Consider the following 72,089-nt stretch of genomic DNA (forward strand, 5'->3'; position numbering starts at 1 on the left):
AATGGATATCGTCGGACCACTACCTCCGGCCCCCAGTAAGGTAATATATTTTTTGATTTTAACTGACTATTTTTCCATATGGGTTGAAGCATGTCCTTATCAAAAGATCTGCGAACGTGAAGTGGTAGATTTCTTGTGGGAGAACATAATTTGCAGATTTGGGATACCAAAAGAGATAGCCTGCAACAATAGGCCGCAATTGATAGGCGCAAAGGTCATAAAGTTCCTCAAAGACTTGAAAATCAAGAGGATCATATCATCACCCTATCATCCGAGCGCAAACGGCCAAGCAGAATCAACGAACAAGGTGATCTTACAAAATCTCAAAAAGAGATTAGAAGTAGCTAAAGGTAATTGGCCCGAAGAGCTGCCAGGTGTACTATAGGCGTACTGTACAATAGCCAAATCGAGCATGGGGGAGACTTCTTTCTCTCTTGTGTACGGGGCAGAAGCCCTAATCTTGGTGGAAGTAGGGGAACCTACCCTGAGGTATTTTCGGGCAAACGAAGAAGCAAACAATGAAGCAATGTTAGTCAATTTGGAGCTTCTCGATGAACGCATGGGACTTGGCGTATTTAAGGATGGAAGCCCAAAAGCAGCGAATAGAGAGATATTACAATCGAATGGCCAACCTCCGTTATTTCAAAGTAGGAGACTTGGTTTTAAGGAAAGTAACTCAAAACTCCCGGGAGCTCAATGCGAGAAAATAGGTCTAACATGGGAAGGACCCTACCGGGTTTTAGCTGTCACCGGGGAAGGGTTATACGAGTTAGAAAATCAGGATGGAGAAAAGTTGCCAAGCAACTGGAACGTGGCACACCTTAAGAGATACTATTGCTGAAAAACATCGCCTGTATTGAAAGTATGTGATGCACTATTTTTCCCTTCGTCTAGTTTTTGTCCCAATTGAGTTTTTCTGGTAAGGTTTTTAACGAAGAAGCAACGGAAAGCATACTCCGAAGGAAGCTTCAGTAATAAAACCTTTAAATGAAAAGGCATACAAGTAAAGAACAACTACGGACCGATTAGATAGTCTTTTGCTCGATAGCAGAGTTCCTATCGGGAAGTTAAGTTTGATGTCGAATAGAGATTACTCGACCATTCACAAGTGCAAGCCACTGGGGGATTGTTAGATAATCTTTGGCTCGATAGCATAAATTCCTAAGGGGAAGTAAAGTTTGTTATCGAACTGAAGATTATCTAGCAATTCACTAGTGGAATCCTCAAAGGTATAAAACATTCAGTGTTCAAATTCGCATTCTTCGCATTCGAAAACTAGGGGGAATGATATGAGGACACGGCAACAACGACTGCCACTTCGACCGGAATACGAAACCCAAAAATATAGTTGTATCATCGGGGCCGGGGACTGTGCGGCCAACCCCGTAGAAACATGTTGTACAAGTTAGCCACAGGAAATGACAATTTCTTTTTAGCACAACGAATACTTATGTACTTTTGAAAATGGAAGTAATAAAGTAAAGTCCTTTTGTTTCTATCTTGTTTCTTGTCTGAACGATGAACTAATTTTATCATTTGAAAGTTAAACAAGTACTTCAAATGCTAGTGTCGTAATGAACAAGAGATGTCCTCTTCAAAAACACCGTAAACATAAGAATGCCCTCTCTTATAAAAAATCTCACGTTAAAGGGTTGATTTCGGAAGAACTTACGCCCGAAATCCAAATGCTTTCAGAGGAAAATACAGCCGAAGCCTTGCACATTTAGACGCAAACAGTAAAACTTGCGCAAACACTTAAACGAAAAAAGATGCAAAGAGCAAACTTGCGCAAATACTTAAACAAAAGGACGCAAAGAGAAAAAATTATACTTGAACGAAAAAGTGTCTCTATTTACAATAAATGTGCCAAAAAACACAAGTACAAAAGTTTGAAAAAGAAAGGCAAAACTAAGCTGCTGCATCTCCGGAACCTGGAGGAAGAGAAGCATCTACGCCCCAAGGAGAAGTGGGTAGATCCGCTACCGGTTTGATACTTTTGCCTTCAGCATCATCACCTTCCGGTTCTTTTTCAGTTCCCGAGAACTCAGAATCAGAACCAGAAGAATCGGTAGCATTAGACTGGGCCGGAAGACCCCTTTTTGCAGCTAACTTCAGCTCATGGGCCTTAGCGATTTCGGCATCAAAGTCAATGACACCCGATTTGGCCTCTTCCAAGGTTTTTCTCCTTATGCTGTACATAGCATATATTTTTTCAACAATGAGGGAAGCCGCTCGGTGCTGAAGTTCTTCTTTAACCTGGCCAACCTCAGCAGAAAAGTTGTCCCGTGCGGATCTCATGGATCGGAGGCTGACATCAAAATCACGGACAGTGGAGCTATATATTTTATTATGCTCTATGATCTTCTTATGCTTCTCCTCCAACCGAACATACTTTTCTTCGGTAGCAACAAGCTCTTTAGCTTTGGAGTTTAAGGTCGTCTCCAAATTATTCAATCTTTTAGCGGAGGTAGCCTCGCGATCGGATGCAGCAAAAGCGGCAATATGGACTTCAAACCATTTGGCCCTAGCTTCTTCAAATTGAGCCCTCAACGGGGCGACCTCTTGGGTAAGGATCACTACTTCTTGCTCTCTTTGCTGCAACCGAGCCTCCAAATTAATGGCCTCAGCAGCTCGAGCTTCCAGTTCTGAGAGGCGAGTAGCAGTTTGGTCCCGCTCGGCCAAAAGTTGATCCCGCTTGGAGGTAAGTTCCTCCTTATCACGAATCATCCTTTGAAGACCCTCGAAAGAAAGGAAGTTGGTCTGCAAAACGAGAATGCAAATTCAAAACCCTGCCATAACACATATAGAAGAAATAACAGAGGAAACAAAGACTATAGCACTGTTGCATTGTGCATGGCATTGTTCAACAAACACTCTCCCGAGAGAGTTTGTATTTTTTCCCAATCTTTCTCTGAAGCCAAGTGCTTCAAATATTTAGCAAGTTTCACCGGTCGGGACAATATATGAAATCCAGTTCAAACCGACAGGGTGATGCTCCTCCTCCTTGGGTATCTTCTGAGGGGGCAGCATAATCTTGCCCCAAGTTCCCGTGAACTGGGGACTAGGGAAGAGGGACGTTCTCCTCTCGGACAACCACGACCGATGGTGATGATGTAGCAGTTGTTGGTGGCAAAGGCAGAGTTGGTGAAGAAGGAGATAAAGTTGATTGCATTGAAGGATGAGAAGTGGCTACATCAAACGCAGTGCTGGTTGTTGGATGCTCATCAACCGAAGACAGCAGGGACCTTGTACTCAGCCTCACGGTACCGAGCACGACGACTGGAATTCGGAAACGGGAGCTGGCATTTTCCACCATATCATACTCCCCCTAGAGTGTCAAGGCATCATCCTCAGATGGTGTAACTAACTCAACATATTGAGCATTCTGTTGAGCTGAGGAAGGTCGTCGTCTTCTATGTACAGAAGCCCCCTCCTCGCTGGCTTCTCCATCATCGTCGATCACCATGATGTCTGTGGCCGACTCGGGTGCGGGGCTCATCACCACAACTTCCGGAGATGACTCGGGTGCGGCACTCTTTGCCTTTTTATTTTTTCCCCGGCCACGGAGGAACGTCTTTTTTTTGGTTGCTTGTTCTCCGGCTGGGGACTTCGAGAAGAAGCACTTGCACTAGAAGAAGGCCCGGAGACACCTATTCATGTGAAAGCTTCCTGCAGCAGCCTCGCCGCGTCAGCATGATTAGCTAAAGTGTCCTCCTCGGGGATGACAACTGAGCCCTGGGGTATACCAGAATTCAATAGGAGAGGAAGGTTAATCAACTTCCTTATACGAAAAGTAAAAACAAGACGGGACAATCTTTAATGGAAGAAAAGACAAATGGTGAAGTTACGAGTGCGGTTCCATAATTCTGGAAAGAATGAAGCCGTGGCCGGAATGATGTCATTGGTGGCAACTGCAACGAATCGTTCCATACACCTACGGTTGTTATCGTCATCCATGCTGGATAGCAGAGCATGGTGGCCACGCTTGGTGAAATTTATCATTCCCCTACGAAAATTCTTGGGGGAATAAAGATTCATTAATCGAGCTTGGTTTAGCTCATCTCCCGTCTCCTGGCACAGATGCCGAAGTTAAGCAATTGTCCTCCACACAGAAGGACTTACTTGTGACAGGCATACCTAGTAGTGGATGCAGAGCTCCACGATTACGGAGTCAAGCTCTCCACTCTAAGAGAACGCCCCCAAAGTGAAGGGGTATGTATAAAAATACATAAAACCCTTCTTGGGTAAGGTTATCCGCCCCGCCAGGTCAGGGGCGATAATATCTAAATCTTGGAAATGGCAGTCTTCCTTTATAGTATGAATACTGGAAGGACGGATAGAAGAAGGGTATACGCTAATGGCCCATGTACGAGGGTGAGCAGAAGGATACTTCTCTTTGGACTCCTTAGTGGTGACAAGACTCTTTTGGGATGATGGTGCTCACCGTAGGAGGAGGAGCGTCATCAGCTTTGTTACACTCTGTGCATCCCAAGGTGATGTATAATGAATATGAGACTTTTTAAACATATTTAAATGAGCTTAAAGTCATAATATGACTATATATAATATTTGGATAAAAAATATAAAGTTTGGGAAAAATCAGATTTTTGTTGCAGAAAAACTGACTAATGATTTATCTTGTAACTGAGCTTTTGGAGAAATAAATTTTGTATGCTATGAGGTCTTTTTGGGACATATTATATACCAAATTTAAGGTCTTGGAATGTAGTTTCCAACACACTTAACCGTTCATTCAAACGACATCTGGATAAAAATATATAAGCGTCGGAAGATGGGCTAATGCGAGGGTGCCAAGCTAGCACTTCTTTGACTTTTCAAAAGTTGATATATAAGTCTTAACTCGTCTCTCTCTCCATTTTTCCATAGAACCCAACCAGATAACACCATAAATCCTATCCTTGAGCTCTATAATAGGGTTTCAGAGAATACTAACATCCCGGGGACGAAATCGAGAAGCGATAATATCAGAACGATCCCTACGACGTAAGTATCATTATACTGCCTCTCCTTTTTCTTTGTAGTTCGAGTTTTGTAAGGTACTTCATAGTTAAGAAACGTCTAATTTCTATATTTTTTAAGTGTTTAAATATCAAGGAAGGTTGATAAATTGGTTTCCTAATAGTTAGAACTCATGGGACGGTGATCGAAATCTGTGAGTTCGATTGTTTTTCACTTTTAGTGGACTGTTTTGCTGTCCACTCATGTTGGCCTATTGTGCTGCTGATTTATGGAGTTTGGAAGGATAAAAGAGCGTGGAGAAACGTCATATGTGATAGGGTAGTAGGTTGGTCGCTCGTCATTGTAGTTTCAGGCTAATTGATAACTTGTTGATTGGGTGTGTTATGGTATATTTGAGGTTTTTGTGGTATTAAAGGTCCCGAATTGTAATTAGGTTGGTTTTGGGTTGCTGATTGTATTGTGTTTGTATCTCGCCTATAGTAGGCTTGAGGGAGCAGTAAAATCAGGGGAAATGCTGCCCATTTTATTTTATAATCGAGTTATTATTTGAGATACGTAATATACTAGCGCTATCTAAGTCGTACATATATTTTTTTGTTATAGGATTGGCGCGCTAGTTATCATAAGCTTGTTGTTGAGTTGCATTGATGACTTGAGGTATGTTAAGGCTATCCCTTCTTTCCTTTTGGCATGATCCATATGATACAAACTAAACGAGCAAGCACACAACTTTCATAAATGATTCTATTCTTAGAAGTACTAGGGTTGCCTATGTTCTAGATTCCCCATATGTCCTACTTTCATATTGTCTATTCATGGATATCATGACATTCCGAGAGATATTATTGACTTACTTCATTATGCATTGCATCCATTTATACATGTATACTGACCCATGACCAGATGACGTTATAAACACGTATAGTATATGTGTATGGGGTATGGGGAAAGGTTATGACGTTATATATGCACCACCACCTGATCAGCTAGTATACGTTGATGATTTCGCCCACAACGGCTGAGATGATATGATGGGATGCCCTCAGAGGCTTGATAATGTTATGTACGCATATACTTATGCATGGTATGACATTTATACGCACATGCATGACATTATAAATTTTTCATGATTCACAGAGCTATCCAAAATTACAGGTTTAGTTCTTTACTCCATGTTTCTTTCATGCCTTTCATACTCGGTACTTTATTTGTACTAATATCCCTTTTACCTGGGGACGCTGCATTTTATGCTCGCAGGTCCCGATAGACAGGTTGAGAGTTCTCCTAGTAGGCTATCAGCTCAGCGAAAGGTGTTTGTGCACTCCACTTACTCCGAAGTTGTCTATTTGGTTGGTATGATTTGAATATGTATTGATTGGTATGGCGGGGCCCTGTCCTGACCTTTATGATATTTATGTACTCTTAGAGGCTTGTAGATAAATGTCATGTATATGGATACTTGTATGGCTTTATCGGCCTACATTTTGAGTATACAAATGATCGTGTCGGCCTTGTAGGCCTGTATGTCACATGTATAAGTTTCTATATCATGTTGGGTCGTCCTATGTCTAGTATTCCCTTATGTTTTATTCCCGTTATCTCATGCCCTCTTAGCCCACTTACCCATGACGGTATGATAAGAAAGATATGTTACGTGGGTACTCGGTTGTGTAAGGCATCGGGTGTCCGTCGCGGCCCTGCGGTTTGGGTCGTGACAAGCTTTACCTTTGTTCTTTGAGGAACTAGGGTTTTTGAAAGAAGAGGCCATTTTTTATAAGAAAAGAAGGAAAGTTTTCTCTCAAAAAGAGGGTTAAAGAAAGGTTGAAGACAAAGTACGAGTTGAGTAAAGAGAGTTTGAGAAAGTTTGAAGAATTATGAAGTGTAAATGAAGAAGTTTGATGCGTATAACTAAAGGAATAGGCGGCTAAAATCATGATAATTACCTTGATGACCGGGAAAAGTGATACTAAATCGTGGGATAACGCATGTTCGGGCATTAAATGTGGAGAGGTGTGCATCTAATCAACCGTCAGAAACTTTTCAGAGGGGGTCAGAGAATTTTTCGCCAAGAAAGGTATCTCTGCCAACTTTCTGGTGACACAAAGTTATGCCACTGGAAAGCATAGGGACTATCTGTATGGGGTAAAGCATGTTCATATTTAATGATCACATGAGAAAGCGACACATGGAGCCGAAGAGAGAAGACAGTCGGACCCGAAGGCAATGATCTCGCTTGTCATCGGAGAGAATGATACTCATAAAGGCAAAATAAATACATGTCATCTGGTAGCATTCAATGAAGAATATTCTATAGCATTAAGTGCATGATCCGTTACACAGAATATGGAATTCACTGCCCACCATTACATATTTTTCAATGGCCTTCATAATTATCATTTAAGAGGGACTTGATCCTAGGACCTTGTTCCCTAGGTGTAACTATAAATAGTAAGCTTTATTATCATTGTAAAGATATGAATTTTCTGACAAACATACACTATATCCTATCCAAAGCTCAAATAACATTTTACTTTCTTGCTTATTTATACTGTTCTTACTGCCTTCGGTAGCTCTGCGCCCGGGACTAAGATATTTGCCGTTTATTTTAATTTCAAGGCTAAGTCTTATATTTTTGTCTAATTCATCTATTATTTTTGGATCAAATCGATTCACTTGTCTATAAACCACGTATAAATTTAACTGTACCGTTTTACGGGTAAAGAAAATTAACATCAGCCTAGAATAGCAAGATTACTTCTCAATTCCCGTAGATGATGAAATTATGCAATTCATTTAAGTTATTAGTTATTTGTTATACAGAATAGTAAGAGGAATAAGGTGACGTAAATCCATTCGAAGAAGAGAGGCTGCAAAAGGACGCCTGGATTTGGTAGAAACAGTCAAAAGACCCCCTTTCTCATTCTTTAAAACGTAATAATTAAAGTGTGAAAAGAGGAATTAGGAAGCTTGTTGTATGTATACGTGGGAGATGTGGGGACATGTTTGACTTTGTAAAGCTTCTCTTTGATCACTCAATAAGTACAGCCTGAACTACTAAAAGTTAGTACTAATGGATAATTTGGAAATGCAACCAATCACTTTCTTTAAAGGTTCAAGTCCTTTTCATCTAATGCACCTTTTAAAGCAAACCCAACATTTCTCTCACCAACTACTGTATCTTCTCTTATGTAATCCCATATCTCTTCCCCTCCCAAAAATGTTTCCAGTATAAAGTTAAGCTCTATAGTGTACAATTTTTTTTATAACATCATGTTAAGATTACTTACAACAACAAAAATACCAATACTAGTCATAAATCGGTAACATAAAAATATAATGAATGATATGCTATAACTAGCTACACTACATTGATAATATATATATATATAAAATTACTTATGGTAGATTGTTTGAATATTTTAGTTCCTTCGTTTACTTTAACTTGTCCACTATACTAAAATATTATTTATACTTGTCATTTTAGCAAATAAAGAGAAAGATAATTTCGTGTTTTATTCTTATCATTAATTACTAATTCCCCAATTTAATTTTCAAGACCTTTTGAAATGCTATCACTATTATGAGTATCATAGTAAAATAAATACTTCATTTTTTTTTTAAGAGGAGTGCAAAGTCCATCATGGACAAGTAAAAATGAAAGGATTAAGTATATTATAGAAAATTTCACATGGTATAACTAAATTATACACTATATTTATCATATATAAATACACTTTAAACTAATTATAATACATAGCTAAATATTGAGTTTTCTAGCAAATACCCTCTCTAAGGGATTTAACTTTTCCTCTCTTCCTACTTTCATCTTCATACTATAGCCTAGACGCCTCCCCCATCTCCCTTAAACTCTCTTTTCTCTTTACAATCTCACCATAGAACCACCGTCGGCCTAACCCGCCGGAACACTGCCGTTCGACCTCCTTTTTATTTTTTTCTCTCCTTTGTACTCTCTCTTCTCTCACTCGCTATGAAAATTTCTCAATTTAGTAGCTCAAATTCCCCAATCCTAATCGGTCTCGTCATACCTCCACCCACCGTCATCTCTGGCTGAAATTCATGGGCAACCGACCGGATTTCTCAGATCTGAGTGTATTTCTTATATTTGAGTATATTTTATTTTTTGTGGCCGAATTAAATTAAATAAAATATACATTATGGCTAGATTTTTGTTCGTCTGATCAGATTTTGGTAGATACAATGTGATAGTGTATTCTCAATCTGGCCGATTTTTTTTTTAATCTCCATTTTTTATTTTCAATGCAATGTATATATTGTTTTGCTTGGTCGGAAGACATCATCTACAAATACATTGTATCCGGCGAACTTTTTTCTCTTCTTTGCTATTGAGTCACATACAATAATACATATACATTATATTCTGTACAAATACACTCAAATTTGAGTGTATTTTATATTTTTCAATGCAAATACAGTTTAATTTTTGTGTTTTCGCCTGTATTTATATATTCTGAAGGTTATTTTTTGTGGCAGATCCCTGTATTTTTTGAATTTTTATTGTTTGAATATAATCAAATTAATACAGTAAATTGAATATAATGTAAAAGCAGCTACGAATGAATACAGTGAATTGAATACAGCCGAATATCATTATTTTTTATGATTTTTTGTTGTTTGAATGCAGTCGAATTGAATACAGTGAAATTAAATATAATCTAAAATAGTTAAGAATGAATATAGTCGAATTGAATGCAATGTATATAACCGAATTGAATAGAACGGTATACACTATATTTCTTGATTTTTTGTTGTTTGAATACAACTGAATTTAATACAGTGAAATTAAATACAGTATAAATTATATAAGAATGAATATATCTGAATTTGAATACAATATATACAACCGAATTAAATACAAAAACATACCTCCCACGACGGTAATTAGCAGCTACGGAATATAATTAGCTAAATTATACGTGCGTCCACCTCCGAACAATAGTCCCTATAATAAGGTACTCCTCATGGCTGGCCTTTTAGGCCTACTTGATCTTTGTCTTATCATTCACTAATTAAATATTGTTTTTGTCTTTCAACCATTAATATCGCTCCACATTAAAGAAAGAATCTCTTTCTCTCTCATAGCCTCTTTCTCAATGGAGCAGCAGTTCGGTGACCATTAATGGAATTGTTGTGATCAACTGACAGAGAGTAGCTGTAGCTTCTCCTTTCCTTATCTCTTCTTATTACTCCACACCCACTTCAAGATTTCCCTCATTTAATACTGTTTCTTCTTTGCAAATACCGAAAACAGCTTGATAATAGTAAACCACAAGCAGCACTTTTATTTCACGTAAAATCCAAGAACCATGGCTGCTGCATGCACTGGTTCTAAAACCACGCGTCTTCTCTCTGCTCAAGATAGCACTGACTTCACTCTTTGTCCATAAATGCCCACAACAAAAACTTCTGCCATTCTACCCCTGCTCAAGAATATGATTCTTAACAGTAATAGCAGAACCAATAAGTGAAAAAGTCAAACCTTTTCTGCTGTCCTATTTTTGTTTTCCTTATCTTTCTTTCTCTTCATGTGACTCAGTTCATTTCTCTTCAATCACAGATACGAGGATGCTTAAAGGAGTTTTCATAGCTTTGTTTGTTGTAACATTAGTTCTTATATGTTCAAGTGGATATGTGTTTTGCAAGAATGAAACAGAGTCATCATCATCAACACTTAAGATTCTTTTGGAGATAAAGAAATCATTAGTTGATGACCCAGAAAATGTTTTGAGAGATTGGTCTGAAAACAATCCAAATTTCTGCAAATGGAGAGGTGTTTCGTGTGCAAGAAACTCACTAAAAGTGGTGAGCCTAAACCTTTCTGGTTCTTCACTTAGTGGGTCAATTTCACCGTCCATTGGCTTTTTGCATGACCTGCTCCAACTTGATCTTTCTTCTAATCTGCTCTCAGGTCCCCTTCAACCTACTCTTTCTAACCTTACTTCTTTGGAATCTCTCCTCCTTTTTTCCAACCAACTCACTGGCCCCATTCCCACTGAAATTGGCTTGCTGAAAAATCTCCAAGTCCTCAGAATTGGTGATAATGGCCTAACAGGGACAATTCCAACTACTTTTGGTGATCTTGAAAAGTTGGTCACTCTTGGCTTGGCCACATGCAACCTAGGTGGTAAAATTCCTTCTGAATTAGGAAGACTCAGCAAGATCGAGAACTTAAATTTACAGGAGAATCAACTGGAAGGTCCAATTCCAGCTGAGATTGGCAACTGCTCCAGCCTAGTTGCATTCAGTCTTGCTGTCAATAATCTCAATGGATCAATCCCAGAAGAATTGGCAAACCTTAAAAACCTCCAAGTTCTCAATTTTGCTAATAATAGCCTCTCTGGACAGATTCCTGCTGAGCTTGTTGGAATGAATCAGCTGCTTTATCTTAACTTGCTTGGTAATCAGCTTCAAGGTTCGATCCCAAAGTCCTTGGCAAAGTTGAGCAACCTTCAGAATTTAGACTTGTCTGGAAACAAACTTACTGGTGAAATTCCTGGAGAATTCGGCAACATGGGTCAGCTACTATTCTTGGTTCTGACAAGCAACAATCTTTCTGGTAGCATACCGAAAAGCATTTGTTCCAATGCGAGCAGCTTGGAACACATGATGCTTTCTGAAAACCAACTTTCTGGTGAAATCCCTGTGGAATTGAGAGATTGCAGGTCGCTAAAGCAGCTCGATTTGTCTAATAACACGCTCAGTGGTTCGATACCAGCAGAGCTGTACGAGTTGGTTGAGTTGACTGATCTCCTGCTTAACAATAACACTTTGGTTGGTTCAATTTCTCCGTCGATAGCAAACCTCACTAATCTGCAAACGTTGGCATTGTCTCACAACAACTTACGTGGAAATATACCGAAAGAGATAGGAATGCTTGGGAACCTTGAGATCCTCTTTCTATATGAGAACCAGTTATCTGGAGAAATCCCAATGGAGATAGGCAATTGCTCTAGCTTGCAGATGATCGATTTTTATGGAAATCAATTCACAGGCAATATTCCCATTACAATTGGAAGGCTGAAGCAGCTGAATTTCATTGATCTTAGACAAAATGATCTCTCTGGTGAAATTCCTGCCAGCTTGGGGAATTGTCACCAACTGAAGACCCTTGATTTGGCAGATAATCGACTATCTGGTAGCATCCCTACGACGTTTGGTTATCTTCGAGCTCTGGAGCAGCTTATGCTTTATAACAACTCCTTTGAAGGTAATCTTCCTGATGAACTGATCAATGTTTCAAATCTGACGAGAATCAATCTTTCTCATAATAAACTGAATGGTAGTATTGCTGCCCTGTGTAGTTCAACATCTTTTCTTTCCTTTGATGTTACAAATAATGCATTTGATCATGATATTCCACCCCACCTGGGATATTCACCATTTTTTGAGAGGTTAAGGCTAGGAAACAACCGTTTCACTGGAAAAATCCCTTGGACATTGGGATTAATCCGCGAACTATCGCTGCTAGATCTCTCCGGAAATGAATTGACTGGTTCAATACCTGCACAACTTTCTCTGTCCAGAAAACTCACCCATCTTGATCTCAATAATAACCTTCTTTATGGATCAATCCCTACTTGGCTTGGAAACTTGCCACTCTTGGGTGAGCTCAAGCTGTCCTCTAATAAGTTCTCAGGACCTCTTCCTAGAGAATTGTTCAACTGCTCAAAGCTTTTAGTGCTGTCTCTAGAAGACAATTCACTGAATGGAACTATACCCCTTGAAATTGGTAAGCTCAATTCCCTTAATGTCCTAAATCTTGATAGAAACCAACTCTCTGGTCCCATTCCAACTACCATTGGCAACTTAAGCAAGCTCTACATACTCCGTCTCTCGGGAAACACCTTTACTGGTGAAATACCTAGTGAGCTAGGACAGCTCAAGAATCTACAAAGCATACTGGATTTGAGTTTCAACAACCTCACTGGCCAAATTCCTCCTTCTGTTGGGACACTCTCTAAACTTGAAGCACTTGATCTATCTCATAACCAGCTCATTGGAGAAGTTCCTCCTCAAGTTGGTGAAATGAGCAGTTTGGGCAAGCTTAACCTCTCTTACAACAAACTTCACGGCAAATTGGACAAACAGTATGCACATTGGCCAGCTGATGCATTCACTGGGAATCATCTATGTGGAAGTCCTCTGCAAAATTGCAAAGAGTCCAAGTCCAACAATCAAGATCCAGGACTAAGTAACTCAACAGTGGTAATAATTTCAGTGATATCAACTACAGTGGCAATAATACTTCTGTTGCTTGGAGCTGCCCTCTTTTTCAAGCAAAGGCGAGAAGCCTTTAGAAGAGCAAGTTCAATAAATTATGCTTACTCTTCCAGCTCTTCCCATGGACAAAAGAGAGCACTCTTTGGAAGTGTTGCTGCCAAGCGCGATATCACGTGGGATGACATCATGGAAGCAACAAATAATCTAAGCACCGAGTTCATAATCGGATCTGGTGGATCCGGAACTGTCTACAAAGCGGAGTTGTTTAATGGAGAGATAGTGGCAATCAAGAGAATACCAAGCAAGGATGATCTCTTGCTGGACAAAAGCTTTGCAAGAGAAATCAAAACACTTTGGAGGATAAGGCATAGGCACTTGGTGAGGCTAATGGGGTATTGTAACAATAGAGGAGAAGGTTCAAATCTACTGATATATGAGTATATGGAGAATGGAAGTGTGTGGGATTGGCTGCACAAGCAGCCGGCTAATAACAAGACGAAGAAGTGCCTCGACTGGGAGGCGAGGCTGAAGATAGCAGTGGGATTAGCACAAGGAATTGAGTACCTTCACCATGATTGTGTGCCCAAGATAATTCACAGGGATATCAAATCCAGCAATATTCTGTTAGACTCTAACATGGAGGCACATTTGGGGGATTTTGGGCTGGCCAAAGCCATTAAGGATAACTATGATTCCTTCAACACAGAATCAAACATGTGGTTTGCTGGTTCTTATGGTTATATTGCTCCAGGTATTTAAACTGATATCTTTTTCTGAATTTTCGAGTTGCATGTGTTGTATCCGCCAATTTTTTGTGGTTTAAACCGAGTCGACTTTTTTGTTCGCAGAGTATGCTTATTCTTTGAAGGCAACAGAAAAGAGTGATGTTTATAGCATGGGTATTGTACTCATGGAGCTTGTGAGTGGAAGAATGCCAACTGATGGGAGTTTTGGAGAAGACATGGACATGGTGAGGTGGGTTGAGTCGCGTATTGAAATGTCTGGAACTGCTAGGGAAGAGCTCATTGATCCCATGTTGAAACCATTGTTACCCAATGAAGAAAGTGCTGCATTTCAGGTGCTGGAAATAGCACTGCAATGCACGAAAACTGCACCTGCTGAAAGGCCATCTTCCCGGAAAGTTTGTGATCAATTGCTACATGTATTTAACGACAAGGTGGTTCATTCTGATAAGATGAGTCCAGACAATTACGTTTAGATGTTTTAGTCAATGAAATATCTTAAGCTTTTGAAGATTAGAGAACATTCATCTTCTGCAAAATTGAATTTGTAAAAGCATTGTTTCAGGCTAGGAGCCTCAAGTTCACAGTTGTTTGTTGATAGTCTAATGCCTAAACCTTTTCTGTACAGCTGATGAGAATCATACTCTGTCAAATGTCTCAAACGTTAGAAAAAGATCTAATGACCAGTTCTTATCAATGGTCCACCAAAGAAAACATGTTTTCCTGCAAAATCAAGTTTCTCAACCTGGAATTTGAGGTTGTATTCAGCCACAGTAGTTGATAGTATGGCTGATGGCTCAGCAAAATTGAGCTACTGTAAGAGAATATAATCAAGAATTTTAATAGAAAAGGTACTGCAGATGTCATATTAGCCCAATACAAGAAGTTGCGAGGAACTATTGTTTTCGTGGTAAGATTGATCCTTAACCAATAAGGAGTGGTTAAGGATTGATCCTTAACCAATAATGCTGCTGTCTCAGGTACAAACCAATTAATTAGCACTGTAAAATAACAGAAGTGGATATGTTGGAAACAGAAGCATAAGAATGTCAAGAAACATATACTTTCCACATTTACACAAAATCAATCCTCACAATCCTAAATATGTGATACGCATCAAAACCCACATATCATAATAATCTTGGGACATCTTTTTCCCTGTAATGGTTTTCTTTCCATTTAATGGAATTCATCCGACTCAACCAGAACCAACTATTTAAAACCAATTTTGAACTGAAAGAGCTAAATCTCAGCAAGCAACAGCTTATGTCCTAACAAACTCATGCGTTGCTAAAAGTTCGAAGTAGTTATATTGAATTGACAGTGATGTATTAGGGGTGTCCACTTCCACCATGCCAGAGAATGGACCATAATATAAGTAGCTTCATTACTTATAATGCAATTTTTATTATTAGAGAACTCGACTGGAGGCACTCCACATACAATTCCATCATAAAGCGTTTTTTAGCTGATCCGTCTTCAACAGAACAAACAAAGCTGACTCGTCATATAAGCAGCTACTGCACCAAATTCTCCGAAAACCACCCATACTGTTAATCTTCATCATCATCTGCAACAAATGTTTCAATATCAATATGGGAAGTGATATAAAAGAGCACAAAAGAGTCAAGTAAGGACTACACAAAGCATAAGTGGGAGGCCACACAACAAAAAGAAAAAGTCTGGACCAGAGAGTAAATAGAGATATGTCTAGCATAACTGATGCAAATACATTGCAAAAACTTGTCTCTATCCCACCATTGTGTATAAGGACAACTGCAGCTTTCGTGCTTCATCAGTTTGGCTAAGCCTTAGGATATTGTATACGGGTGAAACCGAGCTCATTGGACACTTCGGTTCTCGATGGAGGAAACGGAGCAGAGACATGATCGTAAGGAACCGGAATCGGGGCAAGGAGCCCCTTGAGTCGGGGTTCGGGCAAAACACCTGCCCTCGGAAGAATCGGGGCCACGTCCCCAGGTCCGATTCAAATCCCAAAACTTCAGAGAGCATTACCAGATAATCGAGCATGACTAGCAAAGGGCCGTGATATCCGCGCCCAGCCGGATGTCACGATGTGAATCTCGGCACGTATCGGAAAAAAATCTGTGATTAGCAAAACGGAAGATTTTTACCTTTTATGGGATTGTACTTAGGGTAAAACTCCCCTACTATATAAAGGGGAGTCTAACTATTCATTAGACACATTGTAACACATATATCATGGCAATATACTCTTATTTTCTCTGTTATTTAAAGTTCTTACTTTTGTCCATCAGTTCTTCGTTATCGTGAGCCCGAGATCGAAGGCAGGCATTTCATTAAGCTGTTATTGAGTCCGGGGTCATTCATATTAATTGGTTTGACAATTTATCACGCCCTTTATCTGTTTAATCTAACGCTTTTTATCATTTGTATTGAATTAATCCGCATATCCTTAAAATTATATATAAATTCAATTATTATCCATTTTTTAGGGTAAACAGTTTGGCGCCCACAGTGGGGCTAAGGATAATAGTGGCAATTTGATACAAATTTCTATAACACACTCTATTTTACACTTGTTCTTTGAGCTTTTAATTTCAGGTCAAATTAAAAATTCAAACGCCCAATCTGCCCATTTTAACGTTGATGCTGAGTCTAGCCACCATGGCGAGAACAACAACGTGGTGCCCAGCAATGAGGTGCCCCCTGTTTACCCTAACGGAGTCCCAGTCGTGGACCCGATTGATGCTAACTCACACGTGGCTATCAAAGCAAACCCTCCTACTGACCCCGAAAACAGCATTCGCGGGGGAGACCGGTCGATAGCCCGGAGTACACACGACAGCGAAGGTGATGGGATCAACTTGCTGGTGATCTTCAAAATGTTACACACTCAACAAGCAGCGATAGCCCAGTTGCAAAACCAAAGTCGCGCCCCCAGCAGAGTTGAGCCCGAACCATCCCAGGAAAACGCTCGCAGAAATGGACCGGCCACAGAAAGGCTGGGTGAAGTAGAACCCGGGTCCAACCCCGAGATAATAAAGATGCTTGAGGGAATGACAAAACTGGTGGAATCGGGAGAAACGAAAATCCAAGCTAACGACAAAAAAGTGGAGACCAATAACTCCAGGGTCGATCAAATCCCAAGAGCACCACCGATACTTAAGGGCCTGGATTCCAAGAAATTTGTCCAAAAGCATTTCTCTCCGAGCGCAGCTCCGAAGCCGATCCCAAAGAAGTTCCGTATGACTGAAATTCCCAAGTATAATGGAACAACTGATCCAAATTAACATGTGACCTCCTACACGTGCACCATCAAGCAAAACGATTTGCAAGAAGATGAGATCGAATCCGTTCTACTGAAAAAGTTAGGAGAGACCTTGTAAAAGGAGCTATGATATGGTATCACAACTTAGCCCCTAATTCTATTGATTCGTTCACTATGCTTGCAGATGCCTTAGTTAAAACGCACGCCAGGGCCATCAAGGCCGAGACCAGAAAGTCAGACCTTTTTAAAGTAAAGCAAAGAGATAACGAGATGCTCAGGGAATTCGTGTCGAGGTTTCAAATGGAACGGATGGATCTGCCTTCGGTCGCAGATGATTGGGCCTTTCAGGCATTCACCCAAGGACTCAACCCCCAAATCTCATTGGCTTCGCAGTAGTTGAAACAAATTTTGATAGAGTACCCGGTGGTAACTTGGGCCGACGTCCATAACAAGTACCAATCAAAAATTAGGGTCGAAGATGATCAGCTCGGGGCCCCTTTCGGTTCCGTTTATTCCATCATAACTAGCGACAGATCCAAAAGAGTCGTCGATCATGAACCAAAATCGAGCAGAGATCGGTATCAACTATACAATGGAGATCGAAGGGGTAATGGGTCCGGACGCAACCCTAGGAGGAGTGAAAGAAGAAGTGATCGAGGTCATAATAACCGGGGGCTAATGAGAAAAAATGGTTTCGACAGACCCATCGGGTCTAAGGAGGCACCGAGGTTATCGGAGTACAAATTCAATGTCGATGTTGCCGGTATCATATCAGCCATCAGACGTATCAAAGATACTAAGTGGCCTCGACCGTTGCAATCCGATCCTACCCGAAGGGACCCCAACCTAATGTGCAAGTATCATGGCACTCACGGCCACAGAACTGAAGACTGCCGACAACCTCTGAGAATTTTTGAGTGATCGAGCCAAAAATCACTTCAGGAATAGGGACTCCAACAAGCAGATCGATCAAGATGAACCTCAGCACGTCATTAACATGATCATTGGTAGAGTTGATGTCCCCCAAGGGACCGATGTTGAAGCGCACTAAGGTGTCTATTATAATGGAAAAATGAACTCGAGATTATGTACTGGAGGGAACCGTATCTTTCAATGACGAGGACGCTGAACGCATCGTGCAACCACATAATGATGCACTGGTAATATCCGTACTCATAAATAAATCTCGAGTTAAGCGTGTGTTAATGGGTCTAGGAAGCTCAGCCAATATCATCAGATCGAGGGTCATGGAACAGCTGGGTCTGCAAGACCAAATAGTGCCTGTAGTATGAGTTTTAAACGGATTTAACATGGCATGCGAGACTACTAAAGGGGAAATAACCTTGCCGGTGAACACCACCGGAACTGTTTAGAAAATGAAGTTCTACGTGATCGAAGGATATATGAGATATAATGCTCTATTCGGAAGGTCATGGTTCACAACATGAGGGCAGTACCCTCAACATTACATCAGGCATTGAAATTCCCTATACCGGGAGGGATCAAGACTGTTTACGGAGAACAGCTGACCCCAAAGAAAATGTTCGCGGTCGATGAGGTGGTCCCGATATCTGCACCAACGGACCTGAGTCCGGTTACAAGTAAAGAAACCAAATAGCAATCACCGACACCGGTCCCGACCGAACCAGAGAAGCAGGAGGCAGGCGAGGATGATGATTACGGAGTCCCTAGGTCGTTCATATCCCCTAAAGATTCCGATGCTACCAAGTCAACGGTTGAGGAGCTGGAGCAAGTCATACGGGTCGAGCGCTTGCCCCATCGGAAGGTATGCCTGGGCACGGGGCTAACTCCCGAGCTCAGGAAAAAACTCATTGAACCCCTTATAGCTAACATAGATTATTTTGCTTGGTCCCATCTTGATATGACAGGGATTCCGCCAGAAATAACTATTCATAAGCTAAGCTTGGATCCGAAGTTCCACCCGGTTAAACAGAAGAGGAGGCCTTAGTTCGAAGTCAAGAATGCATTCATCAAAGACGAGGTATCCAAACTCCTTAAAATCGGTTCCATTTGGGAAGTTAAGTACCCGGGTTGATTAGAAAACATAGTAGTAGTGCTTAAAAAGGGAAATAAATTAAGAATGTGTATAGATTACAAAGACTTGAACAAGGCATGCCCTACGAACTCTTTTCCTTTGCCTAACATCGATCGCATGATCGATGCGATGGCTGGCCACGAGATACTCAGCTTTCTCGACGCCTATTCTGGGTACAACCAGATCAGGATGGATCCGAGCGACCAAGAAAAGACAACCTTCATCACTAAATACGGTACCTATTGTTATAACATAATGCCATTCGGACTAAAAAATGCCGGTGCCAGATACCAACGCCTAGTAAATTGGATATTCGAAGAGCAAATAGGAAAATCAATGGAGGTATAGATTGACGACATGTTAGTTAGGTCCCTGCGAGCAGAGAACCATTTGGAAAACTTGCAGGAAACCTTCAACATACTAAAGAAATACAATATGAAGCTAAACCCAGAGAAATGCGCATTCGGGGTCGGATCCGGGAAGTTCCTCGAATTCATGGTGTCCAACCGGGGGATAGAGATCAATCCCGACAAGATCAAAGCTATAGAGGATATCACCATGGTGGACAATGTCAAGGTCGTTCAAAGTCTAACCAGGTGCATAGCCGCCCTGGGTCAGTTCATTTCAAGGTCCTCCGATAAGAGCCATCGGTTATTCTCGTTATTGAAGAAGAAGAATAACTTCTCGTGGACCCCGGAGTGCCAGCAAGCTTTGGAAGAATTCAAACAGTACCTTTCGAGTTCACCTTTGCTTCATACTTGAAGGGAGACGAGCAGTTGTACCTGTACTTAGCGGTATCCGAGATAGCGGTAAGTGGAGTTTTAGTCCGGGAAGAAGAAAGTACGCAATTTCCTGTATATTACGTTATCAAGACTCTAGGCGAGGCCGAAATGAGGTATCCTCACCTGGAGAAATTGGTGCTCGCTTTGCTAAGCGCCTTAGGAATTTAAGGCCATATTTTTAATGCCATCCCATATGTGTCGTAACTACTTACCCATTAAGGAACATAACGCACAAACCCGAGCTCTCGGGATGGTTGGCCAAATGTGCCGTTGAAATTAGCGGGTACGATATCAAATATCGACCCCGGAATGCCATCAAATCTCAAATTTTGGCAGACTTCGTGGCCAACTTCACGTCGGCCTTAATACCCAAAGTCGAAAAGGAATTGCTGCTAACCTCAGGAACCTCCTCGGGGATCTGGACCCTCTTTACGGATGGTGCCTCGAACATAAAGGGGTCCGGACTCGGCATCGTATTGAAGCCGCCCACAGGTAACGTAGTTAGGCAATCTGTTAGAACTATGAAATTGATTAACAATGAGCCCGAGTATGAGGCCATGATTGTAGGTCTCGGGTTGGCTAAAATCCTCCGAGCTGAAGTGATCGAAGCTAAATGCGATTCCATTATTATGGTAAATCAAGTCAATGGGACATTCGAAGTGAAAGAGGAACGAATGTGAAGATACTTGGATAAACTACAGTAACGCTACATCGATTAAAGGAATGGACCCTACAACACGTGCCCCGAGATCAAAATAGCGAAGCCAATGTTCTGGCCAACTTGGGGTCATCGGCTGATGACGATGAATTCAGCTCGGGAACGGTCGTACAACTCATGAAATCGGTAGTGGAAGAAGGACATGCCGAGATAAACTCGACAAGTTTAACTTGGGACTGGAGAAACAAGTATATAGATTACATGAAGACCGGGAAGCTGCCTTCGGATCCCAAAGAATCGAGAACTCTGTGCACGAAGGCGGCCATGTTTAGCCTATCCAAAGATAATACTCTGTTCAGAAGAACGTTCGATGGCCCACTCGCCATATGCTTAGGGCGGGGAAACACCGAATATGTTTTAAGGGAAGTTCACGAAGGCACCTGTAGAAACCATTCAGGGGTAGAATCGTTAGATCATAAGATAATCAAAGCCGGCTATTACTGGATTGACATGGAGAAATATGCAAAGGAGTTCGTATTAAAATACGACGGCTGTTAGAGGCACATACCAATGATCCATCAGCCCGGGGAGTTACTACACTCGGTCTTATCGCCCTGGTCGTTCATGAAGTGGTGAATGGACATCGTCGGTCCCCTACCGTGGGCACCTGGTAAGGCTCAATTTATACTATTTATAACTGACTATTTCTCTAAATGGGTTGAAGTCAAGCATTCGAGAAAGTCCAGGAAAAAGAAGTCATAGACTTCATTTAGGACCACATCATATGCCAGTTCAGTATACCGTCCGAGATAGTATGTGATAACGAGAAACAGTTCATCGGCAGCAAAGTAAGCAAATTGTTTGAGGAGCATAAGATCAAGAAGATCTTGTCAACACCTTATCACCCTAGTAGGAACGGGCAGGCGAAGTCAACGAATAAAACAATCCTTCAAAACCATAAGAAAAGGTTGGTCGATGCCAAAGGGAAATGGAAGGAAATCCTACCCGAAGACTTGAGGGCATATCGCACAACCTCAAAATCCAGTACCGGGGCCACCCCGTTTTCGTTGGTCTACGGCGCCGAAGCACTAATACTGATCGAGGTGGGAGAATCGAGCCTCAGATTCCGATATGCAACTGAAGAATCTAACCACCGAGGCCATAAGCATGAGGCTAGAACTACTGGATGAGAGATGCGAGGCCACTCTAGTCCGGCTGGCCACCCAAAAATAGCGGATAGAAAGATATTACAATCGAAGAGCCAACCTCTGACATTTCAACATCGGGGACTTGGTATTAAGAAGAGTAACACAGAACACCCGAAACCCAAATGAAGGAAAGCTAGGACCAAACTGGGAAGGTCCGCATTGAGTCATCGGGATTACTGGTAAAGGTTCATACAAACTCGAAGCGGGAAACGGCACACAGCTACCAAACAACTGGAACGTGGCCCACTTAAAATGATACTACTACTAAGGTACGCCCTCATTCATTTTCTTTTATTTTGGCTAACACTTGCAGGCAAATGCCGAAGGATAATGTAGCTGATTAGGCCTGAAAGCACGCGTTGCACTCTTTGTTCCTTGAACCGGTTTTGTCCCAAATGGGTTTTCCAGCAAGGTTTTTAACGGGGCAACAATAAATCGTGCTAACTTAGAGTCGAAGACCTGTTTTAAATCGGAGTCAATGGTCGCATCAACAATATCTGAGTCCACTCAAAGATCGACCCCGAATACTGGGGGCCATCACCCTCGAGTCAAGATTTTTAGCAAGGAAGGAAACTCTGTGCTCGAACATTCTAGGCTCGGTGGTTAGGATTCAATGTAAGGGCCAAACGGTCAAATTAATCATGCCTGAGTAGGTCACACCAGCTGCAATACGAGCTTTTACACAATCTTGTATGTTACGCACAGAAATGAAAGAAAGTTTTTACTTTGCTAACAAATATTTTTTGCTTCTTAAAAGTATCGAGCCTAAGGGCTAATCCTACCCGAGAACTATCGAGCCCAAGGGCCACCCCTATCTGAGCCCAAAGGGCTACCCCCACTAGGGGACTGCCGTCCTGGATAAGTTTAGTTGGCTCGGGTTATCGAAACTCGGAGGCACAAAACCTATTAGGAAGTGCCCTAACCTAAAAGGCTACGACCACCCTAAAAATAGTTCGGAGATATCCGAAGCCCGTAATCAAAACATAAGGCCATCAACAAAATTTCAATCCTGTTCAAATGTTACCCTCGGCAAAATTATAGTCTAAAAACATTTAAACAAGCATCTTGGGGAAAATTTCTGGTCACTCCGAGCCCCCATAAGTTTCAAGCAATACTTGCATCGACGACAAGTCTTGTTCGGACCTCCGAAAAATAACTTATTACTATGTTTTATTCCGTGCTAAGGCATTTGAAATCTTTGCAATTGTAAAAAGTATGCTAAAGGTAATAGACTTGAAGATTGCCAAAAGGGAAAAAACTTTATGTATGCATTCCAGAATGTCTTTACAAAGGCCAATGAAAACGGCCTCAACAAAATAAATGTACAAAATGCAAAAACAAAGACAAAAGTTCCTGAGGCATCTACCTCTGTTCTTCACCAGAACCCACCTCGTCACCAGAGCCGTCAGGGTCTTCTTCATCTTCAGGTTCGTCAGAGCCTTCTTCATCCTCGGGTTCAGCCAGCTTCTTGGCCTCGACCTCGAGCCTTTTCACGTCCTTGATCTCGACAAATAGGTCAAAGACTCGGGCATGGATCTCTTCGTGAGTTTCCCTTCGAGACAACCGTTTCACGTACTCAACAGTGGCTTTTAGGCGGGCCTCAGATGCCTCGACATCGGCCTTATACTGGGCCACCATCTCCTCAGCATCGCCGGAGGTTGTGCGCATCTGAGCCTTTACAGCTTCACATTCACTGTCGAGGGCATCCCGCTCTACCATGGCCGAGTTCAGTTGAGCTTGGAGTTCCTCGTTGAGCTGGGCTCGCTTATCGGCTTTCTGTTTTGCCACCCAGAGTTGAACTTCTACTGATGCCAGTTGTGCCTGGGCGGTCTCCTTCTCTGAAGCCAACCGATCCATTTTGCCCTTCCAAACATCGGCCATAGTGGGCCTCATTCATTTCAGCTCGAAGTTGATCGATCCGATCAATCTTCTACTGAACCTGCAAGGTTTGGTCATTAGTCACCATGGCTAAGTCTTCATTACTAACTTTGAAAAACTTTACCTTTTCGACCAAGTCGGCATGCTTCTTCTGAGCCGCATCTAGCTCGGCCTGGAGATTCTTGACGACCCCTTCATGTTGCTCGTTGAGAAGCTTATACATGTCTCTTTTCTCATCAAGCTCCTTGATCTTAGCCTCGAGCTGGTTAACCTTGGTCAGATACCGAAGAAAGCTTTTGTGATGGAGTACCGAGCCCTGCGAAAGGGTAAAAGAAAGAAGACATGAGAAAATTCGAAGGTAGAAGCTTGGCCAAAAGGTAAAAAATGAATAAAGGATGAAAGTATTTATAAAGGTTTCGTGCTGTTTCGTATTCAGGGATGACCTGGCGATGGCTGACGCGTATTTGAAATCATAACGACACGACTAACGAGACGTTTTAGAGTCTTTGTCATTTTTGTCACGGCGTATTAAAGAAGGGATCGAAGTGCATATGTCGTTTCTCGTCATTTCAGTAAACTTAATCTACGAGAAATGAGGGGACTATCTGTATACGGGTAAAATCGAGCCCATTGGACACCTTGGTTCTTGATGGAGGAAACAGAGCAAAGACATGATCGTAAGGAACCAGAATCGGGGTAAGGAGCCCCTCGACTCGGGGTCCGGGCAAAACACCTGCCCTCGAAATAATCAGGGCCACGTCCCCCAGGTCTGATTCGAATCCCAAAACTTCGAAGAGCATTACCAGATAATCGAGTATGACTAGCAAAGGGCCGTGATATCCACGCCTAGCCGGATGTCACGGCGTGAATCTCGGCACGTATCGGCAGAAAATCTGTGATTAGCAAAATGGAATATTTTTACCTTTTATGGAATTGTACTTAGGGTAAAACTCCCCTACTATATAAAGGGGAGTCTAACTATTCATTAGACACATTGTAACACACATATCATGGCAATATACTCTTATTTTCTCTGTTATTCAAAGTTCTTACTTTTGTCCATCAGTTCTTCGTTATCGTGAGCCCGAGATCGAAGGCAGGCATTTAATTAAGCTGTTACTCAGTTCGGGGTCATTCATCTTAGTGGGTTTGACAATTTATCACGCCCTTTATCTGTTTAATCTAACGCTTTTTATCATTTGTATTGAATTAATCCGCATATCTTTAAAATCACATATAAATTTAATTGTTATCGTTTTTAGGTTAAATAGATATTGCAGTTGGCTGCTACACAATTCTAACTAGCTGCTAGGTAGAAATATGATCAAGTCATTTACATCTATTGTTGATCTAAATTATATGTTCTGAATCAGAAATCTAAAGGATTGGCAATTTATGGATTCAGCTAGTGTCTTATTGCCTTGGATAAACTCTAACTGCAAATTTAGTTCTTTGCACGGAAACATGTCAAAAATATCCCTCTGCTATGTGAAAATGATTAGTTATATCCTCTGTTATACTATCCGTCCACCATAACTTTCTAGTTACAGAATTGATACAAAAATACCCCTATGCCGTTAGGGCCCTCTACCATGGCCAACACCATCCTATGCCTGACATTTCACTGAGATGGATGCCCATGTGGCGTGCTACCTCACCCCCTCAATCCCATTTTACCTCATTCCATTTTATCTCCAAATCCTCCCCTCCCCCAACAAACCACAATCGCGAACATAGGCCGGCAAGTCAATCAAAGACTATAACAGAATAAAAAAAGAGTTTCAGGACTGGCAAGGTAGAGAAATAAGTGCTAGAATGAAATAAATATTTATCATTGAATCGAAGACTCATTACCCACGTTCCAGTTACTAGACGAGAGACCCCATGTCTAAAGTGCGGCAAACATGGAACCAGCTCTTCCAAAGTAACAAAAAGCACCCGAAGCTATTGTCGCCATTCAAGCAGCAGGGACAAGTAAAATAGAAGCTCCAATTTGTTCCTACAACTTGTTTGTGCCATGTTTGAGACTGATGAACATATAAAAAGGATTTTACATTTGAACTACCCCATAAAAAACAAATTGAGTATATATAAGTCCTTTTTTTCTTTTGGATGAGCACTGAGTAGGTCTAATCATATAGCTCTAAGGAATCATCATAAAAAGTTTTACTCATCCAAATCAAAGACCAAAAAAACAAAATAGCAAGTAGGTATCAGTCATAAGTTTGTCATGCCTCAAAGTATCGTCAATTTGAATTAAGTAATGTGACTGAAGAGGCAGCTCTAAGTAGCCAACCATTTTGGCAAGCTATCCCTTCTCATACCAAATCGTAGTCTCAACGCAATATCAGGAGAAGCAGCAAGAATTTAAATAAAATAACAACAAAAAATAAAAAAAATACTATAATTACAAGACGAAGCAAAATGGGATTCTGGGACTGAAACACGCATTGCGAAATGGGAATCAATTTGCAATTAAATTTCACTTCCGGAGAAGATGGAAAAGCAATCTTGACAGATAAGTAAAAGATTTTCAGAGTAGAAGATGGTTAGGTGAAGGGAGAAGAAGTGTTGGAGGAAAAAGTGTGTGTCTGTTAGGGCTGTGCATGGATCGCATCGGATCGCATCAGATTTAGCATATTTCGGATTGAAATTTCGAATTTTAGATTCTACAAAATGCAATCCGAATCTAATCCGAATTAATATCGGATCAGATTGGATTTTAAAGTTTGGATCGGATAAATATTTCGGATTTTCGGATCGGATTGTACGCATTATTAAGGCTATTGCTAATCTAATCGGCTAATGCATCTGCTTTATCCGCTTCTTCTCTGTTCTATACTAATACAAACATCTCTGGAGGTTCGAGTTGTTATGCCTCTAAGTTGCAAAACTCATACTAATATTTTCTTTGTAGAAGAGGCAATACAGCAAGAAAAAATCATATTTCTGCAATTATGAGGGGACTATGGTGCCAATATAGCCAAATCCAGCAACTGTAAAGGTAATAACTTGGAGGAAGAAGTAAAAGAAGTACTGGTTTTTCCCATAAAGAACATCATAGCATCCACAGAAGAAAAGGAAAGCTCCAAATCCCAATTCTTGTGGTAGAATCCATTACATAAACAAAACACAATCTTCATAGCAAAATAAAATTAACTGAAATCCCAAATAGATGTCTAATAAACTAAAATCCTCAACAAGAATTCATTAATAGATTATACAAAAGAGTTCCAAGTTCCAACTTCTATGGCCATCCCACTCAATCTTGGCTCGCTTTCAAGTTCAGCAACACTGCATTTGACAAAAACGAGAGGATATCAGATATCAGATTTGACAACACTGCAACACTGCATTTCATAAGATATTAACTACTCCAGTGAGCCCTTTATTGCATTCATCAAGAGCATTTCTAAAGCACATTATCATCAGTTATATCCAATCAATATAAATCATTACATCTAATATAATCAGTCAGCAATAACACGATCAATCCTATCCACATACACACAAAGAAATAAGAACATTCAACCAATTAATCAGTTTTCCAGCCTTTACAAATGCTTGATGACTACCTTAATTCAGGGACAAACTGCAGATGCACCACTATCCGTAGGGATCAAAGTCGAAGAAATTAAACTTTGTTCAAAGACACTGCCACAGAACATTGATAAGCCATATATCATTGACATTTGACGAATAAGGCAGTGAAGATAATATGGACAAGATTCTGTTAGTTTCTTTAGACCAGTAGACAAGATGGAATACTTATACAAGATGCACACAAAAATAGAAAGAAATATACCGGCAATAGCAAACAGTAATCTTCATCGCTATATTTCGACGATGCAAGGCTCTCTTTCGGTATTAATAAAGTCTGTAGAATAAGATAGTAATAGAAGAAATTAGTTTAAAAATAATTTAAAGAAACATAAAATAAGTATACATTAAACACAAGTAAAGTAATAGAAGAAATAAGATAGTCTTACCAGCTTCAAGTTGTTCAAGATTATCTAAATCTTCTTCAATTTTAACCGGAGTTGTTGATTCATTTCGAAGCCATTCTTGGACACATACAAGAGCTTGAACCAATCTAGGAGACAATGAACTCCTAAATGGATCAAGTATGCGTCCAGCAGTACTAAAGGCTGATGAGGTGGCATATCATCTTAGGCCACTTGGAAGGGTGTTAGCCATGGTAGAGGGCCCTAACAGTGAAGGGTATATTTGTACCAACTCTGTAATTTTGGGAGCTGTGATGAACGGATAATATAACAGAGGGTATATATGATCTTTTTCACATAGTAGAGGGGTATTTTTGGTCTTTTTCCCTTCTTTGGAATAGAAGAGCATTTTCAACAAAGTCAATCATAAGCATAAGTGGTTCACAAATCAATGTAGTTTTGGAAACTTCCCATATTAGGGGTAAAAACTTACTCGCACTGGATGCTTGCATCTAACTAATAAACAAATGACATTTGTCACTTTGGTGCGGGTAAGTTTTTACCTCGAGAACCAGTGGCGCACAATTCAGATCTCGGTGGATAATAGCCTGGCACTCTATCCTTGTCCACTTAAATTAAACATCACTTAAATACTAGGCTCCGTCCTTTTTCACTTAAATATCATCTAAGGCTTCCCCTCGAGCATTATTCATAGCCTTTATAACTTCTGTCTTAGCACTTTTATACTCTTCAAAGTCTTCTCTATCTTCTTCTTTTGATAATTCATATAGCACTCTCTTTTAGCTCTAATAACTCATTGTCACCTCCTCATTGCACCACTAGGATTCTAGTGGACAAGGTCCTAACCCTTTAGACACACGTAACACTTCACTTTTTGAGAATGGTAAGAATTTTCATATATCAGAGAACTAAAGATGTGCCAAAGCCATATTTAAAGGAGAGAAAGCGGAAGAAAGGAGGAAAAAAATACCTATACAACTTACTAGGAATCTAAAATCTCTAGAATAGATTCAGTATTGACTGTAAATTTGTCTTTACACCAAAAAAAAAGGGCATTCATCTTGATCTTCTGAATTGGGATGTCTGTACCATCAAAACATCTTAGATTTCTTTATGTCCAGATAGTCAACAAAATGCATGGTGGTATCATCTTCCATCTGCTTTTCGGCATGTTCCAGCATTTAAGCAATTCCAAGGAGCTTTTTTGCATTGCCCAAGAGAAACCTTTCATACACAATAAAATGTTCGAGATATGTGAGGTAACCTCACAATGCAAAAATAGATTACAGTTGGTCTCAGCCCTCCTGCCACATAGATGGCATCTAGAACACAATAGAAAGCCTCTTTTCATCAGATTTTCTTTAGTTAAACTAGCCTCTTTTATCACTGCCACATTGTATGAGATTTTAACTTTCCATATATATTTTAATAGCCACAGTTCTAGCTGAATGGGAGCTTTATTGATAGTCCCATAGATAGCTTTGACTCTGAAGATTCCCTAATTGTTATCTTGCCTCCATAATCTGCCTTCCTTTTGTTTTGTGCCCTTGAACTATCCAAGCACTTTATAGAAATTAGTAATTTTTATAATTTTCCAATCATTTAAAAATCTTCTGAAAGTTAGGTCCCATCCCTGATGAGTCCAAACTTCTCTAATTTTACATCCATGTTATTGACTTACGATATAAATATTTGGAAAAAACATCTTTAAAGCTCTCTGTCCCAACCAATTATCCTCTTAGAATAAGACCTTCATACCATTCCCCACCCTAAAACCATTATCATTGTTGAAGACGGGCCATAGGTTCCTAATAAATCTCCACACCCCACCCCATAAGGAGTAGTTATCTTTTTAGTTGTCCATAGCCCCTCCTCCCATACTTGCCGCTAATTACTTATCTCCAAAGTGCATTTTCTTCTGTGGTAAATCTCAATAACCATTTCATGAGAAGACTCTGATTGTGTTTCCTTAGATTCCTAATACCAAGACCTTCATACTTCTTACATAATGTGACAGTTTTCCATCTAACTAGATTGAAACCTTCTTTTTCCTTATTCCCATGCCATAGAAAGCTACTTCTTAATTTGTCTAATCTCTTTTCTACCTTTGTAGGAATTGAGAACAAAGATATCATATATGTAGGAAAAGGATATAAACACACTATTGATCAAGGTTAATATACCTCCCAAGGATAGATATTGATTTCTCCATTTTATAAGCTTTTTCTCACACCTCTCCAAAACGCCATTCCAGATCTCCAGAGATTTGATTTTTGCTCCCATAGGCATTTCCATGTATGTTGTCGGTAGATTACCTACTTTGGCCTCTAGAATTTGTGCCAGGCTCTCCATATCAAGGACTAGATTGACAGAAAATAACAAGCTTTTGCTCCTGTTAATATGTATGCAAGAAATTCCTTCAAATATAGTGAGAATCATTCTGATCATCCTCGGTTTATCTTCCTTTAGCTTCACATAGTATAAGTGAGTCATTTGCATAAAGCAAATGTGTGATCTCCAGGCCTGAGTCACGTCTGTTAAGCAATTTAAATCCCCTAGTCCATTTGTTTTATTTTGCTACTTGTATCATGTTATTGAGTCCTTCCATAACCAAGCTGAACAGGAAAGGGGATAAGGGGTCACCTTGCCTTAGACCCCTATACGATGGAAAAAAGCCTTACGGTGAATCCTTTATAAGAATAGAGAACCTGACATTTTTGATGCAAAATTTTATTTAGTTTATTCATTTCCTTCCAAATTCCATATTTTCCAACTGCTTCAGAGGGAATCCCCAATTGATATGGTCGAAAGCTTTTTCTATATCTAATTTGCATAAGATCCCATGCACCTTTTCTTTTAATCTAGAGTCCACATACTCATTCGCAATCAAAACTGCATCCATAATTTCTCTGGCCTTTATAAAAGCCATCAGTTGTTTGTTCACCAGCTTAAATATTACCTCCTTTAATCTCTCAGTTAGCAACTTAGAAATGATGTTGTAGATTGACCTATCAACCTGATAGGTCTAAAGTCCTTCAGTTCCTTTGCTCCATTCTTCTTTTGGATCAAAGCTACATAGGTAGCATTAAAACCTTTTTTCAAGAAGTTCCCTAGGGTGAAAGTTATGGACAATGTTCATAATGTCCCCCTTAATTATCTCCCAATATGTACTGAAAAAACCCATCGTATAGCCATCGGAACCTGGGCCCTTATCAATAGAACTTTGCTTGATGATATGCAAAACCTCCTTCTCCTCAAATAACCTTTGCGACCTTAGCTTCTCATCTTCGGATAACCTGGGACGATTGCTGATGTTGAGACTAGGCCTCCATAGCTCTGTTTCTGTGTAAAACTTATGATAAAGGGACAATATATGCCTCTTGATATCTGCAGGTTCCTTCACAGTTTTCCCATCAATAAGTAGCTGATCAATATAGTTAAATCTTAGGTGTGCATTAGCAGTTTTTTGAAAGAACTTAGTGTTTTTATCCCCCTTCTTCAGCCATATAGCCATAGACCTCCGTTTCCATTATATTTCTTTATTTTTTGCTAGCTTCTCAAAATTCATACATAGATTGGATTTCAGTAAAAATTCATCCTTAGACAAAATTCTTTCATCGTGTACCCTATTCAAATCTAAAATTTGAGCCAGGATGTTATTCGTTTGCCTCTCCAAACTCCGCGTACAAAGTTTATTCTAATTCTTAAGCTTATTTTTCAGAGATTTTAGTTTGCTAGCCAATATGTAATCTGGTCTACCTGCAAAATCAAAAGAATCCCACCAGTTCTTCACCAACTCATGAAAACCCTCCACTTGCGGCCACCAATTCTCAAACTTGAAGTATGATTTATTAGCTCCGAATTTCCATTGATCTGAAGTAACTCTTGGAAGCACTGATTGTTTTATATTTATGAATTCCTCATTCTATTCTGTTGATATAAGGAATCTTTCCAACCTGTTGGAAATTTCATGTCTGTAACTCCTAGCCCAAGTAAGATTTCCTCCAGATAGGGGAGGATCAATAAGCTCCAAGTCTTCAATAAAAGTTGAGAAATTAGTCATAGCTCTTGTCAGTCTATCATTGTCCTTCTTATCTGAAGTGAAACGAGTAGTGTTGAAATCTCCACATACTACCCAAGGTCCATCAAAAAGTTCTCTAGAAGACCCTACTTCCTCCCATAACTCTTTTTTTCCCTTTCTAGTGTTTGACCCATAAATCCCTGTTAGGTTCCATGTAAAGTTCTGACTTCGAGCCTCAAAATAACATGTCAAAGAGTGAGCTCCAATTTTACTACCTCTCCTTTCCAAACTCTACTATCCCACAATATAATTATACCTCCCCTCGTACCACTAACCTCTAAACAACCAAACCTAACATGCTTGTTAGGCCAGATTTGTTTCACCATCTCTGCTACTTCTCCTTCTAACTTTGTTTCTTGGAAGCAATATACATATCTGCTTTCCACTTGTGAATTAGACTATTCACCATAGTTCTTTTGTCCTTCTTATTTAAACCCCTCACGTTCCATGAAAGAATTTTGAGATTCATGGATTATCTTCAATTGTAACCCTTCCCCTACTTCTGCACCTCGACCCACCCTCTTTGAATTTCATGTCAAAAACCAGCCCCTTCACTTCGTGTATTCCCTTGAACTTTGGTGTTGCAGTAATGACCTTTTCATCTACTGGTTTGTTTTGCTTCCTCCTGTTGTCAATCTTCATAAATAAAGCCAATGCCTCCTTTTTCACAGCCCTAGAAATCTACACTAAATTTATTAGTGAATCTGATTATGTTGCTGTGAACCCAAATAGTTGCCTTCATATCTGCTTCTTCTGCCCGCGCATCAATAGGTTCGGCATCTTCACACACCCATAATGTTTCTCCAACCACTTCTACCAATTGCATATCTTGTTCTTGGGACAGAGACAGACTTGCCTTTGTTGTTGTTCATACCCTTCAAGTTGTAGTCTCTGAGCTTCTATTCCTTCATCAATTTCTTTTGAGAACAAATCTTTCATTGTTCTATTCGCCTAAATTTGATCAACGACTCCGATAACTTTGATATTTAGGGATTTTAGAAATGATTTAATGAGAAAAATTAATGGTCATTGGATCTCTTTGATCGGATGGCTGAGATTAAATCTTTGGGCAATTAAAATTTAAAGAGGAATAGGCTTAAAACGTGGGCCGTCGATTTGAGAGATGGACAGCCCAGAGGATTTGTGTTTGTTTTGTGAGGGTGGGAGACGGGTGATGTGGCGTGTTTTATTGGTTCAATGAGAATGGCATAAATTGGCAAGTTGGAAAAGGATGGGGTGTTTGGACTGGGTTAATTCCGATTTGGGCCTCGTATTTGGGATGGTTTTAATTTAGGGAATAACCACTTCATTTTTAATGAAGGAATTGCAATTGTAGCCTTTCAGTTTTAGCCCTTTTAAAATCAATTTAAATAAACATAACAATATTAATAAAATGTGGTAAAATTATAATTACTATATGTTACTAATTGTTTTAATTATCTATAAATGACACATATATCAAATTGTAGCACCAATTTCAAAATATTAATGAAGTAGCCTACTTTTGGAAATTAAGGAATAATTTTGTCCAATTATAAATCCTATGTAATGTACATACAAACGGTATTTTATAATAGTAAATATATTTGTAATTACACAATATTAGTACTATGTAATTAATTTTTAAACTAATACTTAATTAATTTATAAAAAATAGATATTCATTACTAAAAATACCTTTAAAGCATTTATTGTAAATTATTAAGCGTGAATAATTAATTTTAAAAGGGAGGGTCAAAATTGGCCGTCAACAACTGCCCATCTTTGACCAAAGACAATGAAAGAGTTTTCGAGCAAAGAAATTGAACCAAAATCAATTTTGTCCCGACTTTTAGGCAAGTATTGCAGGAAATGGGGATGGTGAATTGCAGGATTGAATAGGGGAAGAATCTGGGATGATTTATGAATATTGGGCTGAATTCTATCTTTGAATTTCTTACATACCCCGGGCTTAACAAGGATCAGGCCTCATATAGTTCTGGAATACGGACTTTGGGGAAGCGGCACTCGCTGGAATTGCCCCAGTATTGTATTGTGACGATACGGTGAGACAGAAGATTGGTCACTCATGCTAGCTTGAATTTCGCGGCCTGATTTGAATTATTCAAAATTTTGAGATCGCTGGTCATCTTGAGTTGGGATCTTAAGCTCGCTACTGGGTTGGCCATCCCCGTAACATTGTAGTTTGGTCTACTGCTAAGAAGTAGTTCCATACTACGGTGTTTGTTCCTGCAAAACAAAATGAAATACATGCATACCAATATATTGTAATGCATAATATATTAAGATGCAATGTAAATGATGGAGGAATGATGATGCCTGACTGCCGGCGAGCCGTTATTTGGGATTATGATGAAGAGATGCTTGATTCTTACTCGATTTGTTAGCCGAGTTGGGTATCGTTCCGCAATTGTCGGAGCATTTGAAAATTGTCTCCGCTTGTTGAGAGAGCTTGATTGGTAAAGTGCGTCTCCGTTTGCTGTGAGAGCGTTGCACTGAGAAATGTCTCTGCTTGTTGGGAGAGCTTAATTTGCAAGATGCGTCTCCACTTATTGGAAGACCTTTCAACTGAAATATACAGTAATCTCTGCTTGGGAGCGATCGAAATCATACCTAAAGCTACACGAACAAAACGTTAAAACATTCATGGTAACAGCAAAATGAAGTATAAACATGCCCAAGAGATACACTTCACTGCGAAGCTAAGTTACCGCCATCGATTGGCAGAAAGTTGGTGACGAGGTTCGCGATTGTCTATTCCAGCATTCGTGATTAATGGAGCAGTGCTGCGGATTGATTTTTGTTGGCGAAGTTTGCAGTTTGCTATATAAAAGGCTCCAGTTGGCGAAGCCGACGTTCAATTTGTACAAGGCGCTCCGATTGATTGAGCTGACGATTTGCTATATATAGGGCTTCGATTGGCGAACCTGACATGCAATTTGTATAGGGTGCTTCGATGGATTGAGCAGGCAGTTTGCTATTTATAGGACTTCGATTGAGAAAGCGGACGTTCGTTTTGTACAAGATTCTCTGATTAAGTGAGCGGACGGTTTGCTATTTACATATTTCTATATCAGCTGTCTGATTCTGAGGCACCAGCAAAGAATTCAAGAGTTAGCTTTAACTGCGCTCAAAAATTTTAATAAGCGGAGGGGAGGAAGTTGGTTTGCCTCGACCTTGGTATTAATTTGCCCCAGCCTTTGAAATGATTGTTCCACAGAGTTCGGTAGATGGAACAGATTAATTTATATATTTTTTAGAAAATATTCTCAAAAACACTTGTTTTCCATGGTATCTCTGACAATGCGGCTAGTGGCTATTGCGACTACGTCCTAATTAAAACTAATGCATTAAAGAGGTTTTCTAAGGTTATGACCGAACGCTTTCATGCTGCCTACAAATCCAAACAGAATCAGGTTTGAACGTAGTTCTTGGGATAATGATGAAATATGGTGAAACGATCGAGTCTGACTCAGGCAGCCTATGTATCTAAGTGGAATCAGGACAGAACATATTTCAATTACAAAAGATGACTGAATCCGATGAGGGTTCCCTACATATTCCTTTCCGAGGAAATCAAGTCGGCGTAGTTCCTGAACAACATAAAAAAATGACATTTGGTTTTTCTATTACAAGAGAAAAAGGGGGAAGAGAAACTGAACCTTACGTGTGCTGCCTACGTAGCCCTCTGTGGGAAGTCAGTTTGTTTTGTTACATCAAAATCTTAACTATAATCTACCTTCGGGCGTAATATCTCTTGATTACGTTCGAGTTGATTGGCTTTGTGCTGTCTCTTCCATCCATTTCTGCTAAGATTAGAGCTCCACCAGTAAATGCTTCGTGGACCACGTAAAGACCTTGCCAGTTTGGTGCAAACTTCCTTTTAGCTTCCTTTTGATAGGGAAATATTTTCTTCAGAACCAACTGCCCCGGTGCGAATTGGCGAGGCTTCATTCTTTTGTTAAATGCACTAACCATCCTGTTCTAGTATAGCTGTCCATGACATATTGCATCCATTCTTTTCTCATCAATGAGCATGAGTTGTTCTTGCCTAACCCGTATCCACTCTACGTCATCCAATTTTTCTTCTTGGATGACTCTGAAGGACGGAATTTCGACTTCTGCGGGTATCACTACTTCAGTGTCGTATACCAACATATATGGCATTGCCCCAGTAGATGTTCTCATGGTAGTCCGATAACCATATAAAGCAAAATGTATCTTCCCGTGCCATTGTCTGTGATTGTCCATTATTTTTCACAGAATTCTCTTGATATTCTTGTTGGCTGCCTCGACTGCCCTATTCATTTGCAGTATGTAGGCTGTGGAATTACGGTGGATAATTCTGAACTTCTCGTAGATTTATCTCATGAGGTCGCTATTGAGGTTGGTGGCGTTGTCAATATTGATAGACTCTGGTATCCCAAATCTGCAAACAATGTTATTCCGGAAAAAATCTGCCACTACTTTCTTTGTGACGGCCTTGTAAGTAGATGCCTCGACCCATTTAGTGAAATAGTCAATGGATACCAAAATGAAACGATGTCCATTTGATGTTGCAGCTCTATGGGTCCTATTATGTCCATGCCCCAAGCAGCGAAAGGCTAGGGTGAACCCATTACATTTAACTTATTTGGTGGAACCCGAATGAAGTCTCTGTAAATCTGACACTGGTGACACTTCTGCACATAGCGGATGCTTTCATTTTCCATAGTCATCCAAAAGTGTCCAGCTCTCAAAATCTTCTTAGCCAACGTGAACCCATTCATGTGTGGTCCGCACGTCCCCACATGTATTTCTTCTAACAGTCTGGTTGCTTCGGTGGCGTCTACACATCTTAGCAAACCTATGTCTGGGGTCCTCATATACAAGACTTCCCCGTTGAGGAAATAGCAGATTGCCAATCTCCTGAGGGCTCGCTTTTGACCATTAGTAGCATTTTCTGGGTACTCCTGGGTTGCGAGGAACTTCTTGATGTTGTGATACCAAGGTTTACCATCTGGTTCTTCATTCACATGGAAAGAATAGGCATGTTGATCCTTCATTTCTATCTCGATGGGGTCGATGTAGTTCTTGTCTGGATGCTAAATCATAGATGATAAGGTTGCAAGGGCGTCTGCGAACTCGTTCCAAATTCAGGGGACATGCCGGAACTCTATCTTTGTGAACTTTTTTCACAGCTCCTTCACAGAGTGCAGGTACGGCAGTATCTTGACATTCTTTGTCGACCATTATCCTTGGACTTGGTGTATCAGCAAATCGGAATATCCTATGACCAAAAGTTCTTTGATGTTGACGTCGATCTCCATTTAGATTCCAAGGATGCATGCCTCGTATTCAGCCATATTATTAGTACACGGGAATCATATCTTCGCCGACGCTGGATAGTGTTGTCCAGATTCCAAAATCAGGACTGCCCCAATTCCGGCTCCTTTGAAATTTGCTGGTCCATCGAAAAACATTCTCCACCCAGGGTACGATTCGGCAATATCTTCTCCGGCAAATAGTACCTCTTCATTTGGAAAATACGTGGCAAGTGGTTCGTAATCCCCATCCACCGAATTCCCGGTGAGGTGGTCAGCTAAAGCTTGTCCTTTGATAACCTTCTGAGTTATGTACACAATGTCAAATTCGCTGAGGAAAATTTTTCACTTAGCAAGCTTCCCGGTAGGAATTGACTTCTTAAAAAATCTACTTGAGCGGATCAAGCCGATATATCAGATGCGTGGTGTATGCTGACATGTAATGTCTTAGCTTTTAACCAATCCATGTCAGAGCACAACAAGTGCATTCTATCAAAGTATACTTGACCTCCCATGGTGTGAACTTCTTGGTTAAGTAGTAGATGGCCTGCTCCTTTCTCCCAGTTTTGTCATGTTCCCCCAACACACAACCGAAGGCATTGTCCAAGACTGGTGAATAGAGAAACAATGGTTACCCTGGTTCAGGGGGAACTAACACTGGCGGGTTTGAAAGATACTCTTTGATTCTGTCGAAGGCTTTTTGGAATTCCACCGTTCATTTCACACATTAGTGTGGACTGGGCTATGAAGCTACTGATGTAATTCAATATTCCCAAGAAACTCATGACATCTTTCTTGCTTTTGGTGGCAGTATTTCCTGGATGGCCTTGATTTTTGATGGGTCCAGTTCTATCCCTTTCCTGCGTACAATAAAACCCAATAGGTTTTACACGGGGATTCTGAATGCGCACTTTGCTGGATTCAGCTTCAAATCATACCTTCATAGGCGTTCGAAAAATTTCCTCAAGCCGTCTATGTGCTCTGAGCTATTTTGAGATTTTATGATGACATCATCCACATACACTTTGATCTCCTTATGAATCATGTCGTGAAGAAAGGTCATCATGATCCTTATGTAGGTGGCGCCGACATTCTTGAGACTGAACGATATGACCCTATAACAGTAGGCTCCCCAGGGAGTGGTGAAAGTTGTCTCTCTGCGTATTCCTCGTGCATTAGGGTTTGATGGTATACAGCAAAACAATCCACAAATGACTGCAAGTCATGCTTGGCATAGTTGTCGATGAGGATGTGGAAATTTGGCAAGGGGAAATTGTCTTTTGGGCTAGCTTTGTTGAGATCCTTGTAATCCACACATATTCAGATCGTTTCATCTTTTTTGGGCTCTGGGACGATGTTTGCTATCCAGCTTGGATAGTTGGTGACCCTTACTACATTTGCCTCTATCTGTATGGTCACCTTTTCTTTTATCCTCGGGCTTAAATCAAGTTTTAACTTCTTGAGCTTCTGCTTGACCGGCGGCCTTGTAGGGTCATTGGGTAGTCGATGTGAGACAATATCGGTGTCTTAATCTGGCATGTCATCATAGGACCACGCGAACACGTCGACGTATTATCGGAGGAGCTCAATCATTTTTCCTTTTGATCTGCTTCTAGGTGAATACTGATTCTTGTTTCTTTCACGTCTTCTTCACTTCCAAGATTGACTACTTCCGTTTCTTCGAGTTTAGGCTTCTTCTAATTCTCTAGCTATTTGATCTCTTACCGGAGATTGTCTGGCATCATACTTTCGTCATATTCCTGGTAATTCGAATCGTTGCGCTCAACGGCTTCGTTACATGTCATAATCATGGAACGCGGTTTTTTATCAGTTTGATTAATGAAAAGAAAAGCTAGGTATAAATAAAGCAGTAAAATAGATTGCGATTTTTAGAAAACGATTCTTTTTTATTTCATCAAAAGGGAACGTCTAGAGCGTTCACAAGAGGCAAATAACATAAAAGGTATAGACACGGTACATGCCTCAATTGACCGTGTTCTTTCAAAAGAAAACTTTTACAGTTCCATACTACCAAGACTCCCAGTGAACCAAAGATGGACTGGCTGTACAATTCTGCAGCTCTACCCTAGTTCGGCATCCCCTATAGTCGGTGTCTTGATGTTAGTTCCTTCATAGCATTCTTCAATCATATTCATGAATAGCTTTCCCATCCAGTCGATGATATCATCATCAGGCGTTGAACTCTGTCCCGGTCCATAAACATGCTCTGGTACAAAAACCTTTTTCATGAAGCTAACAGTGCGAGTTTTCCCTTCTGGGGGCTGATATCCTATGCCAGCCCTTATGTTTTGCCCATTGTGCTCCCAACCCTGTTCGTGGCATGTATCCATATTTCATCATCTCCCTCATGGCCTTCTTGGGCCTGTACAACGATTGCATTCCCAAATTTTGTTCAGTCTTCTCCTCCTCAGTAGTCTGCATGATTTCTATAGTGTGGAAGGCGACTCCGTCTAGTCCCTCAATGAATGGGACAACATCCTCCAAATAGGCGGAGTGACCCCACTTGACGTGGACCACGATCTCTTGGCATCCCCACTCAAATTTTATGCATTGGTGCAAGGTAGATGGCACGACCCCTGCCATATGTATCCAGGGCCTCCCCAGTAGCAACTTGTAAGAAGAGGAAATGTCCATAACTTGAAATAATACTGGAAAGTCGACCGGCCCGATCTAAAAGGCTAGATAAATTTCCCCAATAACATCCTTTTGCAAACCGTCAAAGGACCTTACCCTTACGTGGCTTTCCTTGACTTCCCTAAAATGAATTCCCAACTCCTGTAAGGTGGAGAACGGATAGATGATGTCTCCCGATCCCTCGTCGACCAGCACTTGAGATACCACTTTGTCTCCACATTTGACAATGATATGAAGAGTCTCGTTGTGACTTGCGCCCTCGATAAGAAGTTCGTCTCTTTTGAAAGTGATCATGCTTGCCTCTACCATTTTCCCAATTGTCGCGGTCAATGCCTCACTGGTGGTGTTACTTGGTACACTTACCCCACTTAGTACTTTCAACAAAGCGTCCTTATGGCTATCCGAACTCATCAATAGATCCATGATGGATATCTGCGCTGGAGTTTTATTTAACTGTTCTTCCACAAAATACTCTTTTCTCGACATCCTTTTCCAAAACTTCACGGCTTCTAGGTCTGTTATGTTTCTCCTTGGAATTTGTTCTCTCCCTGGATTTCCTCGATTGACCTCTTTAGGGGCATAGCATCTCCCAGACCTAGTCATACCATGGGCTGCTGTAGAGTCTGTTATTTTGGCTTTTCCCGTATTGCTAATAGGTCCATGAGATGGTTTTGTATTCCCGATCTTCTTTACCTTGAGTAGTATCGGCGGGTTGCTGCGGATAAGTTTGAACTGTCATTATAGGCTTTAGTTGTACTGTAATGATAGTATCCTTTTGAGGAGGGATCCTTGCGGCTTCTGCATTTCCAATAGTGACAATTGTTCCCTTCAGGTCATATTCTTCATCCAACGTGATCATGTTAGCTCCCTGGTTTGATTGATTTGGTAATAGATTCATATTAGGTGGTGCTGGAGAGCATTGAATAGCTCTGCTCTTGATCAAGGTTTCATTCTCATTTTCTGCTTGAAACAGTCTTCATTATCGTGCCTCGGTACGTTGGAATGATACACGCAACTCTTAGTGGAATCCAAATATTTGGAGGGATGTTCAGGAACCCTTTCTTAATTTGGGTGTATCAATACTACTCTTCTCAACCTTTCAAACAATTGGGAAAGAGGCTTAGCAATAGAAATATAGGTTCCGGGACCTCTTTCTTCAAAGATGGGAAGAGAACGTGGTGCATACACTGGTCGATTTTGGTGAGTAGTGGTTTGGACAGGAACATATGGTCGTTGTGGGTTTTGGTTGTCATTGGCTCGATGAGGGTTGTATTGCGGTTGAGGGTGGTAGTATGGTTGGGTATTATAGACTGCAGCATAGGTGGGTGGTGGTGAGCGGCTGTTTGGGGAGTACAAGGTGCTTCCAAGAGATGGGTTAGTTTGATGCTAGGGGACGACTGCTGAGACCTCCTCTTTATTTTTCTTTCTGCTATAGATAGATCATGACTGGATGTCCTTGCTGGAAGCTTGCAGTGCTTCCATAGATTTCACCTTACCAGATTTTATGCCCTCCTCTAGGAAATCTCCCATCTTAACCAGCAAGGGGAACTTTTGACCCATCATTCCCATCATCTTTTCAAAGTATATTCCCTCCTGGGCTCGGATAAATTACTTGGTTAGTTCACTCTTGTCTAGTGGCAATTGCGTCTAGAAGCTTCCGTCCTCCAACGTCGTGCATATTCTTGAAATGATTCATATGGTTTTTTCTGCCGGTTCACTAGCACGAACCGATCGGGAGTGATTTTTGTATTGAATCAAAAACCATTCATCAAGTCCTCCGCCATATCTTGCCAAGTTCTCCAATTCTGCGAGTTCTGTTGGGTATACCAGGTGAGTGTTTCTCCCGTCAAACTCCATATAAACAATTTCATCCTTAATTTCTCATTCCTCCCCACTTTGACCATCTTGTCGCAATAAGCCCTTAAATGTGTGTGAGGGTCCCCTGTCCCATCAAAAGTATCGAACTTTGGGGGTTTGTACCCATTGACATATCTACATCTGGGTGAATACACAGGTCGTCATAATCCAGGCTTTCACTTCCTCGGGCAACTTGGAGACTCTTCATAACATCGGCAGGTTGCTGCGGCTTCTGCATTCCTTAGGTTGTACTGTAATGATGGGAGCCTTTTAAGAAGGGATCCTTGCGGCTTCTGCATTCTTTATAGTAACAATAGTTTCCTTCAGGTCATATTCTTTGTCTAATGTGATCATGTTGGCTCACTAGATTCGATGATTTGGCAATGGTTTGTGGTTCACATTAGGCGGTGCTGGAGTGAAGTGCATGGCTCTGCTCGTGTTCAGGATTTCAATTTCATTTTTCAACTTGAAATAGTCTTCAGTATCATGACCCGGTACATTAGAATGATACACGCATCTCTTAGTGGCATCAAAATATTTGGAGGGATGTTCAGGTACCCTTCCCTCGATTGGATGTATCAATTCTGCTTTCTCAATCTGTCAAATATTTGGGCTAGAGGCTCAACAATCAGGGTATAGGTTCTGGGACCCCTTCTTCAAAGTTGGGATGAGGACGTGGTCCATACACAAGTTAGATTTGGTGAGTAGTGGTTTGGACAGGAGCATATGGTTGTTGTGGGTTTTGGCTGTTGTTGGCTCGAGGAAGGTTGTATTGTGGTTGAGGGTGGTATTATGGTTGGGTATTAGAGAATGGAGCATAAGTGGGTGGTGGTGAGTAGTTGTTTGGGGAGTACAAGGTGCTTCCATGAGATGGGTTAGTTTGATAGCGTCACAACCCAAAATCAAACTAGTCGCGATAGCACCTAACCCAACCCGCTAGGTAAGCCAATTACCAACTATCCAATTCCAATGAAATTAATAAGGCAATTAATTAAAAGAAAATATATAAAACTAATACATTTTTCCAAGAACTGGTAGTACAAATCATGCGCTTCTAAGAATAGAGTATACAAAGCTGGTATAAAATAATACATCATCTGTTTGAAAAGTACATAAACAGAGTTTTATGAATCTAAGGCTACCATGAACGAGAGGCATCTACAGCCGGAACGCAGGTACATCTTCAGATCCAGCTCCAAACGAACACAGCAACATCAGTAGCCAACATCTGCAGCAAGATGCAGGAGTGTAGTATGAGTACAACCGACCCTATGTACTCTAAAAGTTATAAACCTAACCTTAGGTTGAAAGTAGTGACCAGCTTGTACCAAGGTCGGGTCCACACCAATAGCCAACAATAGTCCATAACAACGTAAAGAAAATAATACAAGAAGTAACTCAAAGATAAAAATGCTCAGCCAAAATCATGATTTTTGAAAATAGTTCTGCCTTTCAAGTACATCAGTGAAAACCCAAATCGTTTACCGAAGTTGCCAAAAATATGAGTAAGTTTGAAAACAGTAATTTTCCTAGAATCCTTTCAATGATAATTACGATGTCTCATTTTCTTTCCTAATAACCACTGTAAAACAAATGCATCACTACGCCCATCTGTCAACATGTGTGAGAAATCATGAATAATGTGATACCGTACAGCATGAGCAAAATACATCTTTATGCCTGTATGTCATGTGTCCAAGTCAATGCAATGTATCTCCGAGATGAACTCATGTACTAACACTTTTAGAGTACTCAATCTCACTCTCTCACACATTCCACTCATCATGCCCAATAACTCGGTACTGTATATGGCCAATCCAGCCCAGGAAAGATCCATCCCGGAATATACACATCAACTGATCATCAGTCAGTCAGTACCGAGTAGGGCCAATCCAGCCCGTAGAGAAGATCCATCTCCAGGTATATAATACTTCGGACAAGATCCATGTCTAGGGACGATCCATTCCTCAATAATATCAATTGCGCTCACTAGGGGTGCATGCAGACTCCGGAGGGGCTCCTTCAGCCCAAGTGCTATAAACCGCACAGACAACTCATGCGTTGCACGGACAACGCACATGCTATATAAAGCCTATAAGGCCTGCTGCAGGTGGGCAGCCGCGATCCACATAATAATAATATATATAAAGCCAAGATGGCCTGCTGCGGCGTGCAGCCCGATCCCAAAAATATCCTCACAGTCAGGCCCTCGGCCTCCCTCAGTCATCAATCTCTCCAGTCTCTCTCTCGGGCTCACAATGTCATGAAAATAGCCCGAAAATGATGATATGATGTATCAATAAATAACAACAGAGATTGAGATATGATATGTAATGAAATAAATATGACTGAGTATAAATTTTCAATTTAAAACAAATAATTTACAGCAATATGACCTATGTGTGTCCCAGTAATACTGGCACATAGCTTCAACATGATTTTTAATATGATTCTCAGCTAAATTTCTTCAACATATAAACTACGTAGAAAATACCAAGATTATTTGACTACAAAATTCCACGTAAATAATTACGTCAAAATTTCTATGGTGCACGCCCACACGCCCGTCACCTAGCATGTGCGTCACCTTCAACCAATTCACATAATACGTATATTCAGGGTTCATACCCTCAGCTCCAAGATTAGAAGAGTTACTTACCTCGAACAAGATGAATCCAAAGTCGAGCAAGCTAAACAATGCTCCAGAATTCCCATTCTACGCGTATCAACTTTTGAACTGCTCGAATCTAGCCACAATAAATTTGATTCAGTCCCCACACAATCGTCTGTGGGGCCCATATCTCAAAATCTGACGAAACATACAAAATCTGACAATCCATCCAATTAGAAGTTCAACCATACTAATTTCACTCAATTCCGACTCCAAATCGATGTTCAAAACTCAAAAATTCGTATTATAAACTTTAGGCCAACACCCCCAATTTCCTCTTTAAATTCATCAACCAATTGCTAAAAATGAAGATAGATTCATGGATATTATCAGAAGGGAGTCAATAATACTTACCCTAAGTTGTGTGGAAAGATTCCTCTCCAAAATCGCCCAAACCGAGCTCCAAAATCCGAAAATGATAAAAAATCATGAACCCTCGAACTTAAAGGGTTTTGCCCAGTCAATCTCACCTACATACAAGAGGTCGCACTTGCAACCCCCGCTTCTGCAAAAATAAATGGGCGCATTTGCGAGCCAGGCATCTTCTGCAGCGCGCCAACTGCATTTCCGGTCCCTCTTCTGCGCGCGTTGGGCCGCTCCAGCGCAAGCGCTTCTACGCCCTAGCTTCCGCTTCTGTGATGACTTCCCAACCAGCACTCCTCTCTTCTGCGACAATCGCACCTACGAGTCCATTTCCGCAGGAGCGAAAACACCAGAACCAGCATACCTCCAGCAGTGCAACATGACACAAAAATGATCTGAACCTTGTCCGAAACTTACCCGAGCCACTCGGGACCCCGTTCAGGTATACCAACAAGTTCAATAACATAACCCGGACCTACTCGAAGCCTCAAATCACACATCACAACATCAAAACGATGAATCGCACCTCAAATCAAAATCTATGAACTTTGAACTTTCAAATTCTATATCTTGTGTCGAAACACATCAAATCAATTCGGAATGACTTCAAATTTTGCACACAAGTCATAAATGACATAACAAAGCTATTCCTATTTTCAGAATCAGATTTCAATCCCCATATCAAAAAGTCAACCCCCAGGTCAAACTTCCCAAAAATTCAACTTTCGCCATTTCAAGCCAAATTCCACTACGGACCTCCAAATAATTTTCCGGATACGCTCCTAAGTCCAAAATCACCATACGGAGCTATTGGAATCATAAAAATTCAAATCCGAGGTCATTTATACATATGTCGATATCTGGTAGACTTTTCCAACTTAAGCTTTTTATTACGAGACTAAGTGTCTCAATTCATTTCGAAATCTCTCCGGACCCAAACTAACTAATCCGATAGGTCATAATACAACTATAAAGCACAAATGGAGCACTAAATGGAGGAATGTGGTTGTAATACTCAAAACGACCGGCCGTGTCATTACATTCTCCCCCACTTAACATACGTTCATCCTTGAACGTGCCAAGAATTGTTTCCAAGCCATCAAATCACTATTCCATCTTACCACACGCGTACCCGGGGGTGATCCCACGTCACCCTAATCTATATAGGCCTAACAACACAATACAACTGAAAATTATTAATTTAACCTTATCCCATAAACCTTGGGATCGAATTCCCAACCTTCAGAATTTATTTTCAAGACACGAATCTTACATTTACAAACTGTATGAGACTGAACATTGAAGTCTTTTGAATGACTCTTGGCACGTTCGAGGATGAACGTATGTTTAAGTTGGGGAGAATGTAATGAACCAAACAGTCGTTTTAAGCATTTGTACTTCGCTTGGTAGTTTGAGGGAATGAGTAACTCCGTATGATGTATTATGACTTACGTGTATCATCGGTTTCAGTTTTCGGGTGATTCAGAATTAGTTTGGAAGGATGAATTTCATGTTTGAAGCTTTAAGTTGGAAGAGTTGACCAACTTTGACTTTTTAGTATTTGACCTCGGATCAAAGTTTTGATGGTTCCGTTAGGTCCGGATGATGATTTTTGACTTGGGTGTATGCCCGGATTCGCATTTGGATGTTTCTAGAAGGTTTCGGCACTATTTGGCGAAAGTTAGAAATTTGAAGGTTTGTAGTGTTCATAAGTTTGACCGGGAGTTGACTTTGATGATATCGGGTTCAAATTCTTGTTCCGTGAGTTGGAATAAGTGTTATGTCATTTGGAACTTGTATGCAAAATTTGGATTCATTCATTGTTGGTTAGGCTTGAATCGGACGTTGGTTCAAAGTTAGAAGTTTATGAACTTAAGAGATTAATCATGATCGACGATTCATGGTTTTGATGTTAATATGTGTGATTTGAGGCCTCGAGTAGGTCCGTAATATATTTTGAGACTTGTTGGTATGTTCGGACGAGGTCCCGAAGGGCTCGGGTGAGTTTTGGGGTGGTTTCAGACTATTTCTAGGCCATTTTGAGTTGTTGGTATTTGGCTACAGCAGTGTCCATCGCGATCACGGACTTTGGGTCTTGTTCGCGATGAGTAAAATGGAAAAAGGGCACCTGTGAATCGCGTTCACGGAGCATTCTTCGTATTCGCAAAGAAGAAATTCTGCTGTCACTTACCCGAGTTTCGAATCTCATATCTTGCAATCTATAAGGAATTTGGAGATGATCCAAAAATAAAAATTGTAGTCCTTTGTGTCTAGTTTTCAGAAAATTAAACTGTTTGTTATTTGGAGTTTCATACAAAAGATAATGGCAGATATTCTACAGGCTGTCTGGAAGAGTTGGGCAAGCTTGTAGCAATTTGTTAATCGCGATCGCGGGGGAATGTTTGCGATCGCGAAGGGTAAAAATTGAGCTGGAATATATTTTGAATCGCGATCGCAATGTTGGGGACCGCAATCACGAAGAGGGACCCCTGGCAGTGTAATAAAACATCAAAGTTCGGGATTTTGAGTTCATTTTAGCATATTTTGAACTATGGAGCTCGGATTGAGGCAATGGTTTATTCGATTTTCACCATATGGACTGGGGTAAGTGTTCTCTACTCGGTTTTGATTATATTTAATGAATCTATCCTCGTTTTTGGCATTTGGTTGATGATTGCAAAACAGAAATTAGGGGTTTTAGTCTAAAATTTTATAAAGTTATTTTTTGAGTTTTGAACATTGATTCAAAGTCGGATTTGACTGAAACTAGTATGGTTGGACTCATAATTGAATGGGTTTCTTGCTTTTGTGAGCTTTGTTGGGTTCCGAGGTGTGGGCCCAAGCTTGAATTTTTGGTTGACTTTCGGCTTTTGATTAAAGATTCGGCCTTTATCATTTGGAATTGTTTCCTTATGCATTATTTGATTTATTTGAGTTGCTTTTTGCTAGTTTTGGTCCGTTCGAAGGTTGGTACGTGTGGGATGGAATTTCTAGAGTATTGTTTGGCTTGCTCGGTGTTAGATTTGGCTTGTTCGAGGTAAGTAACACTTCTAAACTTGGTGCTGAGGGTATGAACCCCTGAATATACGTGTTATATGTTCGGTGTTGAGGTCACGCGCATGCTAGGTGACGGGCGTGTGGGCATGCACCGTGTGAAGTATGACTCGGTTGATTCTTAGATACAGTGTTGCTACCTAATCTTATTTTTATCCATTAAATTTCTACTTTCTAGAGTAATTGAGTTGTGATTCATGTTAGAAACCATGTTTAGACTATATGCTTATTCTGTTGGGACCCACTGAAGTCATTTATGTTGTTGAGTTATTTGCCTAAATTGCATTTACATACTCAGTCATATTCATTCATTTACATATCATATCTCAGTCTCTATTATCATATGTTGTCACATCATGTTTTTATCATTATTTGTGTTGTTTGGCATGAGATTTGTGAGCCCGAGAGACCGGAGAGATTGATGACTGAGTTGGGACTCGAGGGACGGATTGTGAGTGATATTGATAGGATCGGGCTGCATGCCGCATCAAGTGTTATTGATTCATGATGGGATCGGGCTACACACCGCAATGAATGTTATTGATTCATGATGAGATCGGGCTGCACGCCGCAACAAGTATTATTGATTCATGATGGGATCGAGCTGCACACCATTGCAGGTATTATTGATTCATGATGGAATCAGGCTGCACGCCGTAACATGCACTATTGATTCATGATGGGATCGGGCTGCACGCCGCAACATGCACTATTGATTCATGATGGGATTGGGTTGCACGTCGCAACAGGTTATATTTGTGCTTGGGTAGGATCTGCTCGTCCAGAGTCTGCACACCCACAATGAGCAGTTACTGTTGATTTATGATAGGATCGGACTGCGCGCTGCAGCAGGTACCGTATAGTGCTGAGTGACTGAGTGTGCTGAGTGATTGAGCGTGAAGAGTGGAGGTCTCAGACTGTGATATTGATTACTCTGAGAGGGTGAGTACATGAGTTCATCATTGTGATGCATTGCATATGACATGCACACTTGACATACATGCATAGACATGTATTTCCTCATGTTACACAATTTTGTGATATTTATGACTTCACATGCACATTGACATGTAGTCATAGAGATGTACTTTTCTCATACTATCTGAGATTTAAACATCTTACCTGTTGTTAAAAGTTTTTTTTGGGAAAAATCAAAGATTTCTAATTTACTCATATTTTGGCGATTTCGGTTAAAGATTTGGGCTTTACTGTTATACTTGAAATTCATGTCTAATTCCCGTAACTATGAACGAGATGAGCATCATATCTTTGGTAATTTCTTGTACTACTTTTATTATATTGTTAAGCGTTGTTGTTGGCTATTGGTGTTGGACTCTGACCATTTTCCAAGCTCGTCACTGCTTTCAGCGTAAGGTTAGGTTTGTTACTTATTGAGTACATAGGGTCGGTTGTACTCACACTACATTTCTGCCCCTTGCATGTAGATTTTGAACGCTAATGTTGCTATGTATAGCGAGAGCTGGCATTGAAAACATACATGCGTCCCGGTCATATCTGCCTTTTTGTTCTTGGTAGCTTTAGAGTTTTTAATTTGTTCATGTATATTTCAAACAAATGATGTATTTATTTCATACCAGGTTGTAAACTCTAAATCTTAGAAGCTTATTAGTTGCACTGCCAGTCCTTGGGAATTCTTTGTATAAAAGTTCAGTTATATTATCTTTATTCCTCTTAGTAAATAAGTTTTGAATTGGATTGTTGCTTATTGGCTTACCTAGCAGGTTGAGTTAGGTGCCATCGCGACTGGTTGGATTTTGGGTCGTGACAATAAACTCATAACCACCGAAGAAATTAATAAGTTGCAGAGTTCTCTCGTCCGTTAAGGACCATTGCAAAATTCAGAGCAGAAATATGGTATTATTCTTCAAAACATTCCTTATCCCAATGCGATAGCGCAAATCCTAGGTCCAAAAACCTCGTCTCACCCAATATAGACAGCCCAACTGACAAGTCACACCAAAAGCCACATGGAACCTCAAACAACGCGGTCCGAACACCAAACAAGCAATAACTCAGATATATCAAAAAATGGAAAGAAAACACGATGACTGTCCAAATAATGCAACATATATAACAAAAAGCATAATTTCATGAACTCATCCCATAGAGGGAAAACAAAGTACGCAAAATAACAAGGGTAAAATACATAACTCTGTTGCAGTGCGCAACCTGATCCTAAACATATCAATCCTTATAGGGATACCCATTGAGCCATAATGCGCATGCTCACTAAGCACAAGTGCGTCAATGTCAAGCACGATAGAGTGCACAAATATAACAAAGGGAAGATGAATAGGCATAATAAAATACAAAAAAAGGCAAGCACATCTAAGGTGCAATAAGCAAATCAACATCACGTGAGCCATATCACCTATATATCGCCACAAGGCCTAAATGGGATTACAACATGCGTGCGAATAATAAATTTGCCTCACAACCCGCCATAGTGTAAGAGAGAGATACATAACATAGACCAGGGCATGAATAACATCAATTTTGTCTGATGATATACCTGCAGTAGCAGTTGCGTAAGAGTAAGAAAACACGATCCGATATAGAATAACTATACACAAATTTCAAAAGCCTTAAATGCCACATATGAATCTTGGACTCATCAGAACCCCCTCAAAAGTCATTCACCTTGATTTAATCTCCACTACACAGCAAATACGCGCCGACAACACGCGCTTCACCAACACATGAATATCTAAAGAAGAAACCAAGCGATTCATATTTCTTTGCACACTACATCCACAAAGAATACCAAGCTCGAATCATTCCCGAAGTCATCCTTTTCATGTCATAGATAATCCACAAGCGTCCCTTAGTCCAGAAATAGATATGACACGTGACCTTGAAATCTGATACTCAATATAAGACTCCCCCACCTGGCTCGAAGCCATAGAACACATTATCGGTAACCCACAATACCCTTCCTTCATAGCTGCACCGGTCCCGCACTGTCAGTCAATTTCATAAACTTAGGTAACACTAGTAATAAAATACTCCAAAGACTCTGCCAAGTGCATACCCATCCTTGTGATAGTCAAGACAACTTCCTCAAATGCTCTGATGATAAGATATTCATTCCACAGAATAGAAGCCTCGTATGAAACACACGACCTCCAATCTTTACGCAGGAGATAACCCACATGCTAGACTCAAATAAAGACCTTCCCATGACCCTACCATGGTCACAATAACTAGGCAACCAATTAATCCTCTCGAGTCTACACTAGTCGACAAGATATAAGAATCATCTTCATTGTCCAAATGAACAACCGACAGATCTACCAACACATCAGTATCTAAGCACAGACAATACATCACGATGGTAATCAAGCATCCACAGCCCTTCGCAGCCCATCTGCAAAATCACAAGCTGTCGGTGCACTATGATACTTGGTGCTCAACATCACGTACGTATGAATATGAAGAATCGAAATTGCAGCCTTCAAGCTGAAACAAGGTCATAGAATAAGGAAACAATGAAGGGAAGTTTCCTAAATACCATGTAGCCTCTTGAATATAGGTATGAACGTTATCATACCAATCTGCAAGACATTACTAGACACTTTCTCATGACTCATAGAACCTATGAACCTAGTGCTCTGATACCGACTTGTCATGACCAAAAATCCACCTAGTCATGATGGCGCCTAAACACGGTGCTAGGTAAGCCTAACATAGAATAAGTTAATTCAAGTGAAAGGTCAATAACAACAAGAATAAAATAGCTAAATTTTATACAACTTCCCAAGGATGGGTAGTATAAATCATGAGCCACTATGATTTAGATTTACGAAACCGATATGAAGAGTAGATACGATATCTATTAGAAGTTTACATAATCAGAATTTAAATCCTAAACTACCATGAACAAAGGGTAGCTTGAATATAGAATGCAGTTGTGTCTTCCAATGCTAGGCTCCATCTTCCACAACTACGCAGCTCCAAGATCTGCATGCAATGTAAAAAAGTGTAGTATGTGTACAACCGACTCCATGTAATTAGTAAGTATCTTGACTAACAAGAATACAAATGACACGGGGACCCAAAATATCATCACTTCTCAGTCTCACAACATAATACGATAACAAAAATAAACAGACAAGAATAACCATAATACATCTTCTTCGTTGCGTCATTTAGCCCATCCCATATATAATATCAATACCGTTTCGGCGTGCAACTCGATCCCATACATAAAATTAATACTGCTGTGGTGTGCAACCTAGTCCCATACAAACAATCAGTACCATTGTAGCATGCAAGCCTATCCCATACATATATAATAAGTCCATACATAACTATTCTACAATAACCAAGCACGGGAAATTTATAGCGTAATACGAAGAAAACTAACACGTAAAATGCAACTAGGAATACAAACTCAACAAAGTAATATGAGCAACACAGCACCCTAGAGCTAGTCTCCCACATATAAAGGCAAGGCTTCCACAAAGCATAAACACACAACCAATCTAAAAGTCACCCAATTCTGCTAGGCAAAGAAGTGTAGAACATGAAACGGGGAAATATATATGTCAAGTAGAAACATGCATCAAGTAGAGGTGTGTAATAAGTGAAGTCATGTAACAAGTGGAGGCATGTAGCAAGTAAGGGCATATAGCAAGTGAAGGCAGGTAGTAAGTGAAGGCATGTGACAAGTTAAGACATCTAATAAGTAAATCACGTAACAAATAGATGTATGTAACATCTACGGGCTAATAACAAGTAAAAGCATGAATCCAGAGAGGACATGTAGCAGGAGTAAATCAAGTAAAAGCGTAGGAGTAATCGTAAAAGACAAGGTATAAACATAGATATCACAGTAAGAAACTGGATAAGAAACACAGAGGTTGTTGACGGCCAATTTTGACCCTCCCTTTTAAAACTAATTTATTCACTCTTAACAATTTACAATAAATGCTTTAAAGGTATTTTTAGTAATGAATATCTATTTTTTTTATAAATTAATTAAGTATTAGTTTCAAAATTAATTACATTGTACTAATATTGTGTAATTACAAATATATTTACTATTATAAAATAACTTTTGTATGTACATTACATAGTTTTATAATTGGACAAAATTATTCTTTAATTTCCAAAAAATTAGGCTACTTTATTAATATTTTGAAATTAGTACTACAATTTAAAATATGTATCATTTATAGATAATTAAAATAATTAGTAACATATAGTAATTATAATTTACCACATGTTATTGAAATTGTTAGGTTTATTTAAATTAATTTTAAAAGGGTTAAAACTGAAAGGCTACAATTGTAATTCTTTCATTAAAAATGAAGTGGCTATTCCCTAAATTAAAACCAGCCCATATACCAGGCCCAAATTGGAATTAACCCAGTCCAAACACCCCATCCCTTTCCAACTTGAAAATCCATGCCATTCTCATTGAACCAATAAGAACATGCCACATCACCCGTCTTCCACCCTCACAAAACAAACACAAATCATCTGGGCCGTCCATCTCTCAAATCAACGACTCACCTTTTAAGCCTATTTCCTATTTCAATTTCAATCGCACAAAGATTTAATCTCAGCCATCCAATCAAAGAGATCCAATGACCATTAAGTTTTCTCATGAAATCATTTCTAAAATCCCTAAATATAAAATAAATCGGAGCCGTTGATCAACAGATCCAATGGTTCCCGTTCTATCTCCCAGTTTAAACTCAGAGATAGTCCTAACCTACCCAAAACCCTAATCATTTCCTACTCAGAAACAAAGGGAATTCGTTTGGTCTGCTGCCCTTAAGAAGGCCAGCACCTTTCTTTCCCTTTTCTTTTGTTCGCCTCTCTATATGATTTAGATATGTAAATGTCAAGTTCTATAGATTATAATTATGATGTATGTGTTGGACATATTTGATAATTATGTCTGGTTAGTATAATAATCCTTTATGAGTAGTCTATTCTTTTATGATTCCTTAAGTGATATTCGATTATGTTGAATGATAATTATTGATCTTTAGTTCTGATCTTCCTTACAGCCTCCATGCCTAAATTCTATATGCTTATATTCAATGTAAACTTCATAGTTTTTAGTGACTTATAAAGAACTCATCCTGTTTCATCACACATTCGAAATTTTATGAGTTTTAGAGGCCAAGTGTGCTACTTTGTAGTTATCGAAACCTGAATTTATTCAAGACTTGTATCCCTGTCCTTACTTTAAATTTGAACTTACAATGATCAAATACTTTCTTGTCTGCCTATGTTTGTTAAACTGCCTCTGAGTTATGACTATGGACCTTATTCTATCTGATCACTATTATTGATAAACCAATCATGTTCATGTTTCCCTTTCACCAATGGTACTATTATAATGTCCATCTCTGGATATCATTTCTCTGCATTCTATATGTTTATGATTAGGTTCATTATTTGGTAACTTTAACTGATGTACCATATGCCCATTTCACTTAATTAAGTTGAAAGAATCTGAATGTCTAGATGCGTTTCTTCTCTGCATTTGGTACCTATTAACTCTGAGAATGATATCTAAGTTATCGCTATAATGTTTCTTATGACCATGCTCAACTGTTGTATGCATAAGGAACTGTCTTATTTGCACCATGATATTTTCTTCTAATAAATATTTAATGCATATTTATTCTGTAAGATCAAATTATTTTCCTTTTCTTAGTGCGAATCATCACTTTGTTTGGATAGGGTCAACTAAAAACTGCTGCACAACTAAATCTGTTTGTTCCATAACTTGTTTGAGATCTTCACACACATGTGCAATACATCCATGTCCTTAATCTCTTTGAACTCTTGCTGAAAATCTATAAAAGTCTGCAAGCATTTATCATTAGCTTAGCCTCAATAAAATAGGGTTTAAACATATCGCCATAACCAATTGATAGTTTTAGGAACTGAAGCATGGTTACTTCTTACCTATTTGCTAAATTGGACTTATGTTTGAATTAAATTTGTTTGATACAAAGTTTCCATTTCCTCTATTCATTTGTATGATCAACTTGGTTCTGTAATGTGTCTTCTCTCTATATGTGATTACTATGTCATTCATCTTGTTTATGAACAGTTGACTGAATGTTGCTAGCCTATGCTTAATTCTGCAACACCATCTAAAACTGGATTTGGCTCTCAAACATTATTGAAGTCCCTTTGTTAATATTGTTTGAACATGATAACTGGTTGATACTGTTAGAAGCACGATCAGGTTGATACTTTAGGGATACTATGTTTAAATCTGTGAGTGTGTAAGCATGATAAGAATTCAGTCCCGCAACCTTGATTATATCTATAAAACAATTGTTGACTATGACTGTTGGTTTGAATCTGCCTTGATATCTTGAAGTTGCCCAGTAATATTATTAATGCCTGTTGGAATATGTTATGCCTTAGTGATTCATTCCTGTAATTGTGTGATTATGAAACTGTGTATTCAAAACTTTACCCCTCTCCCTTTAGTTTTCATTGATATGTTTCCCTATTCAGTAGCATAGTAGTATGTATTTTCTTGTATTATTTTTATTAAGAAAAAAGTATATATGTTGTGGTAGGTAATACTTTAGTATTTAGTTCGCATTGGAAGGGCCTCATTGTCACTTAAACCCATAAGAAAAATATGTCGTTAGTGATTAAGGGTATTTGGGAGCGAAGTTTGACTTTAGGTTGGGCTGCCCTCCCCGACACAAGTATTGCCCTGGGACTTGAGTTCCTTAGGAACTTTGAAGTGTCGGGGGATCTAAAGGGAGCATCGACCTTGTGTGGGGTTCCCTCCTTAGGTCTTAATATATTGACACATTCAGTTCTTTAAGGGTTTAGTGATTAATGACAACGAAAGATTTCCAATGTGAATTATTTGTTAAGTAAAGCCGCCACACTAATATATAATTTTCTCTACCATATTAATATTGTTCTTGATTTAACTAACTGTTATGTATTTGTGTTATACATTGAAATGTTTTGTAGTCGGAATATGTTAAATGTATTGGATATATATCTAATGACCTTCGTATTTTTTTTAACTGTACATCTGTTTGGGCCTCTGAGTTCTTGATGAACTCAGGCCCAATTCCGGCTCTATTGCACTGCGTCCAGGGGTCCAAAGTCAGTTGTGTTCGCTATTCTCTATTGCTGGGCTTATCTTCTTGAGGCCCAATCCCAGAGTCTAGTCCTCTTTACCTCAACTCCTTTTATCATTATTACTGCCTCGTTAATAGTAGGTCTTTAGTTCGCAAGTTGTAATCTGCTCGCTAATTGCCATATTTTTCACTCACCCTTCTCTCCTTTAAAAGATTTTGAAATACATAATTTAGTGGAAAGCAACTCTATTTTTAAAAGGAAAACCAGATTTCAACTTTCGTTTTCTCAAGAGAAAACTCGGAACTTCAGAAAATCGCCGCCTCAAGGAATTTCCAGCAAATGACCCTTTCTTTGAAAATCCTTCGAATCTAAGGTAAATTCTAGATATGATTTTTTTTCACAAATATATTTTTAGTATTTTGTAGATAATTATCCCCCAAATCAAAGTGTTTTCATAACTCAATCTCTTTCGTAAGCTTATAAAATCTAGACCACTTATGTACTAATTTCAAAACTCTTTTAACATCTCTTATGGACCCTTTTCATACAATTATATCCCTTTAAGACTCCGCATTCTTTATCATCCTTAGGAGTACAGTAAGCATCCTTCCTTATTATTAATCAAAGCTTTTTACAAATAATTGATCCCAAACTTAGTCTAAATCCAATGGAGCTACCTCAGGTAGATTTTAAGGGGTGACTAACACCTTCCCGTTAGAAGAACAAGAACCCTTGCCTATAATCTCACTAGTTAGAAGATGAATAAAGAGCATGACTTAGTGATAACATGGGTACCCTAGTATACCTTTAAATATTAGGTGGTGACTCTCTTTCATAAACAAAAGAGAAACCACAAGTTGAATCCTGTCTTGACTAGTGCTAAATAGGGTGCAACAACATGGCGACTCTGCCGGAAAATTCCCACACTTAGGTTCTGACCTTAGCAGATTTAGACTAATTTGGCTTCTAGATTTATTTGTACTTTGCTTTGATCAAAATTGAAATTACATGCTTACATGCCTTATTTGCTCTTTACAATTATCTGCTCTCTATGATCACCTTGCTTATTACTGCTAGACCTTTGCTTATTACTACTTTATATATACTGTCATCATATCTCTTCCAATCGAGTCTTGGCTGTATACTATCACACACAATGGCATGCGAGGGTTGTCTTTTACAGCCCTCTGAGCCTTCTTTTCAAAACTCTCTAATTTCAGAGAATGGCCTTGTCAGGTCAACTGACATAACTTCTCGCAGTTCTCAATACAATTCAAAAGTAGGAAACACTCTACTCTAGTAAAATAGGTCATACTGCATAAACCTTAGGTGAGTTTGTCCCTGGTACCAACACAGAATTAGGGAAGCCACCCTGATGTCAACGGGTCATGTACCCAATGACAGAATCTCTGTGGAAAGACAAACAAACATGACAAAACACTTATGGATCCGAAGAAAAGACTTACCCAAATATATTTTCTTCTATCTACCTCAGAAAATGGAAATCAAATAGAACATCCCTGAAATTAGCATGGTAATGGGAGCACCACATAAGCTGAAACAGTTGTGGAAGAATATTCATCAGGAATATGGAGACGAAGTTCGAACGTACCTTGGGTCATTAACTGCATTGATGAACATCCGAGTAGACAGAGTGCTCACTATCCTGCTGATAGAATTTTGGGATCCAGCTAAAGTAGTGTTAAAATTTGATGACTTTGAGCTGGTACCGACATTGGAGGAAGTCATAAGTTTTATGGAGCTTCCATTCAATGGAAGAAAGCCAGTGCTGCCAGTTACTATTTCTGGCTATCGGTTCTTGGATGATCTAGGTCTTACTAATGGCAGAAGTCTCAGAAGTATCAAGGATGGGTGGGTGAGCCTCGACCAGATGTTTGACAGGTTTGGGCACCGATAAAGCTACGAGTGGTATTAGGGGAGTTTCAATGCGACCAAGAGTCATGGGAGAGCCTCAGGCCTATCACCTTCGCAATGGCACTGTTGGGACTATTGGTCTTCCCACAGCGAAGGGGCCATATCAACATCAACCTGTTACCAGTGGTCCTGGCAACCTTCTGTGCCAATCTTCAAGCTAGTTTAGTGCCTATGGTGTTAGCCGAAATGCTAAGAGGCTTATCCGCATGTGCACGGGGATAAAACTACTTCAAAGGATGCAATTTGCTGCTACAGATTTGGGCTACTGAACAGTTTTTCCAACGGGAGGCCACTATCAACTAATTCGTAGGTGTCAGTAGCATTATCTGCAGCCACAATGAAAGAATGAGGCACTGGATTTCCCCATATGGGCAAGTAGAATGGAGGGAAATGCTGACCAATCTGACAGGAGAATGGATCAACTTGAACCTCTCTTGGTTAGGTGGAAGAGCAATATTGAGGACTCCCCAAAGGTACTTCATTGAATTGATCAGCCGTACTCACCTCTGCGGGTCCTCAGACAATTTGGGATGATCCAAGATGTGCTACTATGGACAAGGACAATGGCCCAATTCCAATTCCTAGGATAAGAAAACTGCAAGAAGAGTGGAATGACCTGGTAACAATGTCTATGGGTCAAAGTACATGGTGCACCCCGAGTACTACGTCTGGATTAACAAATAAGAAGAACTAGCCCGCCCGAGCAGAGAGGGCATATCTTGGTTAGAAGACGCGGTGGTTTCTTTACTAATTTACCGTGAGATCCTGCCACACTATCTTGTGACCATATCAATGCATCACCAGGTGGTCCCGGGATCCATTGATCATATGTTTCCACCGGCTAAAAAGGATGATCGGGTAATAGAATGCATCTAGATAGAGTCAAGCACACAATTATAAGAAGATCTAGAAGAGGAGTTTGAATTCAATGATGATGAGGAAGAGTTTGAGGAAGACTCGGAGGAGGATCCGGAAGAGGAGACAAAATATGAAAAGGGCCCAGGAGGTGACTCAGAGGATGGTTATTACAATTGGTTGATTTCCGCTCCTTTCCCTACTTTGTACCTTTATTCCTAGTTCTTTTTTTTACTTTATACCATGCAACTTTGTGATGTAACCCTTGTTCCCACTTGTATCAGTCTAAATTATCAATGAAAACAAATCTAGGAATATCTGTCAAACATCCGCGAATTAGGCCTACCTCTAGCAATGAGAGGTCCCCGCGAATTCTAGGAATGCGCTAGCTGTAATGCACAAATTATCTGCTCTATGTGATTTCTTGCTCGCATAGACAAAGAAACTGACTCTTACTCTTTTTCTTTTCTTCTTATTTTTTTTGCTTTATTATTAGCACATAAGAAGAAAAGAAAGTTGGTTTGCGTCGACTAAGGGAAAGATGTCAGCTACAGAAGACCCAACTGAACATGATATGGTCATAGCCGACAACTCGGGGCGATCGAGGGAAACAGACAATACTAAGAATGATGAGCACATGGCCATGATGTCCCAAAAAATGGAATCCTTAGAAGAAGAGGTACAACATATCAAAGAATTAGCACACCTGGTCGTGACAACACTTCCTCAACCACCCAGATTCCTTCTTTGGATTCACTTCCAAATCATTTTCCATCAACATCATGCGTAAACAACAACACACCAACGTCAACCCCCACCACTCAAGTCATACATCTAGTAACTCTTGCTAACCGACCAAATCCCCCTGTTCACACTCCCTACATACCACAATATCCTCAGACATCACAAAACCCGCCTATTACCACTAATGCAACTACCCCTCCTCGTGACAGTCACTTTCACCACCAACCAACACATACTTGTGGCACATGCCACTACTCACGAGCGGTACATTGCCCCTGTATATTCCATTACTGAACCTACCTTTACAGCACCCCACCACGGTCAGGGTGCCATATGAGATCGATCAGTACACCGAGATGGAGAGAGAGGCCAGGCGTAAGGAAGAAGATTGGTATCTGAGCAGTTGCAAATGTTGAGAAGGCAAATGAAGAGTCTCCAAGTTGACCGAAGAAGTGAAAGCCTGGACTATAAGGACTTGTGTATTCACCCATATGTGGATATGCCAGTAGGATACAAACCCCCAAAGTTTGATACCTTTGATGGGACGGGGGACCCTCATGCACATTTAAGGGCTTATTGCAACAAGTTGGTCGGAGTGGGGAGGAATGACAAAATAAGGATGAAGTTGTTTATAAGAAGTCTGACGGGAGAAGCACTCACCTGGTATACCCGATAGGACCCGTAAAATTGGAGAACCTGCTAAGATATGGCGGAGTACTTCATGAACTGTTTTCAATTCAATATAGAGATCACTCCTGATCGGTTCGCGCTGGTGAACCTGCAGAAAAAACCAGTTGAGTCATTTCAAGAATAATGACGATGATGGAGGACAGAGGCTACCAGGGTGCAACTATAGCTCAACGACAGTGAAGTAACCAAGTACTTCATCCGAGCCACCCACCAGGAAATATACTTTGAAAAGATGATGAGAATGATAAGTCAAAAGTTCCTAGAGCTGGTGAGATTTCTTAGAAGAGGGCATAAAATCTGGTAAGGTGCAATCTATGGCAGCACTTCAAGTGGCCAACAAGGCCATCCAGTTAGGATTAATCTGTACTGGGAAAAAAAAGAAAGAGGAAGTCTCAACAGTCGTCCCCTACTATCTGTAACGACCCGGCCGGTCATTTTGAGTATTACAGCCTTGATCCCCCATTTACTGCTCCATTTGTGCTTTATAGCTGTATTATGACCTATCGGATTAGTTAGTTTGGGTCCGGAGAGATTTCGGAATGAATTGAGACACTTAGTCTCGTAATGGAAAGCTTAAGTTGGAAAAGTCGACCAGATGTCGAATTATGTGTAAATGACCTCAGATTTGAATTTTTATGATTCCAATAGCTCCGTATGGTGATTTTGGATTTTGGAGCGTGTCTAAAAAATTATTTGGAGATCCGTAGTGGAATTTGGCTTGAAATGGCGAAAGTTGAATTTTTGGAAAGTTTGACTGGGGGTTGACTTTTTGATATCTGGGTTGAAATCCGATTCTGGAAATGGGAATAGCTTCATTATATTATTTATGACTTGTGTGAAAAATTTAAAGTCATTCCGGATTGATTTGATGTGTTTCGGCACAAGATATAGAATTTGAAAGTTCAAAGATCATAGATTTTTATTTGTGGTGTGATTCATCATTTTGATATTGTGATGTGTGATTTGAGACCTCGAGTAGGTCCATGTTATGTTATGGAACTTGTTGGTATACTTGGATGGGGTCCCGGGTGGCCCGGGTGAGTTTCAGACGAGGTTTAGATCATTTTTGTGTCATGTTGCACTGCTGGAGGTATGCTGGTTCTAGTATTTTCGCACCTGCGGAAATGGAATCGCAGGTGCGATGGTCGCAGAAGTGACACTGAAGTCGCAGAAGCGAGGGAGTGCTGGCTGTGAAGGCATCGCAGAAGTGGAAGCCAGGGCGTCGTAGAAGCGCTTGCACAGGAGCAGAACAAACGCGCACAGAAGCGCGACCGCAAATGCGGTTAGTGCGCCGCAGAAGTGGCCTGACTCGCAAATGCGCCTAGTTTTCCGTAAAAGCGAGGGTTGCAGGTGGGACCTCTTGTCCGCAGGTGCGGATTGACTGGGAAGAACCCTTTAAGTTCGAGGGTTCGTGATTCTTTCAGCATTTTCGGATTTTGGAGCTCGGTTTGGGCGATTTTGGAGAGGAAGTTTTCCTCACAACTTGGGGTAAGTGTTCTTGACTTCCTTGTTATAATATTCCATGAATCTATCTTCATTTTTAGCAATTGGTTGATGAATTTAAAGAGGAAATTGGGGGTGTTGGCCTAAAGTTCATAATACGAATTTTTGAGTTTTGAACATCGATTTGGAGTCGGAATTGAGTGATATTAGTATGGTTGAACTTGTAATTAAATGGGTTGTCGGATTTTTTTAGTTTCGTCGGATTCGGAGACGTGGGCCCCATGGGCAATTTTTGGAGTGTAATTTCGGATTTTGTGGGAAAATATTAGTATTTTGATATGGAATTAATTCCTATAATTGTGTGGACTGAATCAAAATTATTGTGGCTAGATTCGAGCATTTCAAAAGTTGATACGCACACAAAGGGAATTCTGGTGCATTGTTTAGCTTGCTCGACTTTAGATTCGTCTTGTTCGAGGTTAGTAACTCTTCTAATCTTTGAGCTTAGGGTATGAACCCTGAATATACGTATTATGTGAATTGTTTGAAGGTCAGGCACATGCTAGGTGATGTGCGTGTGGGCGCGCACCATAGAAATTTTGACGTAATTGTTTTCGTGGAATTTTGTAGTCAAATAATCTTGGCATTTTCTATGTAGTTTTATATGTTGAAGAAATTTAGCCGAGAATCATATTTAAAATCATGTCGAGGCTATGTGCTAGTATTATTAGGACCCACAGAGGTCATATTGCTGTGAATTATTTGTTTTAAATTGAAAATTTATAATAAGTCATATTCATTTCATTGCATATCATATCTGAGTCTCTGTTATTTATTGATACATCAAATCATCATTTTCTGTCTATTTTTATGACATTGTGAGCCCATAAGAGAGAGACTGGAGAGATTGATGACTGAGGGAGGCCAAGGGCCTGATTGTGAGGATATTTCAAGGATCGGGCCACACGCCGCAGCAGGCCATGTTGGCTTTATATATATTATTATTATTATTATTATTATGTGGACCGGGGATGCCCGCCTGCAGCAGGACTTATAATTTTTATATAGCACGTGAGTTTTCCATGCAGCACGTGAGTTGTCCATGCGGTTTATAGCGCTTGGGCTGAAGGTGCCCCTCCGGAGTCTGCACACACCCCCGATGAGCGCGGTTGATATTATTAAGGGATGGATCTTCCCTAGACATGGATGTTGTCCAAAGTATTATATACCTGGAGATGGATTTTCTCCACGAGCTGGATTGGCCCTACTCGATACTGAGTGACTGATGATCAGCTGATGTGTATATTCCGGGATGGATCTTCCCTAGGCCGTATTGGCCATATACAATACCGAGTGATTGGGCATGATGAGTGGAATGTGTGAGAAAGTGAGATTGAGTGCTCTGAGAGTGTGAGTACATGAGTTTATCTCTGAGATACATTGCATTGACATGCACACATGACATACAGGCATAGAGATGTATTTTTCTCATATTGTACGGTATCACATAATTCATGATTTTTCAAACATGTTGACAGATGGGCATAGTGATGCATTTGTTTTACACTGGTTATCTGGAAAGAAAATGAGACATCTTAATTATCATTGTAAGGATTTTGGAAACTTACTCATATTTTTGGCAACTTCGTTAAACGATTTGAGTTTTCACTGATGTACTTGAAAGGCAGAACTATTTTCAGAAATCATGATTTTGCTGAGCATTTTTATCTCTGAGTTACTTCTTGTATTATTTGCTATACATTGTTATGGACTGGTGTTGCTTATTGGTGTGGACCCGACCTTGGTATAAGCTTGTCACTACTTTCAACCTAAGGTTAGGTTTGTTACTTATTGAGTACATGGTTCGATTGTACTCATACTACACTTTTGCACCTTGCGTGCAGATGTTGGCTGCTGATATTGCTATGTTCGTTGGGAGCTGGATTTGATGATGTACCTACTTTCCGGTTATAACTGCCTCTTGTTCATGGTAGCCTTAGATTCATAAAACTCTGTTTATGTACTTTACAAACAGATGATGTATTACTTCATACCAACTTTGTATACTCTATTCTTAGAAGCTCATGATTTGTACTACCAGATCCTGGGAAAATGTATTAGTTTGATATATTTTCTTTTAATTAACTGTCTTATTAATTTCATTGTAATTGGATAGTTGGTAATTGGCTTACCTAGCGGGTTGAGTTAGGTGCCATCACGACTTAGTTGGATTTTGGGTCGTGACAAGGCGGTATCAGAGTTCTAGGTTCATAGTTAGATTTTGGGTCGTGAGCAAGTGTCTAGTAGAGTCTTGCGAATCAATATGATGATGTCCATACTTATCTTCGAGAGGCTACAGGGCATTTATGATAATTTTTATCTTTCTTTTCTTATCGTGCGAAATTGATTCAGCTTGAAACATAACTCTTTAAATTCTTTCCACGCATTTGTATGCGCACAGGAGCACTCAGTATTAGCCGTGCATCGCCGGCTTGTGATTCTTTGAATGAGGCTCGAGATTTGTATTATGTGTTTTGGTGATGGGATAGTCTGGAGGACTTGAGGTCAGGTTTAGACAACAGCTTAAGCTCGGTAGCTTCTGTTGTAACTTTTACATTTGGACTCATATGTCCGATAATGTCCCTACGAGTGGAATTTGTGGCTCGATGAGCGGTAGAATGGCTTTATGATGAGTATGATGTGACTGCGGGATGTATTAAGATGATTTGAATGCGACAAGAATTGTTTCCTTGAAATGTAAAGGAGGGGCCATTGGGTGCTTGATTTTCGTTTTGATGTAACCTACAGTCTCGAGTATTAATGTTTTGAAGGATCTTCTATGTTGTTAAATTTTGGGACAAATTAAATTCTCATGTCTGGTTAGTGAGTTTGGACTTAGATAGACTAAGTGATTGCATAGTAATTGTGACTGCAAAATGGTATAACAAGATACCAATTTAAGGCTAAGCAGGTGGGTTATCCCCTGCGGAGTAATCTACGTAGGTGTGTTCCTTATAATATGAGTGGATAGTTTCTTTTCTGCCAGTGGGGCGTAAGTGTTGAGATTTAAATTAGAATCTGGTTGAGAAAGTTGACTTGAGTGTCAAGAGAATGAATACGAGCTTAGTGAATGATTGAGGTATTTTTATGGTTGGCATTGTATGAGCTTGAGAAGAATTTTTGTTGAAATAACCGCATTATTATGGCAGTAATAGAGTATGGATATTGTTAGTTGTCGATTGTTTAAATTTATAGCTTGAGCCAAGAGGGGGAGTCTGCAATTGATAATTCAATTCATGGTTATATGTCAAAAGGTTTTGTTTTGGTCTGAGGTGTAATTGGGAATCAGTGATGACTTGCAGAGGTGGAGTTCGAGAATGACTCAATTAAGGAAATTTCTGGATACGGGTTATGGCACTTTCGGAGTATAGGAAATCATGGGATGAGTGAGCTGTTATTTCTGATGGATGTAGTACGCATAGAGTATGAATTTGATCGGTGGTATTAAGGCATGTTTACTTCTTTGAGTGGTGCTGTGCTAATGGGGGTCTTTCAGCCCGTTTGGACGGTGCAATTTTCAGATTTGAGCAAAATGGGTGACTCTCGAGAAAGTGCTAATAGATTCAAATATATATAAGTGGCAATTGAAAATTTTTCGGATTCATGTGTTGCTAGAATCGGTTATTTACATTGGATGGTGTCGGGACTTGCGATAATTTTGTATGACTATGGATTCTACATTTCGGTATAAGAAAGGAAATGGGGATAATGTTAAATTTACACTAGGTCTTTCAGAGTGGATGCTTCGGTTTTGGTGCTTTTGGGATACTTAATAGGGAATTCGGCGGCTTATGGGCCTTAGGGCATTGTGGTTCTATGCTATGGTTCGTGGGGTGAGTTGTGGTTAAAGATCGTGGTGTTTTAGCAAGGAGAAGTATCAATTTGAAGACAAATTTGGAAGGGACTCGGAGAAATAGGACATCTTGTTAGTAGGTTGGATCAGTATGGTTATGCATATAATCAGTTCTTTGGGTGCTTATGATGTGGGGGTTTTCTACAAGTGCTTTGTGGAAATACTCTTGGGTTTGGCGACCTGTGTGGCTTGATTATGTGCAAATGGATTCCAAAGCATTCTCGAAGATTTCTACCACAGTTGGAGATGGATATTTCCTATCGGCCTGAGAAGCATGTGAGTATTGTGATTTTCTACCGGATGGGATCAAATAGAAGGCTTCTACTTGATCGGATATGTATTCTACTTGTGACTCATAATGATTATGAGGTTCACGTATTTTTCATATGATGGCATAATAGATGGGTTGTGTTGTGTGGGATTAAGGTTTGTGTGTGCAAGGTCACGACTTAGTTTTGAAGGAGAGGTCATAAATTCTTAGATGGCATGGACGGTTTTGGATATTTAGATGAATGCTATAACTATTTGGTATTTCGTGAGTAGAGTGTACATTTCAGAAGGTGCATTATGTTTTGAATTATGGATATGTCATAGGTATTGCGACACTCACCTGGTTGATCGATTGCTGATTTTAAGACGTTACTATGTGGCACGAAAGAATGAGAGAAGTATTCCCCGTGTGATGATCGTATATAAGAGATGTGTTAGACATTCAGGGAATAGATATGGGATCAGAAATGGTGATTCACGTGTTCTATGGATTTGGAGACTGGGAGTTGTCAGGAGCATATTATGTCATGGTTGTGGACTGTGAAAGCGTGGCTGAAGCTAGCCAGGTTATAGTATGTATTATGATTCAGTCGATGTGGATTTTCGGAGGGTTATTTATCTAGTGGTGGGTGACCAGAGTTGATTTGGGGGTCCATTGGTAGGCCCAATTAGGATGTGTATTCTACACCGAGTCGGATTGGTTGGCTCCATACTGCTATTATTGAGAGATGTGCCATTCGGTTGGTGTTGGACATATTCATGTTCTAAAATGATATATGAGTTACTCTTCTATGCTACGAGGATTTGTGATTCATTGGTTATATGTACACATAGTGCGGTCCTATTGGGGGCCTTATGGCAGAATTTGAGCGAGATGAGTATTTGGGTATTGCATGATCGGTTGCGTATTGGCGCACAGATGGCACGGTTTGTGACTCTGAGTTATATTGGTGTGGCATGTCTGTGGGATAGTTTTGTTTAATAATATAAGGTCATTGGACCTAGAATGGGTCCTATTAGGTTTGATTACGGTATATTCAGAAGGATAATATTGAAAGTCGGCTCAGAAAGCGATTATGGTTCTAGTTGGGGCGAGAGATCTCCGTGACTTGTTGATCTGGTAAGTGGTCATGAAATTTTTGCGTGTTTCTTTTATTATCAACAGTGTACAAAGGTTTTAGGATGAGTTTTGGTTGGATATGGGTTTAATACTAGTATTTGGTTGGTTTTGGAGTAGTCACTGTGATCAGGAATGGTGCTAAGAGCATGCGAGTTGTGTAATATGTTAGGTGATTATGTCAGTGGTTATAGTTATGGATTATCCTTCCAAATATATCATAATCAAATATGATAGTATCCATTTTAGGTCCAATGACCTTATCTCATCAAATACAGCCATTCAATTGACCTACCATACCAATACAACCTTAAGCCACAAACTGTGCAATCCGTGCACCAATGCGCAACAATTCAAATGCACCCAAAAATGGAAAATGACTCAAATGAGAGAACCATCCAGCAAGCTCAACAAGAACCACCATAAACGCAATGCTACCAACCATCACACATAGTAGGTCTAAGACATATGAATCTAACTCTAAATATCATATCCCAACATAACTCCACTGCAATGTGTGACCCCATCCAAACACCGGTCCTATGAAATACCTCAAGCCACAATGCTCAAAATCAACAACCACAAGAAATTCGACATCAAGTATACGAAGTGCATTACCATAACCGTGGAGAAGAAAATAACACAATATACCACAGCTTGTAAAGATCATAACCAAGGTGCAATCAACCATTCCACACCCCAATTACCATCTCGCTTGAATTTCGCTACAAGGCCCAAACAGAACCGCACCATGTGTGCACATAACCCACGAATCACAACCCCTCGTAGCATAGAAGAGGAACGCATATAACATATCAGAACATGAACAAGCTCGACTCTAACTGAATGAATCACCCCTCAACACTAACCGTGTTGAGTCAACAAATCTGACCCGGTGTAGAATACACATCCTCATTGGGCCTACCAATGGACCCCCAAATCAACTCCGGTAATTTCCAAATAGATAAATAACCCTCCAGAAATCCACAATGACCTAACTATAACACATACTACTAGCTGGCTAACTTTGGCCACATCTTCATAGTCCACAACCACGAAACAATCTGCTTTTGAGAACTCTAAGTCTCGAAATCTATAGAACACACGAATCACCATAGCTGATACCAACTCCACCACTCGAATATCTAACACATCTCTCAGACACAATTATCCCATGAGGAATACCTCTATAATTCTTTTGTGCCACATAGCAAAATCTGAACGTCAGTAGTCGATCAACCAAGAGAGTACCGCAATGCCGATGAAGCACCCGTAAGTCAAAACATAATGTGCCTTCTAAAATGTACAGCCTTATCAGGCAATACTGAGTAGTAATAGCATTCATCTAATCACCTGAAATAGTCTATGTTGTCTAAGTTCATGACCATCCCCTCTAAGTTCATAACCATCCCTTCAAAACTGAACCGCCACCTTATACATGCAAATCTCAATCCCACAGGACGCACAACATCTATCATGCCATCATATGAAAAGCACGAGAGTCTCATAATCAACTCTGAGTCACAAGAAGACTACATACTGAATTATCTAGGAACCTTTCACTTGATCTCACCCAGTAGTCAATCACAATACGAAACATGCTCCTCACGCCGGTATGTAATATCCATCTCAAACTGTGGTAGAAACTATCGAGAACACTTGGAAATCCATTTTCACATAACCAAGCTATCAGAACTGAATCCCTATAACTCCAAATCCAAGAGTATTGCCACCAAACACCCGTAAAGCCTCACCTCATCATAAAAACCAAAAGAATCGATCTTATCCAGTACCATGTTGATCCAACCTACTACCAAGTTGTCCTATTTTCTAAGTTCCTTCTGAATTACCCTCAAGTTGACACTTCTCCTTGCCAAAACACCACGATCCTTACCCAAAGCTCACCATAAGAGATCCTATCATAAAATCACTCCGCCCTAAGGCCCATAAGCCATTATATTCCCTCTTAAGCACCCCAAAAGTACCACAACGGAGACACCCACTCTGAAGAGACCTTTGTGAATCTAAAGTTGTTTCATTCACCTTTGTGATACTGAAATGTAGAATCTATAATGATATAGAAATACCGCAAGTATCGACACCATCCAATGTAAATCTCAAATTCTAGCCATATACAAATCCGAAAAATTCTTAGTTTCCTTGAATCCATTAGAACATTCTCGAGAGTCATCCACTCTACTCAACTCTCAATCGCACCGCCCAAACGGGCCGAAAGACCTGTGCCCCATTAGCATGACAACACTCAAATAAGTAACCCCGCCTTAACGCAACCGAGAACATTCCTACTCCATGTGCAATACATCCTTCACGAATAACAACTCAATCATTCACTGATTCCTATATACCCATAAAGTGCAATACACCATGCATCCAGAAATTTCCTTGCTTAAGTCATCCTCTAAACCAGCCTCTGCAAGTCATAACTGATCGACAAGTATACCTCAGACCGAAACCAATATAATACGTAACCATGCAATCAAATCGAGATAGCAGACTTCCCCACTTGGCTCAAAACCATAGATCAAAACACTTGATAACCCACAATGCCCATACTCTATTACTGCCATAATACCACAGTGAGATTAAACTAAATCCTTTATAAGCTCATGTAACACAAACCATATAACACCTCAAATCATCTACCAAGTTCGCGTTCATCCTCGTAACAGTCAGGTCAACTTTCTCAACCAATCCAAACTCAAATAGCAACACCCATAACCCACTGGTAGGAAAGAATGCCTCCACGCAACATCTTAAGGATCACACCTCCTTAGACCACCCTACAAGATGTAACCTAGCTACTTAGCCTCAAATTGGAATCTTTCTATACCCTTTCGCAGCCACGACTACTACACAATAACTTAATCTTCCTTAGTCTGAACTCATCAACAAGACATGAGAATCTAATTCGTTCCACAACTAAATAACATGAAAGATCCTTCAATATACTCATAACTTGAGACAATACGTCACATCAAGATAGACGTCAAGCACCCAATAGTCCTTTTTACATCTCAAGCAAACTCTTCTCGTCATATCCAAACCATCTGAACATATCCCACAGTCACATCACACTCATCATATAGCCATCCAACCACTCATCGAGCCACAAATTCCTCTCATAGGGACACTACCGGACATATAAGTCCAAAAGCACGTGCTCACATAACCAAAATCCTCGTGCTCAAGCCACAGTCAAAACTCGGCCTCAAGTGCACTGGGCTGGCCCATCATCAGCACACACAAATCACTTCTCGCGCCTTATCCATGGAATCACAATTAGTCGATGCACAGCTTATACCGACTGCTCACATACACATACGAGTGAGTGGAAGGAATTCAAAGAGTTAATCTTCAAGCGGAATCAATGTCGCATGATAAGGAAAGAAAGATAGGAAGTTTATCTTAAATGCATGTAGCCTCTCGAAGATATATATGGACGTCATCATGCCGATCCGCGAGACTCTACTAGACACTTGCTCATGACTCAGTAGAACCTATGAACCTAGAGCTCTGATACCAACTTATCACGACCCAAAATCCAACCAGTCGTGATGGCACCTAACCCAACCCACTAGGTAAGCCAATTAGCAACAATCAATTCAAAAGAGATTTAATAATAGTAATAAAGATAATATAACTGAACTTTTATACAAAGAATTCCCAAGGACTGGAAGTGCAAATCATGAGCTTCTATGAATTAGAGTTTACAAGCTGGTATAAAATAAATACATCATCCTTTTGAAATATAAATGAGCAGATTATAAATTCTAAAGCTACCGAGAATAAAAAGGCAGCTATGACCGGGACGCGGGTACGTCTTTAATGCCAGCTCCTGCCATACACAGCAACATCAAAGTCCAAAATATGCACGTAAGGTACAGAAGTGTAGTATGAGTACAATCGACCCCATGTACTCAATAAGTAACAAACTTAACCTTAGGTTGAAAGTAGTGACGAGCTTGGACAACGGTCAGAGTCCAACACCAATAGCCAACAACAACTCATAACAATATAATAAAAGTAGTACAATAAATAACTCAAAGATGTGATGCTCAACTCGTTCACAATTACGGGAATTAGACATGATTTTCAAGTATAACAGTAAAACCCAAATCTTTCACCGAAATTACCAAAATATGAGTAAGTGAGAAATCTTTGATTTTTCCACAAAAAAACTTTCAACAACAGGTAAGAAATCTATGCATACATGTCAATGTGCATGTGAAGTCATAATGTCACAAAACCGTGTAACATGAGGAAATGCTTCTCTATGTTTGTATGTCAAGTATGCATGTTAGATGCAGTGCGTCACAATGATGAACTCATTTACTCACACTCTCAGAGTACTCAACATCACAATCTCACACCCCCACTCATCACGCTCAATCACACCGCATTGTATGGTACCTGCTGTGACGCGCATACCAATCCCATCATGAATCAATAGTAACTACGCTCACTGTGGGTGTGCAGGCTCCGGAGGGGTGGATCCTGCCCATGCGCTAATATAACCTGCTGCGGCGTGCAGCCTGATTCCATCATGAATCAATAGTGCATGCTGCAGTGTGCAGCCCGATCCAATCATAAATCAATAATACATGTTGCAGCGTGCAGCCTGATCCCATCATGAATCAATAATACCTAATGCGGCGTGCAGCCCGATCCCATCATGAATCAATAATAATCATTACAGCGTGAAGCCTGATCATATCGTGAATCAATAACACTTGCTGCAGCGTGCAGTCCCATCCAATCAATATCACTCACAATCCGGGCCTCAGGCCCCTACTAAGTCATCAATCTCTCCAGTCTCTCGGGCTCACAAATCTCATGCCAAATAGCCCAAATAATGATAACAACTTGATGTGAAAACAAATGATAACATAGACTGAGATATGAAATGTTAATGAATGAATATGGCTGAGTATGTAAATTTAATTTAGGCAAATAACTCAACAACAAAAGGACCTTAGTGGGTCCCAATAGAATAAGCTGTAAGGCCGCATTAAAAAATTCATAATGATTTAAGATTTTAAAGTGCGCCAATGGTATTTGGGAATAACGTGTTCGAGTATTAAAAGAGACCCATGGGATAGAACCACATTATTTTGAAATGAAAAATATTTGTTTAAGGTGTGTTGGAACATAATAAGGAGTTTTGTGAATGGCAAAAATTTGTATGGAACAAGTTGGATACATTAAGTGGAAAGGATGTCTCAATTTGCA

The 72,089-nt window shown here is 40.1% G+C and overlaps 4 protein-coding genes and 1 long non-coding RNA gene across 5 annotated transcripts; 2 read left to right on the plus strand and 3 right to left on the minus strand.

Moving 5' to 3' along the window:
- The first annotated feature begins 412 nt into the window (after nucleotides 1-412).
- LOC138910347 (uncharacterized) lies at nucleotides 413-841 on the plus strand. The gene has a single exon (XM_070201581.1). The coding sequence runs from the start codon at nucleotides 413-415 to the stop codon at nucleotides 839-841; it is 429 nt and encodes a 142-aa protein (XP_070057682.1).
- A 9,607-nt stretch (nucleotides 842-10,448) lies between these two features.
- LOC104090041 (LRR receptor-like serine/threonine-protein kinase GSO1) lies at nucleotides 10,449-14,607 on the plus strand. The gene is made up of 2 exons (XM_009595079.4): nucleotides 10,449-13,990; nucleotides 14,088-14,607. Exons 1-2 carry the CDS (start codon nucleotides 10,585-10,587, stop codon nucleotides 14,456-14,458), a joined length of 3,777 nt encoding a protein of 1,258 aa, XP_009593374.1. The 5' UTR covers nucleotides 10,449-10,584; the 3' UTR covers nucleotides 14,459-14,607.
- Nucleotides 14,608-23,301: 8,694 nt separating this feature from the next.
- Nucleotides 23,302-23,796, minus strand: LOC138910353 (uncharacterized). The gene has a single exon (XM_070201588.1). The coding sequence runs from the start codon at nucleotides 23,794-23,796 to the stop codon at nucleotides 23,302-23,304; it is 495 nt and encodes a 164-aa protein (XP_070057689.1).
- Nucleotides 23,797-26,894: 3,098 nt separating this feature from the next.
- Nucleotides 26,895-32,816, minus strand: LOC138903502 (uncharacterized). Its single transcript, XR_011412680.1, has 3 exons — nucleotides 27,807-32,816; nucleotides 27,623-27,694; nucleotides 26,895-27,111 (listed from the first exon to the last, which is right to left on the minus strand). It is a non-coding gene; the product is annotated as an uncharacterized lncRNA (long non-coding RNA).
- Nucleotides 32,817-36,467: 3,651 nt separating this feature from the next.
- On the minus strand, nucleotides 36,468-36,908 carry LOC138910358 (uncharacterized). The gene has a single exon (XM_070201593.1). It carries the CDS (start codon nucleotides 36,906-36,908, stop codon nucleotides 36,468-36,470), a length of 441 nt encoding a protein of 146 aa, XP_070057694.1.
- Between the last annotated feature and the right edge of the window lie 35,181 nt (nucleotides 36,909-72,089).

The sequence above is a fragment of the Nicotiana tomentosiformis genome, chromosome 1 (assembly GCF_000390325.3).
Source record: "Nicotiana tomentosiformis chromosome 1, ASM39032v3, whole genome shotgun sequence".
Taxonomy (NCBI): domain Eukaryota; kingdom Viridiplantae; phylum Streptophyta; class Magnoliopsida; order Solanales; family Solanaceae; genus Nicotiana; species Nicotiana tomentosiformis.

Excerpts from the sequence above, each read along its gene's own strand:
- LOC138910358 (XM_070201593.1), bottom strand. The coding sequence starts at position 36,908 with ATGAAGGATCAACATGCCTATTCTTTCCATGTGAATGAAGAACCAGAT.
- LOC138910353 (XM_070201588.1), bottom strand. The coding sequence starts at position 23,796 with ATGGATCGGTTGGCTTCAGAGAAGGAGACCGCCCAGGCACAACTGGCA.
- LOC138910347 (XM_070201581.1), top strand. The coding sequence starts at position 413 with ATGGGGGAGACTTCTTTCTCTCTTGTGTACGGGGCAGAAGCCCTAATC.
- LOC104090041 (XM_009595079.4), top strand. The coding sequence starts at position 10,585 with ATGCTTAAAGGAGTTTTCATAGCTTTGTTTGTTGTAACATTAGTTCTT. Across the intron at positions 13,991-14,087 it reads TTATGGTTATATTGCTCCAG|AGTATGCTTATTCTTTGAAG; the intron begins GTATTTAAACTG and ends TTTTGTTCGCAG.